This window comes from Carassius auratus, chromosome 10 (assembly GCF_003368295.1).
Source record: "Carassius auratus strain Wakin chromosome 10, ASM336829v1, whole genome shotgun sequence".
Taxonomy (NCBI): Eukaryota; Metazoa; Chordata; class Actinopteri; order Cypriniformes; family Cyprinidae; genus Carassius; species Carassius auratus.
In genome coordinates, this window is record NC_039252.1 from 8677147 (window position 1) to 8749235 (window position 72089).

The 72089-nt window shown below is 36.5% G+C and overlaps 1 protein-coding gene and 1 long non-coding RNA gene across 2 annotated transcripts; one reads left to right on the forward strand and one right to left on the reverse strand.

Annotated features, from left to right (window-relative positions):
- Positions 1-2357: 2357 nt before the first annotated feature.
- LOC113109724 (GDNF family receptor alpha-2-like) lies at positions 2358-52779 on the reverse strand. Its single transcript, XM_026273464.1, has 9 exons — positions 51821-52779; positions 49861-50175; positions 29571-29648; positions 20352-20736; positions 10821-10930; positions 9823-9963; positions 9426-9613; positions 4537-4581; positions 2358-3714 (listed from the first exon to the last, which is right to left on the reverse strand). Exons 1-9 carry the CDS (start codon positions 51870-51872, stop codon positions 3562-3564), a joined length of 1467 nt encoding a protein of 488 aa, XP_026129249.1. The 5' UTR covers positions 51873-52779; the 3' UTR covers positions 2358-3561.
- A 3181-nt stretch (positions 52780-55960) lies between these two features.
- On the forward strand, positions 55961-57135 carry LOC113110455 (uncharacterized). The gene is made up of 3 exons (XR_003293145.1): positions 55961-55998; positions 56582-56636; positions 56770-57135. It is a non-coding gene; the product is annotated as an uncharacterized LOC113110455 (long non-coding RNA).
- The last annotated feature ends 14954 nt before the right edge of the window (positions 57136-72089 follow it).

Consider the following 72089-nt stretch of genomic DNA (forward strand, 5'->3'; position numbering starts at 1 on the left):
ACATACCTGCATATGACTATGCTTAAGTGATTACATCAGATGGAAGTCAGATTTGAACAGAAAGTTGAGGATAATTATTACGGGTTTCCATTTTCCATAAGAATAAAGTTTTCATTAGAAATCTCATTGGAATCAAATTTGCATTTGTTTTTTTACAAAGTATTAGGATTCATCTTTCTACATTTATTCTATACAAATATGCAATGAAAACTGTCTCAAATGAGAAAATGAATGAATTGTTTTGCTGTTTTAAACTGCCCTTGTAGTTGAACAGCAGATGTGGGCCTATAGATTATTAATTAGCTGTCATGTTTTGAGACAAATTAGTGAACAGAGATAGACACATGATGGTTAGATGATGGGGAAAGTGGAGCAGATGGAGGCTCACTGATGAAGGACATCAAGATGGCAAACAGGGAATAGCTAAATGCAGTATCTCATGGATATATATTATACTTAAGTTTGCCATTATGCAGTCTAATGATTAAAGTATGTGCTGGCAACTTAAAACGTCACAATTGTGACATTTAACCTTAATATCAAATATTTTGTACTCTCAGTGAGTGGCTGTTGTCACTGTCAACAAGAGTGAGCTTGCAATGAGTTGGCTGAGCATCTGTGAGTATTTTTTCTGTTATTTTTGATAAAATTACTAGGTTAAAATGCATTTATCTTAGGGAGAAAAATAACCAATGAAGCTCCAGCAGATAAGCCGAAGCATCATAAAGTAGTAAAAGCAGCTGAATTGCCAAAACTGGCAGGGACTTTGACAGCAAACATCTCGCAGCAACAACGTCCATGTGTTTTTGTGTTGATTCCATTTGTAACTGCAAAGGATTATCATCAGACCTTGAGCTGATTACTGTGGGGCAGCGGTGTTTCTCACAGCTGTTTACTATGTGTTTATGAAATGACAGTCTCTTGGGGGAAAAGTCTGATTAGACTTCTTCCAAAACAAGCAACATTTAGTACATTTTATTTGTTGTTCACACATGATGAGGGCTACATTTAAAGTCAGAGTGAAATGTAACGTATTGGTTATGTACTGTATGGTAACCCTTGCTGCCTGAAGGAGGGAAAAGAGACGTAACGTCAGATGACCGATGAATTGGGATATCACTCAGATAGACCAATCTACTTCTAGTGTAACCTAAACGAGCCAATGCACATTGGCATGCAATTAGTAGCGTGAGTATAAGAAGGCAGCAGGTGCACCACTTATTCTGTTTTTTACTGAGGAGCCGAGCACCCCCGCAGACCAGGGCTCAGCACAAGAAGACCAGCTACCTCTAATATGGCACTACCTTCTCAGTAAGACTGGATAACACTGGGAAAACATACCACTCCACTTGGAACAGGAATGCTGCAGAAGCCCCAGCGTTGGAAGATTGGAGGTGATTGTAAGGTCTGCCTGGGAAACACGGGCTCTGAGACTATACCGTGGACTTTATACATATGGGATCCACTTAGTTCTCTACATCTGGAACCCAGCCCTCTACCGGTTATCGCCGATTCATTGAGTGAGGGCCAGGCGCTGGACACTCTACCACGTCTGGCTGCCGAGGGGACAGAGGAGCTCAACTTTTTATTATTTTTTTCTCAAATCACAGTTTGTAATGTTGTGAAGCACCTCATAGTTGGTTGCACTGGTTGATGACTAATAACTTTTTAACAAATACTTAAAAAAAAAAAAAAAAAAAAAACTTTGCAGTAAATGAATGGAACAATACTGCCAGAAGCAATGCCACTGAAAACATCAGCAGAACATGGCAGGTGAAGATCAAGCTGACTGTTTATATGAACACATTGATATGAACAGACTATGAAAACATTATTATTATTTTATTTTTTCATTAGAATAATGTTAAACAGGGTCAACTGTGACCCTGGACCACAGAACCTTAAATCGCTGGGGTATATTTTAAGCAATAGCCAATATATATATATATATATTGTAAGGGGAAAAATTATTGGTATATAGTATATAATAAGTGTTATATTAAGTAAAGATCATATTCCATTATATATGGAATCATATATAATCATTTAGACAACTTCAAAGGTGATTTTCTCAGTATTTAGATTTTTTTTTACACCATCAGATTAAAGATATAAATAGTTGTATCTCGGCCAAATATTGTCCTATCCTAACAATCTACATCAATGGAAAGCTTATTTATATTGCTTTCAGGTGATGTATAAAATTAAATTTCGAGAAATTCACCCTTATGACTGATTTGTGGTCCAGGGTCACAACTGTGATTTTGTGTTGATTTTAAGAATTACATTTTAGGTTACACGAAGTGGAATTAAAATTTGTTCCAAAATAATCAGTCAGACTTATTTTAATTCTGCAATTAGATTCTGGTAAAGTAACGACTCTACGAGACATTACTATGTTTTTATTTAGATTTAAACAAATATTTCTGACACATTCTTGGGCCTCATTTTAAAGCATCACAAATGAACCAAGACCTTTTTGAGTCATAGAAGCTGCTATTTTTGAACATCTGAAATCATATCAGTCGGTCTTGGCGGTACTCTGCAAGTGGTATGGTCTGAAACCATTAAATAAGAGAGTGGAACAGAGCAAAGACAAAAAAGTAAGGCCACACAATAGATTGCACACTATAAAATACACCAACAATTGACCCTCTCCGCAAATGGACCTTTTGTTCCGCTCTCCCCAGAGTATTTTTCTTTGAATATAATCCAAGTCTTTTGGCAAGAAAGAAATGATTACACATAATAACAGCCTAAACATCATTGGCACTGACGGCTCTCCATGGTGATACGTTTCACACGGCTCTCTGCTTTTCTTCTAGTTCCTGCGTCACTCGGCTTTCCGGCACATGCTAAAGGTTCTTTAGAGATAAAACAGGAAAAAAAAAAAATCTCATATAATTACAAACATCATTATACACATTGTACACAGGGCAGTATGATCCAAATCTCGCTAGATTGGAGGATCCAAACGTGTCATGGATGAACCCTTGTATATAGTTCGCCAGAATTTGAGGGCACCAACTGAGATTTCATCCATTTTTTTTTTTTCTTCAAACTAAAACATTTACATGAAATTATTGGTAATGATCAAGGCAGTGAACACTATTGTACTGATGTGCGCTTAGGAGATAGCAAAAAGTATAATGGGTGCTCTCTATTTCTAGGTAAATATACAGAGAGTTTATCAGTGGGTACATGACTGCATTTTATAGCCTGTTCTTGATCAAACATCCATCGTGATTTTGGGAAACCCAGTGGCCTGCTTTCCTTCTAGCATAAGATATTCGTGGAAGTTTTTTTTTATGTTCATTGTCAGCCACCAGGGGTTCCTCAATTTCTCTTCAACGGGGCAGTGGTGTTTCTAGTCATTTAGAAGCTCCTGCAAAGGATCTGTTGTTTTTTGTTCCGACTTGTTCTTAAAGATGGCGTGTGATACACACATACACACACACTAAGAGAGAGAGAGAAAGATCAATGTCACTTTAGAGAAGTTCTTTGATTGAGGTCAGAAGAATCCATCAGATGCTTCCTGGTGTTGGTAGAGTCAGGCTGTGTTTACAGAGCCTGATTGACCAGTGCAAAGGCCAGTGTCAGTGTGGCGGCAGAAACACTGATTGAAGTCACAGATGAATGTCTGGCTCTGTTGTTGTCAGCCTGGTGAGAGTCCACCGAGTCAATGGATCCCTCCATATTGGGGTTCAGCACATTCTAAGGAAATATTACAAGCATTTTCAGTTCAAGTATTAAGATTGTGTCATTCAAAATTACTCGATACTCACTAACGTTTAAAAATGCATCTGTATGTGGCATGTCTTTAAAAGTGTAAAGGCGACTTTTATAAATGTGCTCTTGTAAAGCTCAGGCACTTAAACTTTATTAATATTAACTTGATTTGTTATCATGCTTAGTCACTGACAGTGACTGTTGTTGACTTAATGTTTCTGCTGCTGTTTTTCCTGAATGAAGTCACGTCCTGGAGCATGATATCATTAAAGTTAGACTAAAAGATAGAAAGTGATATTGAGGACACTGGAAATACCTATTAAATGTGTGTGTGTGTGTGTGTTTGTGTGTGTAATATTTATAAAATAATTATCTGATCCTCATTTTAGAAATTAGTGCAGCATCATGACAAAATGAAATACAATGATGAAAATGTACTCATGGTCACCTAATTATTATATTGTGATAAAACTAATAATTTCCATTTTATAAAACTGTGCATTGAATAATTTGACAAAAATACATACCCAGCTAAAAAAAAAAAAAAAACTTAAATTTGCTTATGTTCCCTTCAAATTAAGTTTTTTTTTTTTAAACATCGGTAAAGACTAGATAACTGTCAATGAACATTCCATTGATGTTATTGAAAGAAGATTTGTTCATAACTTTAATAGAACATTTCCAGAACTTTAAGTCAAAGTTCTGAGAAAAGTCATTGTTAGATGGGTAGAGAAATATTAAGTTTTAAGGTAGTAACGACTTTCATAATTATGTAATGATGCATTGTACAGGTGAAATGTGTCTTACCTCCTCAGCACATTCAAAGCTGTTAGAACACTTCTGCTCACTGTCCTGTGAATATAGAAATAATTCATATTGTTAGCATTTTGAGACCATAACCTGCATACTGTACTGTTCAGTGTTACTTGTGTATGGCTGCCCTCCATTCATCATTCCATCATAATCTACTGTACATCATTTCAGCCCTGGGTTTAAAAAATACTTACACTAAGCAGTAGTAGAACTGTGTAATTTTGATGTTAAAGTTGCATGTTACTTAGCTTATATATAATCTTATAAGTTTAACATAAAGAGATTGTAATTCATCTGTAGTTTGTTTCCCTTGAGAAGTGTAAACTGTGGCATTCTTAAATAGTTAGACACAACAACATTGTCTCAACCAATGGCATGCAACTCTGTTTGGTTAACATAACAGGTGGGGGTGCAGACATTATCAAGCTAACCCTTAAATACTCAGTAAATTAGAGAAATCAGTCGATTGTACTAAAAATGGAAATCATGTATAGTCGTGTCACATCTGTGCAAAATGTCACTCATATCAACTTCAAGGTGCTTTGAGCCTGTGTTTTTTTTTTTTTTTTTTGTGTGCTATAAAGCAGAAAAAATGCATTAGATACTATAACAGTTGAAAGCTATGACACATATGCAAACACTTAACATGTTCAAGAAGTTTTCAGCTGGTTATGGTTTGTTAGCTACGAAACAATTATAAACATAACACCTCGTCTTTGTGAGAAAAACAACAACAACAAATGCGGCCTCTGTGATGTAAAACCGTAATTAAGAAGCTTTACGAAAAAACGCACAGTGGTTTGCTTGATTGATTCTTTGAATTGCCTTTCCCACAAGGAACATGCAAAGTTTTTGAGCTGTTTATGTTTCAGAAGGCAGTGCTGTAAAATGTAATAGTAAGAAAGAAAGCATGGAATCATTTTTTTTTTCTTTTTTTAATAATAAAACACTTACTTCAGAGGACTAACAAGCTGCTTGAAACAAAGGCAAACAAACAGAAACCCAAGCAGAACTTCACATTGACATTAATAAGCCTTATTAATAACTGATCGTTTCAGTGGCCTATTTAACAGTGCAGTCAAATCCCAGGCTGCATCAGGAAATGGATTTATCTCACAAAACATGAATTTCCTTTTGTACCCATTTATAAACGATCTATGGAAAATTCGCTATGCAGATGTGGACATTTTACGCCCACATTATTTTAACACAAAAACCTGTATACTGTATAAACACCCACCACCTGTAATCGAGTTTAACTAAGTCCTTTCTGCTCCTTTGTAGCAACTTAAACAACAAAATGCCCTTCTTCTTTTGTGATGTCATGTGCTTTCAGTGTTGTAAATATATTGTTCCTGACGAAGGCTGGGTATTTTGTCATGTTTAATAGAGTCTTGAGCAGTTCCAGTAATCTTTCTGCTAATTCATCCAACTTTTTTTTGGATTAGAAAGCAGCTCTTTTGTTTCAGCATCTGTCCAATTTCATGACATTTCTTTCCACAATGTAGATAATTATGTTTTTCAAACATTTTTCTTCATGTCGACAATTGGTTCTGTTCACACATGACCTTTAAACACACAAAAGAAAAATGCAAATACATTTATGGAAAACCTGCATTTGTGAAAGCACCTATTGTCATTCTATTCAGAAACAAGCCTTCTTTTTATGCAACTATAGCAGTTTTCTTCTTCATGATAAAATGTTGCCATGGGTGGAATAGCGTTTGAACAGAGATTCAGCCAGCACAATTATCAAGTAAAGCAATCTTGAAACAAACAAAATCTGATGTGTTATGCCTGACAATGTCCACCCTAAAATTCCCAAAGTGGACTTTTTTGTGGCTAAAATTGCACTCTCAGGAAAAATAAATAAATAAAATAAAATAGGTGTACAGCAGCTTGTCACTGGGGCTTCAAAGGAACACCTTTGTACCATTTTTACTGCTAAAGGATTCATAAAGGTACCATAAGAGTACATTCTAAGGTATTGATAATGCACCCTTTAGTTGTAAAGAATGTACAAAAGTCCCAGCAGGCACAGGATGTCAATTTAACGTTAAGATGAGTTTGGATGTGGCGTAAGATACGTCAAATGAAACTTAGGTTTAATTTAGTATTTGACGTTGACTTAGCATTGGATTTTGGTTACACAACCTAAAAACAAGCTATTGTACCCTTAAAAGTATATTTTTTGCAAATATTTTTCTGACAGAGTAGCAAATCATTAAAAGCATGATATATACTTTATATGTATCATTTGAAAACTGACTATGAAAACTGGTGTTTTATGGACAGCTGGAATATTTACAATGAGATACACACATAATCAGAGAGTTGACATTTTTGAGTATGGCTGCTTATTCAATCAACACATTCCATACTCTGAAATTATTTACTGCGAGTACAAGTTTAATACATTCAACTTGTAAATGCACCAAGTAATCAAGTAGACACAAGCAGCCATGTCAGATAACCACCTTTCACAGATTTGACTGTTGCCTCGTATGACAGTTGCCGGAGACATGAATTAAAATAGTTATTTCCCACGCGACTACATGATATTTCTGTCTGTGGAGTTTTTATAATTTGTTTCAGCATGGATGAGAGAGTACAGTCATTTTCTACAGTACCCAGGGGCTTATAACTGAATCCTCAAGACTTAAGACAGAACTGCGAGGCACGATAGGATGGAAGTGGTCACACCAAGTCATATCTCTATAATTCAGGTCCTTTCAAACTCTAATTAACTGACAAATTAGTGTTTGTGATGACATCACTCATTTGCATGGGATTACATAGCTTCCTGTATGCATGACAAATCATACCAACATCCTTGAAATCAATGTGACAATCAACATACACTATCTAGTATAGAGATGGATGTAAAACTTAATCTTCATTCTGAGAACCAGGGCTCAATATTTCATGATTTTCAGGTACTACAGGCCTCGTTGATGTGGACAGCCATGCTGTAGGTCTGCTCTAAATGGCCTCTGCATGAGCTGACAAATGCTCTCACTTTATGAATTATTCACCTACAATACTGAATTATAGAAAAGTGTTTTACCTTCCACTAGACACTCTGCATATCTTCAGGTAAAACATGACCCCCCCACAAAGAGGAATTCTGCTTCCCTCAGTTATTTTAATGACTGTAATAGTTGGTGTCCCTAAGGTCTGTCCTAGTTTTAAGGGGAGTTTAATGGAACTTGTGTGTTTTGCCTTTGTACATGCACAAAGCAGCGGTACAGGTTTTAGCACTGATCTTGACATTCAGGGCAATTCAGGACTATCCAAATTGAATGTAGGCTTACAGAAATACTAGCACTATTGCCCATTACACTAACAAAAAATGGGTTTCCAGGAGAATCTTGGGTAATGAATGTGTTTTATGACTTTAGGGGCCCTATCATACACTCGGCGCAATGCGCAATGCTCATTTGTGCACTCATGGGCATGCTGGTCTAAAAAAGAGGTGTGTTCAGGCTCATCGTTGGCACATTGCTATTTTAAGGAACTGGAAGTAGACCATAGACCAACTCAAACCTAGTCTAAAGTCAATGGAACAATATTTATTTATTATTAAAAGAGTGCATTAGTAGAAAATGCACCTCTGGGCGGGTCCACAATGTGAGTTCACTTTGGTTATTACAAGGAGGGACGCGCAGCAGCACACAAACATTTTTAAATATGAAACAATAAAATATTAAAATGTAATAGATTATTATTGTGTAGGCTACATGAATATTAAAGTTCCTACATGTCATAATGGCTAGCCATTACATGTATCAGAATTAGGCTGCCTATTTGCTCACGCACAAACAGCTCCATTTCATCTCTGGACACACGTTCTGTCTTTGCACTTGCAAATTCCGCCATGTAAATAGCAAATCCACCATGGCACAAGCGCAACTGGCTTTTAAAGGGAATGGAAGATGACACTCTGATTGGTTTATTGCACGTAACACCTAAAAAACACCCATTACTCACGAAGAAAATGGAGACAACCCATTTAGATCAAGTGCCTGGGCGCGCTGACCATTTTCCCGTCATTAAACTAGCAAAAGTGGATTTGGACACACCCTGAGTGCACCTGCACCGTGCGCTTTAGACCATGCGCCTAGATCGCTAAAATAGGGCCCTCAATTGAACTGTGCAATTTCTGTGCCACTTGCACAAGGGTTGCCAGATCAACACATTGAATAATCAAAATCATAACTGTACAGGCTCTGGTGAGACCATCTGTCTCATCAACAAGCAGAATTTGAGCATTCGTAGAACATTAATTGTGTACAATTAAATAATCCAAAGCATTCCGGTGAAATATAATTAACACAAATGTAGAACCTTTAACCCGGGGGTCAAAATCAACCCACAGCAACCATTTAAAAGTAAAGGCCATCTGTCTGCTATTGGCTAGTCAATCATATAGCACCACCCCAAACTCATGCCATTGGTTGAGCTGTTGTTGTGTCAGGCTAGTTCAAATTCTCAAACAAATGTTTTGAAAACACCTCAGCATGTCAGTGTTTGCACTTTTCTAATGAAATAATCCTGCAGATGGCTTACTTATAATTGTCTCTGCATACTGCACTCTAAGAAAAAATGTGCAAAGATGTCACTGGGTGGTGTCCTAAAGTTCAAAAGCTAAAGTTATATATATGTACCATATTTAGCCCTTACAGTAAATGTTACATATTAGTACCTAAAGTGTACGCATAAGTAACAGTCTTGTAACTTTTTTCTGAGAATGCAGGTTAAACTGGAAAAGGCAAAACTGTTTCAAACATTTCATCTTTAAATTCCTTCATTTTTTTTAGCTTTGGATTCACTGGTTAATAATGTAACACAGTGCAGTGAATAACACAAATTTTCAGACCTACCTGAAGGTTGGCGCATGTGGAGAAAACACATGCACTGTCTATTTGCTTGACATCATTTGAGCTGATGACATGTTTGGTGATGATACCCGGCTGAAGATTGGTCCGTGCTGATGGGACTGCTGACTGAGACTCAGTGATGGGAACTAGATCTGCATCCGTGCCATAACCGAATGCCTGGATAGCATTTCCTGCACAAACGCAAACACACACACATATGCAAATAAAAACACATGGATGAAAAAAACATGAATTTTTAATGTGGCACAAAAAAAACCCTCAGCAAAAGAGATCACATGCCTGTAAGACATAGCATTTCTCATTAATGTGCTATTTAGGTTAAGCCCATTAGGATGGCTGTTCAGGCCGAGAGGTTACGTGAGGTTTCATCTCGACTCACTCAAGCAAGTGTTCTCTCTGAAGTCTCGAAGGAAGACCTCGCACTCAGCTTCATGATTTCCACTGCCTCGACAGCCACACCAAGGGGAAATGGTGATGTTGGTGTGGCTCGCATCCACATAGTTTGGAGTCACATCTGATCCTGTAAGGCCAAGGGTAGAGATTCTCATAAATATTCATTAGGTGGGAACATGTTGGTTTATAGATCTTGCTGTCTGGAGTATAATGTGCTGTTTGGCTGAGTATAATGGCCAGAGGTTGTTGGTCTGCTCTCTTTTAGAGGTCCGTTTGTTCACAGCATGACTGGATTCTTAACCCTCCAGGATCCATTTCAGGTAATAGGCTAAAAGTATGCAATTAAAAATTTTCTCTGATGATTTGCAGGCCTACTTTAAACACCAGAAGTAGTAATTATTTTAAATTATTTTATGAAAATTGCCAAAAAGACAGGAAAAAAAGTATATAATACTTGTGTGCCTTAGGGAAAATAATACATGAATGTATCCAAACAAACCTTTTTGCATTTAGTTAAAAATGTATCTGTTACTTAACAGTAAAACGGCTACTAATACAATGTATGGCTCTGTGTTGGTCCTTTGCACTCATGGACATGTATATAATAATAATAATAATTATTGTTATTATTATTATTATAATGATACATACTTACATATATATATATATATATATGTGTGTGTGTAATTGTAGTAAGTAGTCTGATAAAGGCAACATATAGATTTTTTCTAAAGAATTATATATATATAGTGGCTTTTACATTTTAGGAAAAGGGACTCCAATGGGGATTGTTATATTTGAATATACCTTGCCTTCATCTGTTCTCCTGTTCTTTATAATCTTTCTTGAAATAAAATTCCTGATGCATCACTAATTAAAACAGCTAAAGAAGGCAAAGTACATGTTCCAAAGAGTCAGTCCATTAAACTGCGATTCCAAATTCGTATTATTGCCGTGCAGCAGATTTTTCTCATAATCACTCACCAATGAGTCCAACGTAGGACACCAGACAACCGTGGTAGTTATCATTAGGACAGCTTGTTATAGAATGCGATGTCGTCTGGCAATTCATGTGGAAGTCTGCCAGCCTGGATCTAGTCCAAAAACAAAACAAATTATAGAATTTAAGAGGCCTGAAACATTTTTAGCACATTCCACTGAATAGGATTTGGATGCACACTTGAATAAGCTACTAGTCTTTCTACATTTATAAAGCACGATTACAGTACATGAAAGGATGGATTTTCAAATTCTCAAATACCAGCTGTCTGCACCTTCTTTTTAAGGTGCTCCAAGAGTCACACCCTTTTGGATCAAGCTATAAGGGAAGATTTATTCTAATAGTTATTTATCAGCACAGCTGCATCCGCTATCATCAATGCTCTAATATCCAAGACTGAAACAATACACAGCAGTAAATTTGCAATATGAGATGTATTCTGTCAGACCTAACTAGTGTCTGGTGGGGTTCCAATTCATGGCCATTTTCTGCTTGACTCCATGTGGTATTTCTCAAGCAATCTGCCTCAAACAGCCTCTTCCTAGGGGGTTACCTGCATTCAGAAACAGATTGCTCCAAGCACTAGACCTGAGGTGGGCAGGGGGTCACATTAGTACTTATTCTTGAGTATAAACTCTCTCCCCTAGCACTTTACACACACATAAACTCGGAATAATAGCCCCGCGCATCCTTCCTTCACATAATGCCGGCGAGATGGAGAACTCAGGCTCGCTGCCCTCCTGCGAGACCTTGATTAATAGTGAATCATCCTACACGGCAGTATGGACTCCTGACTCACTAACTCAGCTACAGTGTGAATATTAACTGAACCGTTCTTGCTGTTAGGTCCGCAGGTGTTGCCTACTGGGTGTTTACCTCTCAGAACAAAGAATGCTATCTGCATCGCTCTCATGGGTTCCTGCCGAAAAGGTCATCCTTTCTACTCTTCGTTATTGACATGGAAATGGATGTTCCTCTGATGCTTTTTGTGCTGTATTTTTACCCCAAGCTTTATCTCCAGATAAGCTCTGCCGTGACTCACTGCTAAAAAGGCAAAGGCATGAAGGTGTGTGAAATCAGCAATCAAGAAGCGATGCATGCTGATGAGACTGCAACCCAAAGTGCACCGCTCTGAAAGGGTGAACTGAAGTGCTCCCGAATTATGGCACTAGCAGTTCAAAGATATTACTCAATTATTTAAATTACCAACTACATTATAGATTCATTTTTAACAGAGCTGGAGTGTAAGACCTTGCTAACATAGTGCAACTAGAGGAGACTGTAGAAAAATGAAACATGGGGTCAGCTGTAACAGTCAGTTTAACCAATAAGAATTAAGCTACACTATTATACATACATAATAACCAGTGTCCAAAGATGACACAAAAAATAGGACATTGCATAAAAAATAAAAAGTTTCCACAAATATATGAAGCAGCACAATTGTTTTCGGCTTTAATATTAATAAGAAATATATAAATATATTTATTGAACAGCAAATACAGAAAATTCAGCTTTGCATCACAGGAATAAATTACATTTAAATATATATTAAAATAGAAAACAGTTAATTTCATTGTATTAACATTTCACAGTATTATTGTTTTACTGTATTTTCGATCAAATAAATGTAGAAGATTATAAAACAAATGAAAAGCCATATGGGAATCAAAAAGCACAAACAAACAGAAACAGTTTAAAAATATAGAAATTAAATACTACTTTCTTGTCATTCAGTTTTCCTCAGGATCCTGTCAAGAGATTATTTTTAATCCTGTCTTTTTGAAAAGTTATTTTAGGGCCACTGAAAGAAAGTTTATTGTGAATTCAACATGCCACATCACTTACTGTAGCTCTAGTTCTGTGCAAAGATCATGAATATTCTATCAGTCTACCATCATGATTCAACCCCATTAACGTACACAGCCATGTCCTGAAGCAGATACAAGAAGTTCATTGATGTGACACTAAATACTCTTGAAAAAAGTGAATGTGTAGTTTTTACCTCTCCCCTAAACACTCCCCTACCTGCCATTGCTCAATTAAACAGATAACCCCACCCCCAAACTCACACTATTGGTGTAGCTGTTGCTGAGTGAATCTCAAAGAGAGAAACTGAAATCACCACATAAATTAAATGTTTTCTTTTATTTATAAACAACAAACCTTCAAATGACTATTTTCCTGCAAATTAGGTAGAAATTAGAGAGTGTATTTTAATATCCAACATGACAGCATTTTAAGAGTTTGACACTTCCTCAAATTATCCACTTGACACTTGTTACGAGGTTGAACTCACAACATGAAAAAAAAAAAAAAAAAAAAAAAACATTATATATTATATAATTATTATTAGTTTTATTTAATTTTTTTCTCAGCAAATCTGGATGTATTATCATGTGTGTATCATGATGTACAAATCATTTTCTCAAAAATATGTGAATTAAATGAGAGAGTATGTTGGGTCTGAGGAATGTTCCAACAGATTCATAATATTGTTGTATGATGACGTTTGAGTTTTTGGCAAAGCAGAAAAGGTGCACATGGCGTGTTTTGTTTTTTTCTATTAGACCAGGAACATAATAACAATGCTTGCCTAAATTAACGAATCCCTCAGTGGAGCTGATGATTTACATTGTTAATTACCTTCTGGCTGGCTCAAGGAGGCAGAAGGGTGGGTGATGTGTAAATGAATGCCCCTGGTAAGCGGTTTGCAGGGCTGGAGTGTTAAACCGTCATCAGCAGCATTAAATAAAGCTCATTCTGATTATTGTTACCTGTTATTCAGGGACATCTCTAGATGGATGTCACCCTCTCGCTGCCAAGCATCATGTGCATAGAGTTAGTCAGACCTGTGGTGAATTGCAGATGATGAACAAGAGTTACCGTTCCAGGGTTTGGTTTTTCTTTTTACTTTGAAGCTAGCTGGTCTAAGCTGGTCAAACTGATTTAATCAGCAATCCCGAATAAATTAAATGAACACATTTCAAATTTGCTGTTTTGTATTTGGTCCAGTTTAATCATATTTGTGCTCAATCTAACAGTGGTCTAAATGCTTTATACTCATGAATTGGCAAAGATGTAGTTATATGCAGTGTAGCAACTAGATATATGCAGAAACATTACTAATTTACTTATATTTTTCAGTAGGCCTTCATGAGGCCTATCTTAATGATTGTTTATGTAGCCAATAAAACTGCTCTGATTGTAAAAATATATTATTTCTGCTAAATCCATTTTAAGCTGGAAGCTGTTATTTGGAACATGCTAATTAGTTTCATTAGCCTGTAAACGCGTTCCAAAACTAGCTTGACCACCTTCGGCTAATATGGCCATCTGGTTTTGTTGATGGTCTTAGAAAGTCTAGCAGCTTACAGCTAAGGAAAATATTAAAGCCTATTGCGTCTATTTTTTTTTGCATGCAATTTGTCTGTTCAAACCAATGTGTTAACCCTTTGAGCGGTATGGTCCCACATATGGGATTTAGAACGTTTGGTGACGTTGCATAACTGCCAAATTCAAACTGTGCTTTCGTGTTTTACCTGGCGCTGAGCCAGAGAGAGACGTGAAAATTAATGAATTCAAGAGCTGTAAATCCGACAGGACTGTATGAACCGCAGCATGAACAAACATGGTGGCGCCCATCTCACATTACAGATCAAAATCAAGATAATTTAAAAAGGCTTTTAAACGCAAAACACACTCATTTACACATATTTGTGAATCGGAATATCAGATTGCTCATGACATGGTATGCAAATTTGTGAATACTTTAAATAAAAAAGGAAAAACAAAATAAAAGCGATCCATCTGTCATACAGTGTTTTCATGGCAGCGGTGTGTCACGTGACAAGCCGCATCGCCATGGAAAAAGTAAGGGGAAACGTTCTAAAATAATGGTCGCCTTAAAGCTGCAGTAGGTAACTTTTGTAAAAATATATTTTTTACATATTTGTTAATTAGTGAACGAACTCCATCGCACACCTGTAAGTGATAGGTGCGTAGAAAATAAAGACCAGGTGGGTCGTATCAACATATAAGGAACTCCCACACACTATCTTAACTTGCAAATTAAAATTTTAATCACACCAAGGTTTTGGTCACACGACCTTCATCAGGAGACTGGTCGTGTGACCGAAACGTTGGTGTGATTAAAATTTTAATTTGCAAGTTAAGATAGTGTGCGGGAGTTCCTTATATGTTACATATTTGTTAAACCTGTCATTATGTCCTGACAGTAGAATATGAGACAGATAATCTGTGAAAAAAATCAAGCTCCTCTGGCTCCTCCCAGTGGTCCTATTGCCATTTGCAGAAATGCATCCGCTCCCGGTAAAAACAACCAATCAGAGCTGCGGTCCGTAACTTTGTTTGTGTTCAAAATGTAGAAAAATTTATATAATAAGCGAGTACACCATGAATCCATTTTTCAAATTGTGTTTTTAGCTTGTCCTGAATCACTAGGGTGCACCTATAATAAGTGTTTATATTGGGACTATTTTAGATTGCTTCGGGGGTACCACAGCGGAGTAACCCAGTACCTTTGTGATTCTTCATAGACGTAAACAGAGAGAAGTAGTTCCAGCTACGATGTTCTTCCGCAAGACACAAGCAGTTCTGTTTATTAACCGCTAGAGCGTCAAAAGTTACCTACCGCAGCTTTAAAAAAAACTAACTCTGGGCGGACCGCTAGAATATTTTAAACTCACCACTGAAAAGGAAAAAAAAGAGAGGATTAATTATTATACAGATTTATTCTCTGACAATAGGTGGTGTTTTTAGAAAAGCAGAAATACCGGGTTACATAATACTCTACACTACATAATATAGTGAGCTTTTAATACAGTAATACAATAAGCTTTTAATCAAGCAGCTCAATGTTCCTTTGTTATTAGATCTAAAGTGAAGTTTTTGAATTAGTAACGGAGGCTTGGACTAAACCATTAAACTGTGATATTGTGATTAGAATCCATGGTGTAAGTAAGTAGTACTGCACAAAAGAGGGTTTTTAAAAACACTTTATGTATGTACACACTTGTACCATCGAACTGTTACATAAATGCAAAATATCACACTCGTAACCATGCGCTATGGCTGTTTATCAGCATATCACACTGCTACTCATGTAAAATTGCTCATTTATTTTGAAAAAGACTTTCGTGTTTTAATAGTTTCAACATTGTTAGTTACTCATTGTTAGCTATTTCAAAAAAGAGTTACTTTACAATAAATGAATAGCTTTGCCCAGTGTTTTTGGTGTTATATAGCGACACCTAGTGGCTTGGATGATTCAGTTTGTTTAGCTGCAAAACTGTTTGATTTCTTATTTATTCCGTTTCAGCTGGTGAATCACATACATGCTGATCAATACTCTGGTATATATTATATTGAATCTTTAGTATTTGTAGTATATTGCATTTGTTGTTTTTGTTTAGTCTTAGTAACTACTTTGTTTACTGTAAAGAGCACAAGCTAAAAGCTCTATATAAAACAAAGTATTATTATTAGTATGATTTATGATATGATTTAAACATTGTGCAGCCCATTGGGGGAGATCCTCTTCATGAAGAGTAAGCAACTAATATATCTGAAAGTCTAAGAATAAATCTCTATCCTTTCATTGACATTTCTGTTTAATGATAATTTCTTTTAAGCAAAACATTTTTTAAACTTTAACAACATTACTTGTGTACCATTAAGATGACAAATGTGTTTCATTCTTCAGCAGCGAGTCATGGCAGCCCACTCATTTCCTAATTGAAGTGTTTATCACTGATGATTTAGGAACAGATGGTTGGGATGCTTGTCCTCTTTATACTCTGGCCTCAGCCCAGCATGGATATCCGCAAACAATAGACAGCACGTACTCGGACAAGCAGAGTATCAAGGCCAAATATTTCAGACAGGCTATGACTCTTTCTGTTTCTACAGCTGATTTGAAAATTGTCCTTCAGCTGTTAGGTTGTTCACAGAGTTTCTGAACATATCCTGACTATATACTGTAATAATAAGTACATGTACATATTTTCGTTTGGGAATTTTGTCTTGGAGTCTTTAGCTATGAAATAAATGGGAAGCACTGTTTATAAACTCTAAACTTGTACCTATTTTTAATGTGATTTATTTCCTGTGACTGCATGTGTGTGAATATTTTTACACTTGTGTGGTTAAATTAGCCTCTTCTAAGAAGTCCGGGAGTCCAGCGGGATTTAAGACCATGACCATGAAGTCTAAGCAACAAGACCATGAATCATTTACATAACTCCTGAAGGCACACTGAATTTAATAGCCATGTCACCTGACTCAAATAAGAGTCTACGACTGGCTTTTTCAGCATTCAAGCTTAAGCCAAAGCTTCATCTGTATGGTAGCTTATTCAAAATGCTTTTGGACAATTTCAAAAGCTCAGATTAATATTATTTGTGTTCAGGTATGATATGTAAAAGTGTATGGAATGTATTAAAATGCACCACTAAACACTGGCTAACAAATAAATAATGCATTTATGTTAAAGTAAAAGATGAAAGCAACCAGGAGCTTTAATGATTAGAGGGATGTGGCCGCCAAAATGTTTTTAGGCCTTTTAAAGTAAGTAAATCCTACATAAAATCTTGAGATTAGCAATTGGCATGAGAACTGCCATTTATTGAGTGTACTTGTCCCATTACAACATTGCAGTTGGCCCATAGATAATATGCCATAGGGATGGATGAGGCATTAATGAATTAAATAAACTATCACTAACTAGTAAATAAGCACCAGTTTTTGTAAAATTACATATCCAGCAAAATATATTTTTCACTTGTGAACAATTGCATTATTTTATTTTAAACGTCCTTATTTGAAAGCACTTTTATAAAACTATGGGCCATTTGGTGTCTCTGGAAAGTCCAGGATATCCTCCATAAGATACACTAAGATTACAAACAAAATGCCCTTTACAGATGACACAATGAATGACATATTCTCAGAAAGTTATTCAAGTATAACAATACATATGAGTTTGTCTGTTTACTGTATCCTCAGCCTGGTCCCTGCACTGAGTCAGTTCTGTTGTTGGATGTCCTCCAGTCTCCTGCTATGGGAAAGGCAAGGTGATTTCTGGAGGCTATGACAGATAGAAAGGGCAGCCAAAGTCCTCAGGTTGGCCTGGTGGGGCCCTCGCTTTTCTCTCAGTTCACACATCACACAGTGTTTGAGGTCTAAGGGTTTGGAGCCCAATGGCCACACATCTAACAAGTGCAGGAGTTAAGGATGCATCATTTTATTTAGACGCTTTCCAAAAAAAATCGCCAGAAAGATTTTTTTTTTTTTTAACACTTTTAAATAAAATGACAACGGCACTGTGGCATTTCATTTAATGCAATCTCTAGGTCTTGCAATTGAATTAAATAGTGTTTGTGACCCCCAGCTTGTTTTTAAGCATGAGTAAGAAGTTGGCTTTTAGAACTGCTATTTCTTTCAGTGTATTTCAATGTTCGGGCAGTCTCTTGCAGTCCCAGGTGACTGTTGATGAATGACACATGAACTGAGAGAGTTGAGCACAGGCTCAAAAGAGAATGTTTCATTTGACACAGCCCATCGATTTTCTCCTAGTTCACCATTCTAGGTTAATTACCATTCCCCACTCGATAAAACACCTATTCTACATGTTGCTAATAGACTGTTAGTGTTCACTGGTTGCATGATTGATCACTGATTTTTTTGTTCCTCTGACATTAAGTGATAAAACATTAAGGGTCAAGACATTGCAAGCTTGAATATACCGTATACTGATCAAACCTTATGGTCGATGCAGTGCTGCAAATGGCTGTCTGTCAGCGTTTGGGTCAATAATGAGCTTTTAATGGGTTGTGTGTCCTTGGCTATATACTGAAGATTACATATCGGTTACTTGTGTAGTGAAGTGTTTTTTGACCTCCTAAGGATTCAATCTCTAGCATGTTTTTGAGCGTATGGATCTCCTGCTGATTCAATGTTTGTAATACATGTTGAAAATATGGATCACCTACTGATACAATGTTATTTATGTTGTTTCTATTTAGAGTTGACCTACAACAGCTACTCAGTAATAGTCAATAATACAAGTAAAAGACAATTAATTGTATTATTTCTTATTCGTGTTTGCACTGTTGACTTCAGGGATTCTGCACGTTGGTTTAACCACATGACTCTGATTTGACAGAAATATTATTAAATATTAATAAGCAGTGAAATGGTTTCATTTATTTTTTCAAAGATTTTTTTTTTATTACTATTATTTTTTAATTTAGCAATTTAACTTCTAAATGAGGAATTTATTTTCTTAATTATGATATCAGGGCAGTTATATTATTATGACATGGTGTACACAAAAGAGGCATATCCAAGTCTTTTATTTATTTGTTTTTATGATAATATTTTATGTAATTATGGCATCAGGACAGTTGTGTCATCGTGACATTTGACTTTGTTTCCTACGAAACAAAATGTATGTGTATACTTTTAATTAAGAGACTAAACAACTAAGGAAATAAATAAAACAGGTATATTCAAGTCATTTAACTTTTTTAATTAAACTTTTTCTCCTAATTATATCTTGACAGTTTTATCATCCTAAAATTTTCGACTTTGTGGCCTAAAATTATCAATGTTAATTTGAACTAAAAAAAAAAAAAAAAAAAAAAAAAAAAACATTAAATTAAAGTAATTTTATTTTATTGTCAAAATATTTTTTTTCTTAGTTATGATATCAGGACAGACCTGTCATTCTGATATATTACTTTGTGGGATAAATAATAATAATTAATAAATTTGAAATTAGAAAATAAAATAATAAATAAATGAATAAATGAACTATGGCTCTGTAAATACTGCTCCATCTGAAAGCATGTGAAAATACCACATGTAATAACATGTTTATACTCCAAAACCACCTCATAATGCCAGTCAAGTGTGTGAAATAAATACTTCTGTGAGATGATGTGGTTTCTTAAACAGAATAAGGCATACAACATATTTCATAGTATTACAATTATAAAATAATTATATATAAAAACAAAAAAATAACATATTGTCATAGTCCTGTTTATTAGTCACGTTGCATCAATAAAAGCAGTTAAATCTTCTGTTTATTCAGCTACTGCTTTATGGTGTATTTAGAGTTTGGCCTCTGGCCTTCAGATGAAGATTTACTACTGATCACAGAACTGTGCTTCACTGAACGATACACATGATAATCACAGCTTCGCCTTGTCACGAATGGAATTTCATTCCGATTTATCGTGCAACCCTAATTTAGATTTAGAAATGAAAAAGTAATTTTGACAAAAGTCATTGTAGGTGTAAATAGATTTTTTTTTAATTGTATTTTTTTATAAATTAATAGATTCAGGTCAAGGGAGGGGTTAAATATCTTTGTCATTGTTAGACCTTCAAATATTTCATAGAGCATGCATATATAAATCCTTTATCAAAAGTGTTAGCAAGCAATTTGTTACATTTCTGGTGCCGTGACCCAGATGAAATAACCTTACCTGCAGAGCGGATCTGAACGGCAGGTCCTCCTTAGCTCTAGACAGTTTGGTTTTGTCTTCTCCTCAAAAGAACACGCAGGCATGATGGTTTGCCGGCGACGTTCGGCACACGCTTTATCCCGACAGGAGCAGAAGAGCAGCGGGTAGCTAAATTCTGTTTGCACGCGGTCGAAGAACTGCCGCAGACCCCTGTGACAGCGCTTTCGGTTGCAGGGCTCCTGTGCTTGCTGAATGGGAGTTGCGGGGCTGCAGGTGGCCATGAGTGCAGTACGCTGTTTCTTGCAGGTGTCGTTGAGGTTGCAAGCTTTTGCCGCGTCCAGGCATGGATTGCAGTGCTTGCCCGTGTCAGAACACAGATTCCCTTTTGCAGTAGCGGAGTCCATAGCTGTTGGCACAGATAGAGGAGAGCAGTGAGGGTCGGCATGCTTGGTTAAACAAAGACAAGACAGATTCGAGTGAAAATACGTATTTAGATGTGTCTACTCAGGCACACAGGCGAAGCACTGTCAGGTAGCTTCAGCTTTTGAGCCTGCAAATGTCAGTGCACATGTATTCCTCTAATAGAGGTATTTTGCAATACTCGTACATGAAAATAATCAAGACAAGCACATTTATCAAATATTACCCTGGCTGTGCACGCATCCTCCAAATTAGCCTCTATTTACATCTCTGCTTGAAAACTATGACATTTTATGACCTTTTCTGACTTTTTGATAAGAGCTAACATGATCTCTAATAGCGTTTTTCATTCCAACATGCACAGGCGGCTTCATGCTAGTCAAGCTTTTGTCTTTTGAAGCATGTTTAATTAGATTTTATACCAAATGAGAACTGCTGGATAAGCCATTGTTAGACGTCTTGGGTGGTTCTTAGTGAAATAGTTCTTGATTGTCATTTAGAAGATAGTCTCAGTCTTTTCTGAGTTGAAATTCTTACTGAGATGGCTTTGCCATTGTCATGTTCCAGACTGAGACTGGTCACACTAGCATGATTTTGTGAATCTTATTTAACTATCTACTTTTGGAAACACTCTTAGTCTAAAGGTTGTTAAGGCAATATTTACCCAGTGATATTTAACATGTTATGTTAGTCCTTTTGGTTTCAAGAAGTAGATAATTGTGAATGCTCTTTTACATTCAATTCTGTCCATTAGTGGAGCTGGATGCATATTTCACTGAATGATGTGGATGAATTTCACTGAGCATTCCTGGAACTTGCATTTTTGTGTCTATTCTTTTTAGCGAATCAATGCAGTATAACCAATGTTTTATAAAATACAACATGGCAGTGCAAATGAACTAATCACCCTTATGAGTTCATTCTTTTTGGTGAATCTATAACATAAATTGTGACCATGTTTTAGCCAGATTCCCAAAAGTATGAAAACTATATTTTGGTGATTCACAAACATGCAGTCATTGTGGTCTTATTCCTTACAGATGGTGCTTAAAATCAAGTATTATCAGTGGAGTCTGATTTCTTAGTGTATCAAAAACATGCTGCACATCCTATGTATAAGCCAAAAGAAAGAAACCTATTTTGGTAAAAAACAAAAACAAAAAAAAAACATTGTTGTATACTGCAATGAAGCAATCGCATACAGAAAAACACATGGGAAATATTGTTGGGACAAATACAACTTTTTTGCCTGTGTGGGGTCTGGCAGCAGAGACACAGCCCCTGGAGACTTCCTTTATCTGTAATGAGTGTGTGTGTTCTGATTTATTCTAACCAGTGTGTTTTTTAAGGAGTCTTAACATCCCACCCCAAAAGAACACCGGCCAACACTTCCTCATGTTTCCAAAACTCATTATCTCATTTTGCATCTTAAAATACGCTGATAAAACTCACAGTTTGCAAAGGGCAAAACTGTTCAAGTGAAAAAAAAAAGGAAAAGCTCTCAAGTCCTGCCAGAAGTGATAAATATTCTTTGCATATATGAACGCAATGGCCAATTAGCACTACGCCAGAGCTACCTTGTTATCTCTCTGACAGACAAGGTTTTTACAGTATCCTCGGCTCAAAGTTTCCTCGCTGCGCGCTCGCACATGTTTTATTAAAGCTGAGGGAATCAGGCAGGGGCTTCAAAACAGATCTCACTGAGGCCTCGCTTCTCACAAGGTCATGTAAGTGGAAAGTGTACCTGTCCGCTGATTGCCTCACTAGCAAAAACATCCCTGCTCTCTTGCCAGACAACCGCTCCTCACCCTTCTTTCCAAATGACTTATGACGCATACACAATCTCTTCTTCAGAAACCCCTGGAAGTCCTCAGACAAGGACTGTGTTCATCATACAGCCTGTTCTTAATGGAACTGATAAAAACAAATAAACTTAATATGCATGTTTTGGAATCATAGCTCAAATATTTATGCTATAAAAAAAAATCTGGCTTCAATATTTGTATTATTAATATTTTATGTGCTAAATCAAAATAATCAAGTACAAAATTAAGACTGGGGGGAATATCCATAAGCCCTTGTGCTTTAGTAATTTAATTATATATTTTTGGTCAAAGTATGGTAGCTTAAGGGTACATGAAGTAATGCAAGTTTGAGTTCTCTTCAGTACTGCTACTGTTGTTGGTATTCGTTTTTCTTGCTGTTTCGAAGAGCAGTTTTATGTGAATTACTGGGGAGAAAATACCCAATAATTTCAAACACTGCAGTATATATTGATTCCATACTGGTTAGCGGGCAATATTGGAATTTTTTTTATTGTATTATTATTGTTTTTGTTTTTTTTAATGAATGCAGTTTTTACTATACTGTATTGTATACAAATGTATGGGTTAATATCTTATGTCTGGTAATTAAAGCTGCAGTCTGTAACTTTTGACGCTCTAGCGGTTAGTAAACAGAACTGCTTGCGTCTTGCGGAAGAAAACTGTAGCCGGATCTACTTCTCTCTGTTTATGTCTATGAAGAATCACAAAGGTACTGGGTTACTCCACCGTGGTACCCCTGAAGCAATCTAAAATAGTCCCAATATAAACATTTATTATAGGTGTACCCTAGTGATTCAGGACAGGCTAAAAACATGATTTGGAAAATGGATTCATGGTGTACTCGCTTATTATGTACATTTTGTAAATTTTGAACACAAATAAAGTTACGGACCGCAGCTCTGATTGGTTGTTTCTTAACAGGAGCGATGTATTTCTGCAGATGGCAATAGCACCACTGGGAGGAGCCAGAGGAGACTGATTTATTCTACTGTCAGGACATAATGACAGGTTTAACAAATATGTAAAAAAAAATATATATTTTACAAAAGTTACCTACTGCAGCTTTAATTTGATCAAAAATACAGTATCATTGATCATTTTAATATGTCATTTAAGAATAGAAGTCTTCATTTCTTTTTAAAAGAATACAATTCTTGTATTGATAGCCATTGAGAAATGTCTCTTTGTTCTGAATTGGGTCATAGATTCAAATCAGATTTTCTTTGATCTTTTGGCATGTAAGAGGTCACTGTACTATAAAATCATGCTGTGAGTTTCAGAGCCCAACACTACCTTGTTTCAGGTTCATTGCACCAGATGACAGACTGTTGAGAGTATGAATACAGTGATCTCATCATTGCAACTGCAGAGATCATAACTAACACTTATGTACATGAATAAGATATTCATTGTGCAGTGTAGAATGTATCATTGATAATAAAGTTGCGCTGTGTGATTCCAGCGATTATAGAGCATTCATTGATAGTTTCCTGTGTATAATTTAATCACATTTTAAAAAACTGATTAGTTTCACTAAATTAAGGAAAACAACATGTTAGTCTCTAGCTTGATCTACTGATGCAAAAACAGCAATAAATGATTTTGAGACAAAGAACATCTGACTGTACACAAACTCATTATGTATTAAAAATCACTGCAGATGAGCTTTAGAATTACCGTGGTTACTATGTTGTGGTATTACTGTCAGTAATTGTTTGCACCGAAAGTGCGACTTATTTACCAAAGACTTATTTACCTTTGATTATACTGAGACATTCACATAGTTGAAAATAAATAAGCACTTTCCTAGGATTCGAATTAGGGTTGCATGATTAATTGAATTCGATTGCATTGCATATCTTTTACTGAAGCACAGTTCTGTGATCAGTAGTTAATCTCCATCCGAAGGCCAGAGGGCGCTTTATGCCCTGCAGGAGAAAGGAAATGAACGTCATTCCAAGGTTGTGGCTAGAAGGGATACCCGCTGCGGCCAGAAACAAACAATGAAGCCGTAGTTCACTCACAAGTTATGCAAAACACACTATTATGAAATCAATTAAATTGTTAAGCGATTATGACAGCAGGTTGCATTGCTTGTCAATGAACTACGGCTCTGTGTAGTAAATGCTGCTCCATCTGAACCCACTTCTGTATACCATCAAGCCTTTACCCGGCGAGTTTGAGTCGTTTAAAACATGCATTTGAAAAAAGCAACATGTGTCAAACAATCCAATATATACTGAAATATAACAAAAATTATAATAAGAACTTCGATAAACCATATATTTTCATAGCCCTGTGTTTATTATTCATGTTGAATCACTGAAAGCAGTTTATTCTCCAGTGGGCGGTGCCAAAGATGCAATGCTGTAGAAATAGGCGTTTATCTGATTCTGCTCGTTTGCATTTTTACATCCTAAAGTGACTTTAATCTGAAATAAAATAAAAGCTGTTTTGGACTAACAAAGAACTTCTGAGCTCTGAAATGCAATTTTGAAATGAATTTTATAGTACAATGATGACCTCTCACATGTCAAAAGATCATCTCAATGCCTGACCCCTTTAAAGTGCTATCATTCACCTGAAACTTTCTTTTTGATTATTCATCACGCTCACCATAAACCAACTCCGCAAAATGTGATTATCATGCATCCGGCACCAGGTTAAAATAAAAATTAATCCATGCTCCTCAGAATCTTTTCTTGCTTTTAAATCCGCTGCCAATTGCAGAGCATAAACACTCTTTCAACATCACTCCCATCTTAGCTGGCTGTTCCACAGTAATCAATTGGAAACACTCATCGAAAGCATCCTTTAATGTTCCACTGTTCTCTCTATATAGTGTGGCCATTATTTTTTTATATATATAAAGTCCCTTTCTATTATCCTCTTATCTCCCATTCCTGTCTTGAGAATCTATCACACCCATGTCCCATGACAATTCTTTAAAGAACCAAGCAGATGTGAGCGGTCATCTGTTCATTGACAAATGAACAGGAGATCCATGTAACAAGATGTCTGATTATTTTTATGTTATGAGTGCTTTTCCAGTCCTGCTTTAGAAGCGAAACGTGCGCTCAGAGGTGTGTTGTTTTGGTCCTGATATTCATCTTATCTCGTGTCAGAGGGAAAGGGTCTCTAACAAATCTTCAAGGAGAGCCAGCTTACGGAGGCTTTCGCCAGCGAGGGAAAAGAATTATGAAAGGAAAATATTTGATTATGTTTTGGCCTCAGCCCTGATGGGAGGAAATCTGCTGATTTTAGACTGCATCTCGCACATTTTGCGTTTGATTGAAGCGAATAGTCATATTTAAGGGAGACTAGGTAGTGTGAAAACGTAAAATTTGTTTTATAATTCAATTTGTGATCAGAGATCTGGTGTAATCTGAATCAGCATGTATTTTTATATATAACATATGCAACTGTAAAAAAATAAATAAAAATCCTTCCTTCAAATTGCTCACATACTGTAAATTTGAGTGCATTTTCATTTCAAGATGCAATGAATGTGAGGATTTGAACATTTCTGTATAGACTTTGCTTAAGGCAGTTGTTGAAGTGTACGGTAATAATTTGAGCATTTATTCATGTGTTACATGTGCTTTTTATCGTCACATACAGGCACTTTAGAAGTAACTCACAATCTATGTGCATTATGCAAATATTCAAGGATCAGTGCCGCCCTGTGTATTCAGGTCACTTAGTAGATTATTAATACAAACACCATCTCGAGTGTGCTTGTTAGTCCATGTATTTAGTCTTTTTTTCTTATGCTTGCAGAAAAGCTATTTAGAGGGTTCAGATTTGATTTCACAAACCTGTAAATGAGTGTTTCTTCAATTACAGGCACATGTGTATCCCCGGGGTAGCCTTTTATTAAAACTAACACCTTTTTTTATTTTTTTATTTTTGTTGTTATATGAAGTCGCTGTAGAATTCTTGGAAAAATCTCACTAGGCTTTCCTAATTTATTTTTGCTGCTTATAAAGGTCCTTGACTTTTATGCTTGAAATATGAAAATCCATCACAAAATACTAATTAGTAGTAAACAAGAAGGAATAAACAGAGAAAAAAAAATAATCATTGTGAATTGTTATTTAGATACTGTTGTAGTAGCCTATTTATTCATATTTTGACTTGGCTTCTTCATTTACATTTAATTTCGTTTTAATATTTTTTTACTAGTATTTTTGTTAGTTTTTATTTTAAAAACATCTATTTTAGGTAAATAAATAAATCAGTTTTAGATTTAATCATTTTAATACTTTAACTTATACTTATGTTAGTCTCTTTATATATATATATAGGAGTTAGCATTTTAATTTTCATATTTTTAACATTATTTATTTGTTTGTATTCAGAATAAGTAAAATTACACATAAGAAAGGTAGCACAGGTTTCTGGCATTTTATCACAAAAACAACGTAAAATTTTATTTTCAGCACTGAATACTTATAAATAAATAAATATTCACTGAAGAAGCACCCAGAATTAGTATAGGTATACAAGGAATTGGCTCTGAAATAAGCTGCATAAAATAAAACTTAACATGAAGCAAATTCACATTTCATGATGTGTTTTTCTTACGTGGGAATATAAAAGGGCAGAACAGCAAAACGGGTGTAAGACAAATACTGCAGAAATAATTGAAACTGTCATGCTTCTCACGCAACACCTCCTTGCCTATAACGTATGAAAGCATTTTCTAATAGTGCATTTACTACCTATATGTACCTGACATGCCAAATAATTCTCAATATGACTGCATATATGCCTGTACATAGTCTAAAGCATCTGCAACCTGTAGAGATGGTTTTTCAGATGGCCTCCTAGTCGGTTTTATATAAGGCTACAGATTACCTCTGCTGTGATTGAAGAAATGAGAAACGGGAAACAGTCGCATAAGGAATAGGAAAAAATTTTTTTTTTTTTTTTTGTGGCTGTGTGGTGGATAGCTTTTGTTAAAAGCCGTCAGCGAGACCGCAGCATGAGTTTGATTTTCTATTTATTTGTTTTCTGTTTACCTTTTCACCAAAAGCCCTGCCAACTGGTTTCTGCCTCCCATAAACCGTATTCCAGCAGCCAACTTTTGGATACTTAAAGGTCCTATGACATGAAAATTTCACTTTCTGAGGTTTTTCAAGATTAATATGAGTTCCCCTAGCCTGTATATGGTCCCCAAGTTTCTAGAAATTTGAATCGGTGTAAATTGAGATTTTTCTATCTTTCTCTGCCTTTGAGAAAATGGAAGCTCAATCAGGCTGATCTTGAATCTCCTCGTTGTGACGTTGCAACGAGAATTGTTACCACCCCTTTCTCTGCTTTGCCCGCCCAAATATTTACATATAATTCAGCACAGGCGTTACAAACAGACTTTTATGATATGGATTCGACAGCACCGGCACAAACAGTGAGTAACAGTGTTCATTAATGCCTGATCTGTGATCAGTGATTTCTGATGTGTAGCTAATCATTCAAGTTCACACAGACTTTCTTTCTAAATCGTTTAATACTGATGCATCAGTTAATCAAGCCAGTGACTAAACGATCAACTTCGCGTTGTTTCTCTTAGTAGCATGAAACAAATCTGTTATTTAAATTGTGATTTAACTACAGAGAGCGATCAAAGAAAGCTCACTTTTTTTCCGGAGCTGTTACACATCGCGAGTATATCTGCACACTTGCCCAATCTGCCGTTACAATGAATGACGCTGTTATGCTGCACAACAAAGCTCTTACTGTATTCATGTGTTTGCTGTTAGCTGTGGTGAAAGCATTTTGTGAGATAACGCGTTGCAATAATGACGAGATCACTGCATCCATGCGATAAACAGACTATGTCTACTCAATGCTCATCACTGCAGCCTTTCATGTGATGGGAAAAGATCGAACTTTTTTTTATATAATCCACACTTCCACGATTCGTTAATCTTGACAGCTGTAATAGTAAAAAAAAAAAATAAACAAAAAAAAAAAATATATATATATATATATATATATATATATATATATATATATATATATATATATATATATATAACGTTATATTTGAGAGGGGTTCCACATGAACGCATTTCAAATGCAAAGATGTCAGCCAATCACAACAGTTGTGGTTTGCTCGGAGTCTCACAGCAGACACGCCCCTTCAAACAGAGCATTCAAGCCAGAGGGCTAATATCAGGATCTAAAAATGCTTTTTATTTCTAAATTTTAAATGTAAAAATCATATTAACAATATAAGTACACCTAAGAGAACATTAAAAAGCATTTAAAGATAAGGAAATGAGTCATGTCATGGGACCTTTAAAGCACTCCCAGATAATGAAAGTGCTGTTTATCCCATGTAATTGTATTTTCCCCATTTATTACATTATAGTTGCTCGTTTTATAAGCTATATTTACTTTTAATTCTTAACAATAATTAATATATTCTATAGTAATTCATTAATATATTATTTATTAATTAAGTAATTTACATAATTATTTTGTAAAGTAGCCTGCTTATATAATTTTATTTAAAAAAAGCACAAAATAAATGTAATATAATCGCAATGCATCATGATATTGAATTTAATTGAATCGTTGACATGATAATCATAATTGAAATTAATTGTAAAACCAGTGCTGATTCACACCCCTAGGACACACACTATTTTTAAAATACACAGTCTGGATCCACAAAAAAAAAAAAAAAAAAAAGACTTCTGGGTGTGTTGACACTGAAGCATTAGGCACATGCAAGCAATAGTTCTTTTCACTGTTGATTGGATACTATTGGACATTTTTATCATGCTGAATGTGCCAATAAAACATTAATGCAACACAGCAAACTGTAGTTCTGTAGAAATAAATAAATCAATAAATAAAAACTGTCTGAGAGTATGAGAAGATGAATGGATATAAAGGATAGTGCTGACCTTGAACAGGAAAAAAAAACCTGGGCTTTCTTTAACCGCTGAAAAAACAGAAAAGCTCTTAAGATGTCTTCACTTACCAGATATAATGGAGGCAAGTCTAAACTCATCAGAGAGATGCATTGGTTCATATGGGGAGGTCTCATACAGTTCTTCTCCTTCAAAATAACACAAAAACAGAGAAATATTAGATATTAGCATTGTTTGGGTTTTGCAGGAATATAATGTTCTGGTTAGGACAGGGCATACGGGTTAATTTATAAGTATTTTTCAAATACATCTACGGTACATCTTGCAAAGGTTATAAAGACAAATACAAATTCTTTAATACAAGATTCCTTAAAATAATGTTTTCAAAAGGCCAGACTCCTCTAAAATCTCACACTGTTTTAAGTACACACTCTCAAGAATTACAGCTGAGCAGTCTTTTGTCCAGATTTGTACTGGCCAACAATCACAAATTAGGTCCCCGGTGTTGCATCCCATTGGATGTTTCCAGAAAGTCTGCTGTTTTCTAATCCAAGGCCTTGAGCTGGAGCCCACAAAGAAGTGCAACCAATCTGCTAACTGGTCCCAGCAGAGGACACGCTATAACAATGAAAGCTGTGACACTAGACCTTCAACAGACTTATGTGAGGCTCTCAGATAAAGACTTCCAGCTGTCTAGCTCTTTAATGTTTTCCTTTGAGATCAACAGAAAAAGTTTCTGTTGGGTGATTGGCACAGATTCTCCAGACAGATTAACACATTGGTGCTTATTTGGGAAATGTAGGATTGAATGTGCGCTGTGTCATGCACCCATTCTAGCAGTCTGCTTCTAATCTGGTGGGATTCAGGCTGATTAATATAATTAAAGTGATAGTTCATAAAAATTTATTAAATTCTGCCATTATTTACTGATCCTCATGTTCCTCGTTCCAGACTTATGACAGCCTGCTGCACTATATATATATATATAAAACTCTACCTCTCATTCCATCCTGATGATCTGATATAGCTATTCGCATCTCAGCTTGTCTAACAGACATTTCTTCCTGGATGATGGACAATCACCTTCAACTCATCCTTGCCAAGACAGAACTGCTTGTGATTCCAGCAAACCCATCGTTTCATCACAATTTCACCATCAAGTTAGGCACATCAACCATAACTCCTACAAAAACAACTAGAAGCCTTGGTGTTATGATTGATCATCAGCTGACTTTCTCAGACCACATTGCTAAAACTGTCCGATCCTGCAGATTTGCTTTATTCAACATTAAGAAGATCAAGCCCTTTCTTTCGGACCATGCTGCACAACTCCTTGTTCAAGCTCTTGTTCTGTCCAGGACTATTGCAATGCCCTCTTGGCAGGTCTTCCAGCCAATTCTATCAAACCTTTACAATTAATTCAGAACGTGGCAGCAAGATTCATTTTTAATGAGCCAAAAAGAATACATGTCACACCTCTGTTTATCAATTTGCACTGGTTTCCAAAAGCTGCTCGTATAAAATTCAATGCATTGATGTTTGCCTACAAAACTACCACTGGCTCTGCACCCATCTTCCTAAATTTGTTACTTCAGACTTATGTGCCCTCTAGAAGCTTTTTTTTTTTTTTTAAACAATCCATAATCAGATTTTCAGTTACAGTAAATACATAAGGATCATTCAATTCACCCTGATTGAATTATACTATTTATTTATTAAATGGTTTAAATCTTTTAAAGGCTTAATTTTTGAGTGTGTACAGACATAAAAAAAAATGTTTTGAATAATGTTGGTACCCATTGACTTCAGTAGTATGAGTTGTTTTAAAAAATTGCAAGTTTATCTGTGTCACAACTCTGATTTACTTGCAATTCTGAGTACAAAAGTCATAATTGTGAGTTTTATTGCTCAGAATTGCAACAATTGCGAGAAAAATGTTGATGCATACTCTGAAAAATGAACTGCATATTTTTCTCCCAATTGCAAGTTTATATCAATGTATATAGAATTGTGTGATAAAAAGAAATTGCCTTTAATTTATTTATTTATTTTTTGTGGTGGAAACAGGCTTCCATAGAAAGTCAGTGGGATTTCATGTGGATTGTATGGATCAGATGAGACATTCTTTGCATGTAAAACCTTTAAATGTATTAGAATCAAATTTTTTTAAGAAAGTAAATGTATATGGGTTTGGAATGACATGAGCTCATCCTTAAGTTTACCAAATTTATTGGTGAACTATCCTTTTAAATGGGAATTTTAAAAGGGCTTAATGGGTTTGAATCAGTTTTCCAGTAAAAATGGGTTTACATTTATATTTTTTGAAGGAACGATGAAGATCACATCAGTTACAGATTGAATTAGTCAAGCTGTAAATAATGACTTGTGTGCATTGGCTGGCCTTAAGTGCCATACTGTATGCCGGTCATAGCTCCACATTATGATGCCAGGTGGCCCCGTCATCCTAGAATGCTTCTCAACATCATCATCATCCCCAGCTTGTGTGTCCCTATTCCAAGCCCATTGGGCTCAGAGGGCCCTTTGGTCTCAGCAGTGTCTTTGTGTGCAACCCAAATGTACCTCTGGCTGGCAATTATTTTATGGGATCATCCTGGATCAAGAATTTATCTGCTGTGTCACTGTAGCTCTCCGCTGTCCGCCTCCCAGCTCTGCTGCTGCTGTGTGGCCACCTTTATGTTCTGTTCCTCAATGAGTTAATCCTGCACACACAGCCTTAATCTCTGCAGAACCAGCCCGCAGTGCCTTGTGCAGGGAAAATACTGGCAAGTTCCAGAGGGGGAACCGCTAGTGGCATAAAATAAGTTGCCACATAAATCTCGGGATAGAGGCGTTTTCCCCCGTTATATTTGTGGAGTGTACTAGGCATGTATTTAGCATAAATTAGGTGAGTGTAATCTTCAAAACTTGATCCTGCCGAGAGTTTTCAGCAGGACATTACAGAGCACAGATGCTGGCATGATAAATGCAAAAGACTGTTATTGGCCGCGAGTTAAACAAGTAAGCAGATTTAACAATTCAGAGAACACAAACGGATACTGACATCGTCCTTGGCACTGACTTTGTCTGTTGCACTGTGAAAAAAAAATGCTGTGACTTGAAGGGTTCAACAGATGGAGAGCATTCCCAAGATACTGAAATTACACTCGGCATTGGGATGCTGGAAAGACTTTAAATGTGTGAACTGCCATATTTTAGAGTCATACAATTGACCTATCAGGATTTTTACACTATTGAGGGGATTTTTTTAGACGTTATTTCTAAAAATGTAAGATAACATCACAGACGACTTGCAGCCACTGTAAATGACATCATGACTGGCTGATGCCAAAACCAGAGTGCTCACGATCCAAAACCCTTTGTTTGTCTCTATCCCTCTATCCCAGATCTAAACATATAAATCCAAAGTTCTGTCATGAAAACTTTAGATGGCGCAGGACGAAAACTCAATCTGACATAATGACATCATTATTCACATGGCACAGCTGATTGGTCTTTTTCGTATCCACAGCAAATGTTGCAACTCGCTTCAGAAACCCTCCGCCTTCCCCAGCTCCACCTGTATAGATCTGCTACGGGGTAATTTCATGTATATAATATGTGCAGCAGCAATATTTCTTACATGCTCACAGCGGTATGTCTGTGCAGTTGCAAGTCTCTGTACTTGCTCTGCCACAGCAGCAGCAGCAGTGTAGCAGATCTGTTCTGCCAAGACCAAACACATTAACATTGTCATGTACATTACCATGCTTAACTGTCAGAGAGTTGTCACAACAGAACTGAATTTCATTATACCGCCCTCCCAAAAGAATCAAGAACTGCTCAGAACATTTACAGTGTTTTAGATTATTTAATAAAAAAACAGAACCATTTTATTTTTTTTTTAAAAAGCTGAGAAAATAGGAGAAGATTCAGAATGAATCAAAGCATAGATGACGTATATTGAGTCGCTTGCACAGTCCTATACCACTTCCTGGATCAACATTTCATTTAATAACATTATGTTATTTATTAGTTATTTTACATATGCATCTGCTTACAAATATGATCACTTGTTTCTGCTTCTTCATTGTATTTTGATCCAGAAATGTAGTACTTTTTCAGAAGATGTGTACTAGTGCCTACTACCATATAACAGTGAATGCCAGAAAATGTCATCAAAAGTGAGGCAAGCGTTGTTTAATAAAACATGGAATGATGATGTTTCAATGATTAAATCTAATTAATCACAAAATAAATTTGATTGTGAAATACCCACAAAAGTTTATTTGAAAGTAGCAAGTAGACATTAAGAATTGTAGCTTTAGAAATAATTATTCAGTTTGATTCAACATAAAATTTATTACACAAACATTTAGGGCTCTATCATACACCTGGTGCAATGCAACGCCAGGCCCGTTGCAAGTGTTTTTTGCTAGTTTCAGGCCAACGCAGTTAACATTTTCATGTCCTGTGCCATGTTGTTTTAATTGCAAATGCATTTGCAGCCATTCGTGCGCTTATGGGCGTGATGGTCTGAAAACGAGGTGTGTTCAGGCACATTGCTATGTTGAGGTGTAACGGAGGCCAGCAAGTAGATGCTGTGCAGGTAAACCTCACTCCCCTGATCTCAACAGACACACTAGCGACTGATGCTAGAGGCTGCTGTCTTTAGCCTCGTTGTTAGTGTGTCCGCCTCCCATGCTGGAGACCCACTCAGAACAAGAACAAGGTGTGGCAGTGAGGACCTCGGAGAGAGTTGTTACAGGGGCAACCGAAACAGACTGTGCATAAAAATAAAAATGCCTACATTGTCATACTGGATAATCATTGCATGTGTCAGAATTAGGTTACCTATTTACTCATGTAAGAGCAGCTCCCTTTCATCTCTGGATTGTTCTGTCTTTCTGCTTGCAATCTCCGCCATGTAAATAGCACATCTGCCATGGCACAAGTGCAACTGGTTCTTAAAGGGAAAGGGAGATGAGACTCTGATTGGTTTATTGCACGTTATGCCCAAAACACACCCATTACTCATTAAGACAATAGGAACAACCCTTTTAGACCCTTTTAGTTTTTCTTGTCATTAAAGTAGCAAAAGTGGATTTGGACATACCCTGAGTGCACCTGCATTGTGTGCTTTAGACCCTGCATAAACTATGGAACATAAAAGAAGATATTGTTACCAATCTTCTTTAAAATACCTTCTTTTATGTTTCACAAAGGAAAGGTTTGAAGAGACATGAGGGTGTGTAAATGATGACATTATTATTATTATATTATTATTATTTGGAGGGGGGTGAACTGTCCTTTTAATATTTTTATTTTTATCATTATAATTTTAATTAAATATTTTAATCTTTTTTTATATATAACTAATTAACATGTTAAATTGACAGCCCAATATAATATAATATAATATAATATAATATAATATAATATAATATAATATAATATAATATACAAAACTCTTTATTTTTATTCTTTTCAACAGCAAGAATAAACGTTTGTCCACATCGTGATATAGACGTGGGGGTATGATGTATGATTCTTAACTTTTATAAAGAATATCTCTTTGGATTTGAGTCTTGCAACTTTACAGATCTTCTTTATGCACCAAGAGCTTGTAACACTCCAAAGAGAAAGAAAAAAATATATATTGCATCATTCGACCCCTTTAAATAATGATTCATTAGATGAATTCATTAGCACATTATGCAATTAATTAGATTTTACTTTGAATTGTTTGACAGCCCTAATACATTGCTGCTTTTGAAAGGCTGTAAATGGAGAAAGATGGGCAAACTGACTACTTAGCCTGCCAAACAATGACCTTGGAAAAAACAACCTGATTTATACTCTTCTGTGGGCTGCAATAATTTCTATAGTTATATTATGTGCATTGCAGAAAACAGATTAAACAAGGACTGTGGGTTTATAGTATCAAAGCTGAATATTAAGTTGGCTCTGGTGGATACAAGTCAGCAGACACAAGTCAAAAAAGCTGCCAAACCAACTTGATTAAAGTGTGCCATTACATTTTCACTGTCTTTGTGTCACCAATTTTAATTACCTCTGACAATAAAGTTGGCATAATTTCTAATTAACCTCTCTGTCATAAAAATCCACTCTGTGCTTTCTTCTTGTAAGTCAGAGACTTTGTTGGAGAAACATCTTCATTTGCATATTTCAGACTCGTTCTGGGAGCATGACTTTCAGATAGAGACTGTCCCCATCTCAAAATTTCAGCAGCCTGTGTCTTCTCCTTATGGAGGTATAGATGTAACGGCATTGAAAACATCCTCTCTTAAGTCCATGTAGACTGCAATTAAACTTTAACTGTGAAGATGTGTAGAGCTGCGTTTCCCAACCACTGCCTTACCAGTGAGACTCAAAAACCCCTTCATTCACACCAGACCACAAATGTGTTCCTTTTTTTTTTATCTCATATACTGTAATACTGTATATGGTTTTGCATTACCAATTAATATAATTAATTATTTATTTGTTTGCTTTCAAGTCTTTTAATGATGATTTATTCATTTATTTTACTTACTATTAGGGCCGGGACTTTAACGCGTTAATTGAGATTAATTAATTACACAAAAAATAACGCGTTAACTAAGATTAATTAATTACAGAAAAAAAAATTCCCGCATTTTTAATAACTTATTTTTGCACCGCGGAACGTTTCTCACTGGATGAGTTTCGGCGGGACCGATTATACTGGAGCACCAACTAGCGTTCGCATATGACCGCCGCAGCACATCGAGCCTCAAGTATCACCTCAACGCAAAACATATAGCAGCTAGCGTGGACTTTACATTTTATGTTGAACTATGTATTATTTTGTTGGTGCAACAGTTTATGTTGAACTCTTTATTGTTTTGGCCAAGGTTATTGAGAGTTGGACTTAGTATGTTATGGCCTCTGAAGCAACAGTGAGATGTTTTCTAATAGTCAGTGTTTCTAATGTTCTGAATGTAATTGACAGTATTGTGTTTTACTTAAAAAACACTTTACAGAAGGTTCCAGCACCTATAAGCTTCCTGAATTTCTGAAATGTACTATTTCTAAATTGTTTCTAAATATGCTATTGCTACACTTCATGGCAAAAATTGCACTGGTCTGCAAGACTTGGTTGAACAAAAATAAACAATATGTTGTTGCTTAAGCTTATGTATTCAGTCATTATTCAATGGTATACTATAAATCCATATGAAAATAAATGACTTCTCACTGTTCTCAGGTCAAATATTTATATGCGATTAAAATGCGATTAATTAATTACAAAGCCTCTAATTAATTAGATTAATTTTTTTAATCGAGTCCCGGCCCTACTTACTATATATAATATAAAGAAACTTTTAAATATATTTATAATTATATGATACATCTTTGAATGTCATTAATAATTATAATTAATTAATTTTGTCATTGTGATATTATAATGATAATATATTTATATTTTATTAGTGATTGGCAATCATTTGCAATACATTTTAATGTAAAAAATGTATTTTATTACATTATTTGTTTTATTTTTAAGTATTTTAATCTTTTCATCATCACCAACATAATAATGATAATAATAATCACAAATTTATTTTAATATTTATAATCCTAGTATTTTTATAATGATATGATTATTTAATTAAAAATGCCATTAATTCAGTTCACAATTTTCTTTTATTTTTAATTATGATATGATAATGGCAATATCATTTTATTTATTCATACATTCATAAATCATATTATTTAAAAGTGTCTTTAATGTAAAATGCTAAATTGAATATTCTGTTTAAATCTGTCTTTTTAACATTTCAAATGCATTTATGACAGAAAAGGAGAAATAATTAAATGGATGAATTACCTTCAAAGCTGTTCAGATGATGTTTAGATAAAAAAGTCCAACTTTATAGCAGCATAACCATTCAATAAATGTGTTGATATTTTGGTTAAATGACATGACATCTATGGTGAAGAACAAAACTTAAAGTGGTGGTATATTTTTATTCTGTAACATTTAGTGCATCAGTTCTTGCCAGCTCATCTGATGTCTAATAAGTGCTCTTGAATAAACCTCAGTTTGTAATGTACAGGTGCATCTCAATAAATAAATAAAAGTTAATTTATTTCAGTATTTCAACTCAAATTGTGAAACTTGTGTATTAAATTCAATGCATACAGACTGAAGTAATTTAAGCCAGTCAAGAACACCAACACCATGGTAATTTAACCACTTTTGGTGCTTTTGGCAGTGTGGGCAGGTGCCAAATCCTGCTGGACAATGAAATCAGCATCTTCAAAAATCTGGTCAGCAGATGGAAGCATTGAGTGCTCCAAAATTTCTTGGTAAACGGGTGCAGTGACTTTGTTTTAAAAACAAAACAAAATGGACCAACACCAGCAGATGACATTGCACCCCAAATCATCACAGACTGTGGAAACGTAACACTGGACTTCAAGCAACTTGGGCTAAGAGCTTCTCCATTTCTTCAAATGAAATACAAAACTTCCTCTAATCTAAAAGGAGGAATTTGGACCACTGGGCAACAGTTCAGTTCTTCTTCTCCTTAGCCCAGGTAAAATGCCTCAGTCCATTCCTTGTGAAGTTCAATCAAATTCTTGAATTGATTATGCTTGAAAATTTGCTTGGTTGTGCATATTTTTCTTCCTCACTTTTTCCTTCCAATCAACTTTCTGTTAACATGCTTGGATACAGCACTCTGTGAACAGCCAGCTTCTTTGGCAATGAATGTTTGTGGCTTACCCTCCTTGTGAAGGGTGTCAATAATTGTCTTCTGGACAACTGTCAGATCAGCAGTCTTCCTCATGATTGTGTAGCCTAGTGAACCAAACTGAGAGACTATTTTAGAGGCTCCAGAAACTTTTGCAGGTGTTTTGAGTTTAGCCGATTGGCATGTTATCATATTCTAATTTTGTTGAGGGTGAATTGAAGGTTTTTTTTTTTTTTTTTTTATGTGAGCAAAAATCATCCCAATTAAAAGAACCAAAGACTTCAACTCCTTCAGTCTGTGCAATGAATTCATTTAATACACGAGTTTCACAATTTGAGTTGAATATGAACTGAAATAAATTAACTTTTCCACGACATTCCAATTTATTGAGATGCACCTGTACTTGCTTAACGAAAATACACATGTGATGCCACACAACTCCATTATACTAACTTATGGCTTTGCAAAAAAAAACAGTAACTGCCATTAGGAAAATGTGTCCCTGCCATGAATTTTAGGAAAAGAATCCATTAGTCACATCCACTATTGAGATGCACCAGGATCTGATTGAATAAAACATTTTGAGCTTTTGAAACCTTACAATAAACAATTACTGTCAGTACATGCACTATGATTAAATTTGACTAAATCGAAGCAGATTGTATATGAGCAGGTGAATTTATATGATGGGAGAAGGATGTCTGTCACAAACGTGCTGTACATGTAACTGTTACTGCTTATATGGGCCTGATCTATTATTATCACTATCAGAACTGGTTTAGTCTAGCTGAGCATGGCACTGTCACTGCGTTTCTTTTCTCTTGCCACCCCCAGATATGAACAAAACCAGTCAGCAGTATTCAGAACAACAACAACACTGTTCAGAAAGAGACTTTAGGGGGTGCTTTGAAATTGCTTTCTTCTTTTAAAATCAATTAGACCACATGAATTCCCTGCTTGAGCAAATTATGTAAGTTATATGTGTGTGTGTGTGTGTGTGTGTGTGTGTGTGTGTGCATGTGTGTGTGTGTGTGTACACAAAAATACAGTACAGAAAGATTTAATTATATTAAATATATTAAATTATTGTATTACATGGACAGTTCTGTGCAAAAGTCTTAGGCCACTAGTATTTTCACCAACAATAAATGGTTTTAAGTCAGTTATATCTCTCTTTTGCTGTAGTGTGTCAGTAGTAAATATCAGTTTACATTTCCAAACATTATTTTTGCCATTAACTGTAATACTATAGTGAGATTTTTGGTTTGCACAAAGAGACAGCAGCCAGTGCTCCACACAGAGTTCCCTTTCGAAAGCTTCAGTCAATGCTGCGCTGCTCAGCGCATCGGGAAACGTCTTATTCAGGACCAGCTGTGAATAATGTGTGTAACACATCGATAGAACTGACCCGGTGGTAATATAGCCTTGGTTGATGACGTCATCGGAGTGCGCCCGCAACACGAGGCTTCAGATAGATAAGCCACAGGTTCGTCAAAAGGTCGTTAGGATGAGACAACGAAAAGGTAAGTGTTGTGTTCATCCATGTTCACTTTCCATGTCTGAACTGGATACATACGATTACTTTGTTTGTTGGAGAAGAGCACACAGTTCTGGCTGTAGAGATAGGTGAGTGCAAGCATTGTGAACTGTTCAAAGTGAAGAAAATGCTTCGCTCTCATCTGAACTATTTCCAGACCACACCCACATTATCATCGTGGGGCTCTCGTAGGGATCTGCGTGACGAGCGAGCGACGGGTCCGTCCCTTTCGCTATCTGCATCACCTGATCAACGCATCCCTTCTCGTGATCTCAAAGCGCGCTCCGGTGCTTCTTCAGCTCATGATGGAGATGATAAACCTCTTGGGCTTACCAGGCTGCAGGTCAGGCTGGTGCTGCACTGCACACTATGGCAGTGTTAAAGGCATACTAGGCTGACCTGTTGAAGGACTTGAGTGGGGTGGCAGTAGTCAATCTCTGGGGAAGAGCGGTGTACACCGCATTACATGGTGCCCTGCCGGTATTCCAGAGTGCACCGATCTCCGGCGAGCACTTCTCTCAGTTACCACCCGGAAACGTAGTGGTGCTAAGAGGCTCGCTACCTCTACGGAGGTCTCTATCGAGACCATTCGGCAGACGTTGAGCGAGGTCAGGCTAGGCCAAGATCACACTGTACATCTGTGGCTTCAGCATCTACAGTGATTCCTCTGGGGCTGTTCCAAATGAGACCGTTTTAGATGTGGCTAAAAGCCAGAGGATTTCAGACCCTTGTTCCTTGCCTTGGGTCCCACTCTAAGGGCACCGTGTCATCGCAGACTGCTAACGACGGATGCCTCCCTGATGGGCTGGGGAGCGGTCTTTGTTGGCCATCCAGCTCAAGGGGAATTAGAGGGTCATCAGCTCGATTTGCACATCAATTGCCGTGAGCTGATGGCCTTATTTCTGGCTGAAATATTTTCTCCTTCAATTAAGGGTCTGTCATGTCCTAGTACGGGTGGACAATACAGTGACAGTCTCTTATATAAATCACCAGAGAGGTCTGCAGTCGCACAATCTGAACAGAATAGCGAGGCAGATTTTTATTTGGGTCCAGGACAAGTTCCTGTCAATCAGGGCTGTTTACATTCTATGTGGGAGCAAATTTACTGTCCAGACAGACACTACAGATGGGGGAATGGAAACTCCACACGTAAGTAGTTAAACAGATTGGGAAAAAAATTACAAAGCGGGGGTGGACCTCTTCGCCTCCCAACAGGCAGTGCAATGTCCCCTCTACTTCTCTCTGGGTCACCCAGCCTACTTAACCTGACTACTTAACCTGACCGAACAATGGAGCGCTCTCCAATTTGAGATTGTTGAGGAGGCATTCATGCACCAGTCAAAAGTTTGATTGACGTACAACTCAGCCTATCGGTTAACGCTTTTATTGCTCTCCTCTGCACTATTGGACATAAGTTAACAGTATGACTATGGACTTATCCATGTTTTTATTAGGCAGGGTCGAATGAAAAAGCGAGTAAGATGCTAAATTTGAGTGAGGCGGGACAAAGGGTAAAACTGCTGTTCAGTACAACTTAAAGCAGGACAGGTGGTCACTCTATAATCGTGCCAGTTATTCAGTGTAGGCCTATGTATTTCAAAATTGTATCTAGCACTATGTAAACTACAAAGGTTTAATTGGCATCTTTATTTCAAACGACCTGACCGACCGCGACCCAAATATCATAAACATTTTTTTTGGATGACTCGTAAACGCAGGTAACCGCTCATTTTGGATCAACCCGCGCATCACTCATGGATACCAACTGAAGAATGCTGGGCTTTAGCTGGATGTTATTAATACCATTCTTAGTGTTAGGGCTTCCTCCACCAGACAGAGTTATGCCAGTAAATGGGGTGTCTTTGAGAGGTGGTGTGTCCCCAGTCAACTGGAGTATTGATTCAGTTCTGGACTTCATGCAAGAGAAATTATCAACAGGCACATGCCCTGCTACTCTTAAGGTTTATGTAGCCGCTCTTTCAGCTTGCCATGCCTTGATTGACGGGAGACACCCTCTGCTCTCTCGCTTCCTTCATGGGGCCAGACGACTGAGGCCTACAGTGAAAACCAAGATGCCTTCTTGGGACTTAGCTATAGTTCTCAAGGGTCTCGTTGAAACCCCCTTTGAACCTTTAGATTCAGCATGACCGATGACGTCTCAACCGAGGCTATATTACCGCTGGGTCAATTCTATTGACGTGTTACACACATTATTCACAGCTGGTCACGAATAAGATGTTTCCCAATGCGCTGAGCAGTGCAGCATCTCGTTCTGCTTTCTCAGGGAACAATGTTACAGTTAAGTAACCGGGAACGATCTGATCTCACCATCATCCAGTCTGTCTGGAATAACATGAAGAAACAGAACAAACTGAGACAGACTAAATCCAGAAGAACTGTGGCAATGTCTCCAAGACTTTTGAAATGTTTTACTTTACATGTAATTAATCTAGAATATATGAAAGTTTAACTTTTTGAAAGAAGAATAAATAAAAATAATATTCACATTTTTCAAGATCCATCTGTATATGTGACCTTGGACCTTAAGTCTTAAGTCTCTGGGGTACAGTATCTTTGTAGCAATAGCCAAAAATACACTGTATGGGTCAAAATTATAGATTTTTCTTTTATGCCAAAAATCATTTGAATATTAAGTAAAGATGATGTTCCAAGAAGATATTTTGTACATTTCCTACTGTAAATATATGAAAACTTCCATTTTTTATTGGTAATATGTATTGCTAAGAACTTAATTTGGTCAACTTTAAAGGCAATGTAATAATTATTTAGATTTGTTGCACCTTCAGATTCCAGAATTTTAAATAGTTTATCTCGGCTATTATCAGATCCTAACAAAACATCAATGGAAAGCTTTCACCACACTGGGTGCTGCTCCTGTCAGCTAAGAACAGGAAATGGAGGCTACAATTCACACAGGCTCATCAAAAATGGACAATAAAAGATTGGAAAAATGTTGCCTGGTCTAATGAGTCTCGATTTCTGCTGTGACATTCAGATAGTAGGGTCAGAATTTGGCGTAAAGAACATGAAAGCCTGGATCAATCCTGCCTTGTCTCAAAGGTTCAGGCTGCTGGTGGTGGTGTAACGTGTGGGGTGTGTTTTCTTGGCACACTTTGGGCCCCTTAGTACCAGTTGAACATCGTTTAAACGCCATATATATTATGAACCTCAAAAGATATGTACCTAAAGACGTTGTTGTGTAGAGAGATAGACTGATACATACAATCTATGTTGGAAAAAATTGCAATAATAATTATAATACTAATTTGGTCAACAATTGTTTTTTAGTTCAGATGGATTATAAGTAATGAGTTGGTCACACAAACTGACCTAAATACCATTTAAAGTGATTTAATTTTGCACATTTAATTTTGCATGGGGTTGAGTAATTGAATATTCAAGGCAAAGTAAGATGCTGGAGGTTGGGCTCGATGAGAAATGGTTCGTAACGGTAAGATTTATTATGAAAATATCTCTGAAACGTCTGGAGACAGTTATTATCTTATTTTCAGGAGGAGGTAAGGCTTACATTTCCCTCATGTTGTGCCTGGTGGGAATCAAAGGATGCAATTAGCAAACAAAGAACAACTGCCTGATGCATTGCCTCGACGGAACAAAGTAAATCTGTTGTGGAGTCTAAGCAGATTCATTAATCCACAAATACCAAATGACTTGGCAGCGGAGGGCCCAGTTTTGCTTCACAATTTGTCAGGTGCACAATAGCTAATGAATTCTGCCCTTTTCCCATCCTCGTATCTACATGCTTGTTTAATTAAAGCTTTGAGAAAGGGTGGACTACACTGATATTTGATTAAGCATGCTGTTTAAAACCTGCACCTCCATTTCGGTGAAATCCTTGACTATCTGGTGTACTTTGCTAATTATCTTCAATCAATTTAGCTCATAAAACATGGCTTGGTTAATGCTAATCTTCAGATAAGCTGTAGGAATGTAATTAGTACCAAATCAGCAAAAAAAAGCTGGTAAATTCATAATGATGGGCTGTTGTTTTATATATTTCTTTTCTGACTCATTGACTGATGTGATGGGCTTGGCCATGTATCATTACCATTCACAGAGAATGTTGCTAAAATTAGACCATATGACAACATGTCAATATTTTGATTACTAATATAATTATGAACTGAAATGCTTATAAATGCAGAGCTCATGTGGGACTGCATATTTAGTTAATACATTTACTCCAGTGAGGGAATATGGAAAAAATATGTGATGAGATCAATTGGAATTTGATTGGATCATGGATGCAGTCCTTTAAATAACAGCTTGAAACAGTATTATTATTTTAGATGTCAGTGCATTGATAACAGGTACTGTTTTAGCTCATAAACTGCTGTATTTCTGAGCTTTAAAAGTGATAAAAGTGTCATAACAATGTCACATTGTATGGCACAAATATAACAAAGAACAGCTGTTGAGTTTGTCATCATTTAGAAAATAACTAACCTCACTATCACTGACTATAATATCTATTTATACTTTACAAAATTGTTGTTTGATTGTGTTTTCTTCTCAGTTTAACAGTCTGCCCGTGCTTGTATTGGCTTGTATTAAGTGTGATTTTTAGTTTTGCACTACAGAATAAGTCAACAGGACGAGTTATGTCAAAGGACATTCTTAGTTGCTTTATTTAATGTCTAAATCATCCTTATTTAAAATCCAGTATAATGTCCTAATTAACATGGATGGCTCTAATACACATTTGCATAGGCTCCAGCTAAGGTCAGAGGCTGCAGATTTGACTGTAATTACATAATTGCCCCCAGTGTACAATGACAGAGATACAGGCAAACTACATGCCAGGATAAATGTGCTATTAAAATTGTCAAAATGAAGCTGGAAAGGGAAATCACTAGGTTTAGTGTAGATTACACTTCGTGCTCTATATCTGTTTTACACAGTGTTCTTCTTATTCTGATGGAAAATATAATGTTCCATTAGTAAATTCTATGTTTATTGGGTTCAGTCAGTACACTAAAAAATTTAGGGTCAGAAAGATGGCCTTTCTTATGCTCACCCAGGATGCATATATTTGATGGGGGAAAAAATACAGTAAAAACAGTAATATTGTGACATTTTCTTACAATTTCAAATAACTTTTGCTTTGTTTGAATATATTTTAGGATGTAATTTATTCTTTTGATGCAAAAATGAATTTCATCATCATTACTCCAATCTTCAGTATCGTCCTTCAGAAATAATTCTAATATGCTGATTTGGTGTTCAAGAAACACTTTATTATAATGTTGGAAAGACACATTTTTTAAGAATTCTTTAATGAATAAAAAAGGTCCTAAAGGACAGTGTATTCTTTAGAAGAAAAACAAAATATATTAATATATATATATATATATATTAATATATATATATATATATATATATATATATATATATATATATATATATATATATATATATATATATATATATCTTGCATGATAATGTAGATTTACATACATGGTGTACATATACAAATACACTATGTACATATTCCATTTCATGTGGTAATATCAAGAAGTGCAGTGCTTTTCACATAAAATAACAAATATGCTTAATTATCAAATGATTTACAATAATTATAACAACCATTATCTTTCCATTAGCACAAACTAATCATTATGCTTTGAAATAATCACACACTATTAATGTATTCATTAGTGTTCCTCTATCGACAGTGCAAACAAGCCATCCAGCTAAAATGTACTATAGCAAATACGAATACCAAATATTTAGTTTGTAAACTGCAATAACAAATCAAAATGTTTGTTTTAAGGTCACCATGACACCATAGCTCATTTAACATAATGTTTTGAGCTTCTTGCTCAAAGAGCCACAAATCACCCTCCTGCCTAGCTTAGTTTGTTTCTTCATGGCAACAGTTTTCGGGAAAACCTAGCATTATATTACTTGCTTACCACTTTATCATCTGCAGTGAATAAAAACATCACAGTAATCTACAAGTAATCCACACTCCAGTCCATCAATTAACATCTCGAGAAATGAAAACCTGCATGTTCATAAGGAACAAATCCATGGTCCATAATCCATAATAATGTTTCCTCCAGTAAAAAATGTTCGTACCCAGTTATCCTCTCATGTCAAAATCCACCAACATATTTGTTTATAATCGTTTAAGCAGTGTTCAACCACTGGTTCAGAACATTGGTTTTGAAACTTGTGAATCGATTAGAATCGTTAAAAGACAGAATCGGATTCATATATGCACAGATTTTTAAGTGCACTTCTAGTTTTCTCTTCCTCTTCTCTAAAGCAGCACAACATGGCGTCGCCCCCCTTTGTTGCGTGTTCCCAGGGGCGGGGTTTATCTGGGTTTATGATGTAACGGACCTGGGAAGAAGCTTGTTGTAGTCCCTTACCAGCAGTTTTTGAAGGTATTAAAGTACCAATTTTTTTTAAACGATATCTCCATTTGCAATGAACTTTCAGCTCTGCAACATTGAAGATATTGTTTATGCTCAAACAGCAACATTACAAACTATCTAATGTAAAAAACTGAAATTGCAATCAACCACCCTTTTAAGAAATCGTATTTTAGCCGCAAGCAACTACTTGTGGATTTTGCGATGTTTTGATCTGAAGCTCATTCTGACGGCACCCATTTACTGCAGAGGACCTATTGTTACGAAAATAATGTAACATTTCTCTAATGCAACTAGATGGCCAAGGGTGAATGGGTGAGCTATTCCTTTATTCTGTACCCTTTATTCCTTTATTATATACCCTATTCTGGTTCTGCTTTCACCACCTGATGTTTGGCCTCACAATCCAGTAGGTTTGTAAATTCTGGTCAACAGGAGGTTTTACTGGAGATGGAGAGCTTCATGTAAATTTCAAAGCACAACTAGGGCTGAGTTTCTAAATCTGGAGCAGACGTCCCAGGCATCCTAGTTGGCAGTGTCTGTTGGAGATTTTCTGAATGCAACATGCCTGTCTGTGTTATGGATCAGAATGAATATTGCCCAGACTGTGAGGGCTTTGACTTGGCAAAAGGGAGCGATTGAGGGGAAGGGGTTATCCTCCAACAGAACATAGTTTTTGCACTGCGATGAGGGACAACTCTGGCTTCTTGCTTGCTTTGGCAAAACCTCAAACCTCTGAGCTTGAAAACAACTTCAGCACCTTCTCACTCCAATGCCATTACCATTTTTCTCTCTTTTTTTTCTATATCCAAACTTTGGTTTGACCAAGATTTGACCTGTTTTGTTTAGTTTTATGGAGGCTGGTTTCTTTAGAAATATAAAATCCACTCCATTCAAACTTAAAGGCAGAAAGATGAAACTGTGATGGGGCCGATCTCAGTTTGGCTGATTGTTGAGTGTTCGTTGGGCCAATTGTGTAGCATCAGTGGATTTGATAGAGTTCTGTCAAGGTGCAATCATTGCTGCATGGTCCCTCACTGCCACTTGAGAGCAACCTGTATTTTTCTGAAGCCAATGAAATGGCTGTCGTGGATTGAAGAGCAACGTTGCAAGAAAAACATCATAATGAGGACTGGAGCTGTCCAAAGTAGGACACAAAACTGGGTGCAACCATTTTCAATAGAGAAACACTTAAAGAACAAATTGTTTGTTTGGAAACTGAAGACAAAGTTCATATAAGTACAATTTGTTTCTTAACATCTGGAACACCTGAACAAGTTTTTGCTAATTGCTAATGCTTTCTATGAATTCCTTCATCTCTGCCAACATGTCTGTTATTCTCTGTTTCTTCTAACGTGAGGATTGGAATGTGGCAAATTTGCATGGCATTAACTTTATGCAGTACCTAATCTGTTTGCAAACAGCTTCTGATGAAAGGAAGCTGTGTGATTTTTATTTGTTCCCCTTACCTCAGCAGGCAGTAAGCAGGCCCAGCAGTCCACAATGCCTCATTGAAATGCCAGACTTGAGAGGGGCAGTTGCTTTAAAAGGCTCTCTGATTACTCGCATCAATAGGACCCTATTTGTTGTGGCTCCTGCAGCAACTGCCAAAGCAGATGGGTTATAATTCAGGCCGATTTGCACTGCTTAAATCTTATAATGATTCCCCTACACTCCCAAAGGCAAATGCTAACTGCCATTTCAGAAGTCTGAACGCTTCTGTAATGGACTGACTGTAAAGAGAGCAGGTTCGCGTTGACTTTCTCTGCAATCTGGTTAATTGTCTGCTCCGCACATCGACAACACCCTAAATCTATGCTACAGATCTCCCTTGCGTCAAGTAAAAAACAAATCACCTATAATGCAGCACCTTGAAAAGCAACTCAGCCATTTGTTTCCAAGATTCCACCAAGACCATTTTGATGCACAATATTTCAAATATCACTTAAAGGAACAGTTTGGAGAAAAATGAAATACCATGTTGTTTCTAAAGAGCCTCGGACATATATATATATATATATATATATATATATATATATATATATATATATATATATATATATATATATATATATATATATATATATATATTGAGGCCACAAATTAAGAACTTGTTCACTTGTTTTATTACTCTATACCCTTGTTTTAGTTTAAAGAATTCTAATAATAAAACAAGGGGATGAATTCTTAATTTATGGCCATAATTTAAATAAAATGAAAGAACAAATTAGAAAGTTGTGGGAATGGCTTGACATTACTCACTTTCTTCTGCTGAACACACAAGAGATTATTTTGTGTTTCACAGCAGTGTAACGTTATGTTTTATACTATCAAAGATAATTATATTTTGAATTAGATTTTTCTTTTTTCAGTTTTAATTATATTTGTAGTTAAATTATCAGTCTTTGTATTTGTTTTTATTAGTCCTTTTTAAGCATCACTGTTGTTAATTGAATTTAATTTCTGTTTATCTTTTTTGTATTTGTATTTTATGTTATTGCAGCTTTATTTCAATCAAAAATATGTATATAGATTTAGTTAAAGTTGTCGTATCATATTTTTTTTCTTTCCTTTACTAAAGCTAATAAAAATGTCATGATATGTTTGCATACTTGTTTCTCTATAAAAATAATGCTACAGCAAGTTATTCTACTTTGAAATGTGCATTCAATTTTAGAATGTATGCTTTGTTTTGGGCTGATGGATTCCGCCCACTACCAATTTACCCAATTTATAGTTTTCACGTGACGTCACACACTCATAGGAACACCCCCCTGGCAGGCAAAACGAAGCTGAGCTCCACTGACCGCCAGTTATTTTCATGCAGTTTGCATTATTTAATGTAGTAAAATACAGATATTAAAAGGTGACATTTCAATAAACACCTTATTGATTGTGTATATTTTGTACAGGCAAATATATGAACCCAGAATATAAATGTGTGTGTGTCTCTCACACACATTTAGAGAGAGGGAGAGAGAGAGATACAGGATCACACAGTGGAGTCGGCTGTCTAAATCGTCTGTGGCTTGTGTACTGCAGACACATAGGAGTTTCATCGCTGTTGTGACACCACTCTGTTCCCCTTTCAGGCTTGAACTGATGGTAAAACTAATGACATTTTTAACTGTTTTTCACATTAAATGGTTTCCCATAGAAAACCATTATTAGGAAAACAGTGAACCAATAAGTGGATTGCAATGTTTTTTGCACTAAAATATTGCTGCGGGTCTTTTATATGGATTGCAAATGGCCAAAGCTTGCATTTTGTTCACATAGCGTACCTTTGTTTTATTATTTTGAGAGGTGATATAAATATTTGTGGCTGTAAAACAGATGGAAAATTGATAGACTCGTGCTGCAGTTCTATGCATATTTTGCCCTCCAGATCTTCGAGCCGGTCACATGACTAAAAGCTATCAATAGTATTTTAAACACCTTGGGTTGCCAGTTGGTGAAAAACACATCATATTGCATCCATGGGATCCAGCATACGAACTGTTTCAGAGATTGCAGATTCTTTCCCTACCTTTTTGTCCCGCCCATACTCACACCATTGGTCAAGTAATTGTTTGGGGATGAGCAAGATTCCTAAACAAACCATCCCACAGCTTTTACACTTTTCACAGAAATCAACCTTCGAAAATGGCTTGCGTATAGGATGAGACAGAAAAAAACATTAAGACCAAAACCACAGCTTTACCTTCATTTAGACCCATATGAATACTCCAGTAGCTCTGCAGACATTGGAGCTCTCTCTTCATGCCCCTTTTGCAGCGGCAGTCATACAGGGGGCTGTCCTGCAGCACCTCAAGGGCAGCCTGACACTCCCTGTTGGCCAGCATGGTAGTCCTGTCACGACCTACCAAGCACTGGCGCATGATGCGGAAGCGGGAGCTGCACTGTGCGTTTTGGTTGCACACCTCACTGGCCCTCAGGCAGTCCATGGGGGCTCTCCAACCATGAGTTTCCAGCCCTGACAAGGTAGAATGGCTGGTCATGGAAAGTACCACCTCATCTGTGGGAAGGCATGGGCATCATCAGACTGGGTAATAAGTGGTGTGAATGAAGTTTTTATTCATTTGCTTTTAATATGGCAGGTTAATTTAGAAAATAACAAAACCAATAATATTTATTACGTTTTTTGTAGAAACCCAAGACAGTCCTAAGGTAACATTTTTTCTCTACAGTGATACAGCAGAAAGCATTAAACCCTAATGACAGCGACTCCTGTCGGCGGGGCAAGAAACTACACCAGATGGCAGTGAATTAATTTACTTAACAGTACAGTCATATCAAACACATTACGAAGAAAACATTTAAGTAAAATATTTAAAATGTGACTTTACAATAATAGTACAACCTAAAAACGTGGATGTCATATAAAAAATAAAAAATAAATCTGCAGGAGTTATTTTATAATGTGCCATTATGAGGTTTTTGCAAGTTTTCAGCACCATGGACAGTTCCTCTCAGTTGTTCCGGGTTCAGATAACCTGATTTTCCAAAACATTAAACAGAACGTTAATAAGAGCTTAAGTAGTACTAAATCTCTTTAGCATGTTTCCCAAAAGTGCCATTAAGTAATTAGCACGTACAAACGTCATTTAATTAACTAGAGCTTCACTTTCACAGGTTACAAAGGGACACTTAATAAATAATAGTAATGCATTTGGATCATTTACAAATGTCTGCACATCCAACATGCTAGGCCTAAATTGAGCTGCATGACCGACCATAAGTTTGTGCAGGCCTATATTACCCTTAAGTAACTAATTGCAACTAATGATTGGGCACAATCTGTTTAGGGTCTTCTTGTAGCCTTTTCATCAAAGCTGTCTTTTAAAGTTTTAATTGCTATCTTGGTGATATATTTTAGATGTGGTGCTTTAATAAAATTATAGTAATATTTACGTATTTATATTTCGCCGGTGTAGCGGTTGATAGGACACAGTACCAAACTGCAGGAGTTGAGAATTGTTGCTATGGTTACTTGAGACGAACGCAATTTCTGTTTCATCTGAATTTTGGGATCGCCTTTTTTTTTTTTTTTTTTTTTGGACACTTAAAAGTATGTATGTACTTGAATGTAGCTATCCAATTCCTTCTAGACAAAACAGCAAACTGGTGTTTCACAGCATGGTTTTTTGTATTACCCAAAAGCCAAAACTCAATTATGGTTTTAAACTCAGAAATGTTTAATTTCAGCGTCTAGAAAAGCTACGTTTTTTTTTCCGATTATTTTCTGGTCTCAGCACAGCATCTTCGGACCTGATAAGCTCACGCAACGGTGCCCAGAAGTTCTAAATAACGAGCAATCTTCTTCTAGTTGGGAAACGGGTTGCTGCATCGTAAAATAACAAGCATTGCATTGCAACGTAAACCCAATTTCTGTAATATTACACAGTTTGTTTAATCTTGATCTTTCCTCTAAATGAGAGATGAGACTATTGAAGTATAGAGGCTGTCGATATGAAAGAGTGGGTTTATTCAGTAAACTATCTCTTTGACAGTCAAATGTGCGCAGGCAGTTAAACCATATGTCTACAATCTCTCAATATGATAAATGATTGTCCGCGTGGCTTCTCATCACTCTTTCATCCTCATGGATTATTACTTTTTGTCTTTCGTACCATATATGAAACATTCGATTCATCACTTACCCAATAAAAACAGGACGCTCAGAATATTCAGTAAAATCATGATAAATCCCATTCGAACTCCCAGTGAGCGGTTACGATCCCAGAATCCGGTAAGGTTCGCCGACAAAATCCAACGGATATTTAACGGACGTCTTTTTTACACCTCAGGTTCATTTCCAAAGATCAGTCGCTGGATGAAATAGCGTCAGAAGTACTTCAAACCGTACAATTCCAGTACTTGGATATCTCCTTTTGGGACTTTTGAGAAGTAAGCTAGTAAAGAAAAGACTAACTGACGTCTATATAAAGAAACTGTCCAACATATCCTTTCCACAAGACCGTCGAAGCATTCCTCCAATTTCGTACAAAAAGGAGCCCGCGTTTAAGTCCGCGTTTCTAACTGTGGGTTGGTATTTAACATACGAACGTAAGATAATCTTTAAAACTTTAATTTCAGAGATGTTGTGTCACAAATGACTAAACTTAGAACGTAGTTTTCGTCTTTCATTTTCGTATAAACGCATATTTAAGCTCTTTCAAAGAGAAGTTGTCTCTTCGCGTGAACTAAAAATCTCCCCGGACTCCTGTGAGAAGTAATAAATCTTCCTCGCTGGATAACCTCGACTTTAAGCCGGACAACCTTGACTTTCATCAGAAAATCCTTATGTGTCCACCAGCGTGCCTGTGGCTTCAGAACTGCCGTAGTTTTTCCGAGTCGTTGATAGAGAAGAAAACAAACAGGGAAAGGGCACTTCCAGTTCCAGTTCCACTTATCGTCTGTTTTCTCTGGCGCAGGGAAATGCTTTCTCCCACGAAACTGAAGTTACATGTCCGACCCTCGGGGCTCTGTCGCTCTTCACGTCAGAGCGGACGCAATGAAAACATATCACCGCATGAATCTGACCGCTGCTCACTGGCTGAGTGCACAAGGGCATCGACGAACCACAGCACAGTCATGTCTGAGACGACCTTGCGCTCCACAAATAGGACTTTTTGACACTCTTGGTGGGATTTGTTCATCCTCCTCCAGCATTGGAGCAGCTCACATTTAGTATAATTAAAAATAATAAATTCGAATTTTCAAATTAGTTAATGGAATAAGTTAATGGAGGATAATTCGCCACTGTTAAGTGAAAATTATTAGTATACAGTAAAATTTACCATCAATCACAAATATTTTCATAAACATCAGATTATTATTAGTAGTAGTAGTAGTAGTAGTAGTAGTAGTAGTATTATTTACTTATTTTTGTTTTTTGACAAAAACCTGTATTATTATTATGTATTTTTATTTTATTTATTTATTTTCTAGGTCTAAAGTTTTATTATTATTATTATTTATTATTTATTATTAATTATTAATTATTATTATTAATTATTATTATTATTAATAATAATAATAATAATAATAATAATACTAATATCAAGTCTACTATTAGTTACTAGAGTAAAAAGTTGTATTCATTCATTCACTCAATAATTCATTCATTCATATATTTCATACTTACTAAATCACTGGTCAAAAGCTTATGTTTGAGCAAATCAATATGTATGTCTAAATGAGAACATGAGGGAAATTTCAGTTGTATAATGATGTCTCTAAATGAGTTTAGCTAATTAGCCATATAAACAGAGATACATTTGTAATCTGTAAATTTATAAACACGCATTGCCTGTCATAAACAAACTGTTTAAGATTAAGTAGAGGCATTAAATTCAAAAGCTTAATCATCTATATTATCACTCCAAGAAAGTGTATGCTAATTCTTCTCCAGTGTCCTCTGGAGAAATAGCATATTGCATTTATAAAAAAAAAAAAAAAAACCTCATTAAATAACACATTTAAAAATATTTATTGATAGTTTACAATAGTTTTACATAGAGATTTCAACGAACTCACAATGCAGTGAATTGTATAATTCACAATGCAGTGAATTGTAGAACCTGTAAAATAAATAAATAAAATAAATACAGAAAATTCTATGTTATTAATATAATACATTGTGCCCTATATATATATATATATAAAGAGAGAGAGAGAGTTTGTCACCTGTATAAACTGATATTGATTTTATTACATCATCAAATAGTTCGTAGTAAAATAAATAATACAAGTGAGTAATAAAATTTGCTCGTGCTGTTTCATAAGGAAAAATAGGTTAAACAGAATGGTTTTTCTGTCTGGTGAAAGCATATTCAAGTAGCTTGATATTTGCACCGTCATCATGCATGCCTCTCATTTCGGAGTGATATAGTTAACAAACGCATTGCTTTTTGAAATCGACCGTCAGGGAAGAGAAACGGGGCTACTTTGTCAACATGTCATCGTGCAGATTCTCCCCCTTAAGCCTTTTTATTAAGTAGACAGGGGAAACAGGCAGTCGACATAAAAGACGACATCCTGGGCTCCTCTTAGCGAGCTGAAAGCAGCCTTTGACAATCCCATTATGAGAAAGAAAATAATTGTCTCGCTTCTCGTTGTGCAGAAGCCTTCAAGGTCCCCCAGAATCCTGCACAAAGCCGAGATGTTTTGATGTAGTTATCTAATGCAGTCATCAGTAATGTACATTTCCTCCTATCTGCTCTGTTTACTCCAGCAGTGCTTAACAGGGCGGCTGCATACAGGGCGATGTATTCCTTTCACCTTGGTGCAACCGTCTGTGAAACACTTCGAATGATTTTACTCTAATGGAAAATGACTGTTTTGTGCTATAAGCGTTAGCATTGCCGACTTTCTAACAGTGAAATGCTTATTACGGATTTGTTGTCTCACACATAGATGTTGCCAGTCCTATCAATATTTATTATATACAGTAGCTCAATGTTCTATGTAAAACTGATGGAGGTATTCAAATAAGGCAGGCTTTTACTGCAGAGGAGGATGGAATATCATTATCTCGGCAGGCTGTTGTGTTGTTGTCATTTAAGTGCGTGTGATATTTTTTGGCTCGTCTTTCAATATTCCCCATCAACATTCGCTCCACAGGATCAAACTGGCACGCTCAGTGTTCTCATCATTCTGCTATCCTGAAAAAGAGTGACTGACTGTGTTTTGGTCACTGTTATCTGATGCAATAATCACATCCTGTTTTTATACTTCACACACAATGGCATAAGCCACCATCTTACATCGTACATTACGCAGACTGAGTCATTCTGTGACTCAACGTGCAAGATTCTCAAAGAGTTCAGTGGTTTGAAACCATGTTGTGTATTTTAATGATGTCTTCGCCGTGTTTGGCTAACTGTTTCGAGTTCTGGCTGAAATGGAGAGTGTCCGTAAAACGATGTGCTGTATGCAGTTAATGGTGTATATAGATATAAATACTTAGAAACTGCATTAACAGCTCTTACTAATTACCACACATCTGTGGGACGGCCATATTGGAAAGGTCAAGAGCTGGCTGTGAACACATGAGAGTGAACTGATAGATGTCGTCTGCAAAAGGCAGTTCCATTCCATCGCAGTTCTGCATATGTAAATATCCATGATTAATGAGTGTTGATAATAAAGAAAAATGTATTAAAGCATTTGTCAGGGTCTTAGGGATGTATGTTTTGAATTTTGTTTTTATTTTTTATTTGTTATTTTCTTTACATTTTTAAACAGCCTTTACAAATGATTCAATGTGTTAAAATGTCAAGTGGTGTATCAATTTCATAAAAACAATTAACATGACTTCCTTATCAATTTAATATTGTTAATTGTGGGGACATGACCAGAACAAAGGCGGGCAGATGCCTGCAGTCAAAAAAAGTTTATTGACTCACATCTGACACTGGAGACATTAAAGTTGACCCTCCTCATGGAGGCCCCAACCAACATTAAACCCTGAGAGAACAAGTATGCCCTTTTTAAGCTCAAGGGTCAAACCATCCCAAATTATAGGAAAACCCACAAAAAGAAAAATCATGTACACACACATAAACAGCCACATAAACTCAATTTAAGATAAAGTTCAAAACAACATAGGATAGACATTACAAAAATACATAAAAAAACTGAACAATACATTTACATATACACACATTCAAAATAAACAATAAACGATGACCCCCCTGCTCTGACTAGCCTGTAGACTATGCCTAAATTACCCAGAATTCAATTTGATTGTATAAAATAGGAAACAGGAAAGCCGCACTTCCTCTTTACCCCTTATCCCCAAACCATGCTGCAGTCATGAGCCTAGAGGAAAAAGGTAAGGAAATAAAACTGAAACTTTGAATAAATAACTACAAAAATAACCCTTTTTGGTGTCTCTTTTCCTTGATTTAATGTGCACCTTAGACCAGAAAAATAAAGCCAAAAACAAACATTCATATCAATAATATAAACCAAACTAATATAAACCAAACAAAAACACAGGGCATAACCCAAAGATTAAAGTTGACTTATGACATCATCACATTAATATTAATAATCATCATTAATTATTAATTCAAAATATCATATAATTCATATATACTGTATATATAATATCTGTTTTGTCAATCAAGGACTTTTGGAAATGTCCTTTTACTGTTTTTCACCATAAATTATTTGTTAATTCATTATTTTTTACCTGAAAACACTAAATTGTATTTTTCACAAAATTAAATGTCAGGTTAGAACACGGTTTTTCCACTGTATTGTATATAGTTAGTAACATTAACCAATTAATTTTACTGTACCATTTTTACAGTAATTACAGTGAAAATATTAAAATCTATGATTTGTTTGTAAAAATAATAATAATAATAATCAACTCTTCCCCAGCACTCACTGCTCTTTTTGACCTGCAGGCTCAAGAATCTGCGTGGGTTTGTTCACTCAAACCACATGCCCACAGACTACATGGTAAGGTTATTCTCTGAGACATACAATAGCAGCGAAAGCAATGGCATATTTAAACAACACGCATCACCCACCAGTCACACATCAACAGTCCTTGCCCAGGCTCCAAATCTGAAATCACTGACCTTGTCATCAGCAGAGACAAAGGTGACTTTAAAAGTGAGACGAAAAAACCCACTCCACCTCCTTATCTGTCATCAGCGATGCAGTGATGTTTGTGATGATGGGAAAGGAAAGGATGTGACAGTCTTTCCTAGTGGAAAACATTCTGTCCACAGAGACTGTCCACATTGTTCACATGTCAGTGAGGCGGTACAGGCTGTTTGTACACTAATGAGAAACATCTCCCTCTTTTTCTGCTACCTCAACTTGACAGCGTTATGAATTCTTACATAAATTGCATTATATTTTGTATATTTTAAGATTAAGTCTGCAGACTGTGTCCCAAATGCAGTTTTAACCCCATGAAGCTTGACATATAAAATAATAGTCAGAAAAAAAACAGAACAGTTTGTTGAACTTTTAGATACAATATATGCATATATAGACAAAGTTTATGTATGTGTTTTTGTTCAGAATCATATTTGATACATCAGGTTTGTATGATTCATATGAAATATGAGGATATAGAGCTCATACTCCAGGAGGAAAAACATTTGAATGCCCAACGTGAACAACAAATATGCAATTTGGTGCAGTTGGGGCTGATGTTTTTATGGCCAAGATGTAAGATTAAATTCTGATGGCTTGTAATGTGAATCAATGAAATCAATGAAATTTATATTCATTAAATGCATATACATATCAGTTTGTCAATGAGTCAATCTTTCGTTCGTTATCTGGCTCGGCTCGGTGTTCATCTTCAGTGCAGTTCAGTCAGTGTACTGTTTGAGTAAATAATTACTCTGGGACAAGTTAACAGCTTAAGTCAAGTTCAAGTTCAAGTTCGTTTATTTATAAAGCACCACTTAACACAGTCACCCGACTGACCAAAGTGCTGTACAAAATACAATGCATGACATATAGAGATAAAATAAAGCAGATAGAATTGACAACACTAGAACATGTTACATGCCAGTGAAAGTTTAAAAGAGTGTATAGCTTCCCTTGAGCATTTGATGGTACATAATAATTAAAAACACCAAGTGTGAAAATTTACAATCCAGTAGACAGTGTGTCTAGCACTTTATCACAAATATTATGTTTTTACACACGACTACCTGAAACTAATGAACTTACTAAAAACTATCCCTGTCAATCCAAAAAGGCAAGGGAGAACAGGTGGGTTTTTAAGAGAGATTTAAAGATATCTAGTGAAGGAGCTGTTCTGATGTGGCTTGGAAGGTTGTTCCACAATCTCGGGCCTGCGATAGAGAATGCTCTGTCACCTCTGCGTTTGAGTCTGGATGAGGGGATCTTGAGCAGCTTTTGATTTCCAGAGCGGAGCTCTCGAGTGGGGTTGTAAGGGGAGATGAGGTCAGATAGATAGCTTGGGGCCAGATCGTGCACACATTTGTAGACGAATAAAATTATTTTAAAATTTACGCGATACTGAATCGGTAACCAGTGAAGGGCTCGGAGTAGCGGGGTGGAGTGGTCATATTTACGACCATTTTTTAGAAATTTCGCAGCAGCATTTTGGACTAATTGAAGCCTATCTAATTGTATTTTTGAAATGCCGCTATATAAAGAATTACAGTAGTCCAGCCGTGAAACAATAAAGGCGTGGACTACTGTCTCAAGCGAGCTAACAGGCAATGCGTGTTTGATTTTTGATAACTGACGGAGCTGGAAAAAGCTAGACGCAACTACTGAGGAGATGTGTTTGTCTAGAGTGAGTTGACAGTCCAACAAGACACCAAGATTTTTTGCACACTTTGTTTGGTGAACTGCCAGGTCATCTAGAATAGATGTATCAATTTTGGAGACATTTGAGGAGTTAAACACAATAACCTCTGTCTTTGAATTGTTGAGGGATAGAAAATTATTTGCCAGCCAGATTTTAATCTCGTCAAGGCAGGAAAATAGCGAGGTGACAGAAAGAGGATTGTCTCTTTTTATAGGTAGGTAGATTTGGGTATCGTCAGAATAGAGATGATACTGTACTCCATGCTTTCTCATAATCGATCCTAGCGGCAACATATAGAGGGAGAAAAGCAGAGGGGATAAGATCGAACCCTGAGGAAGGCCAAATTCGAGACGCGCAGCAGAGGAGGAGTAGTTTCCAATTTTTATTGAGTAGTAGCGGTCAGTTAAGTATGATTTAAACCACTCCAGGACATAACCATTTAACCCCACTAGGGATTTTAGTCTCCATAGAAGCACCTGGTGATCGATGGTGTCGAAGGCAGCTGTTAAGTCAAGGAGAACTAAAATTAAGGAGTCCCCTGAATCAGTGGTAACTAAAATATCATTAAAAACTCTCAGTAAAGCTGATTCAGTGCTATGGAGAGGTTTAAAGCCAGACTGAAAGCGTTCGGAAATGTGGTTAGTGCTGAGAAATAACTGAAGTTGAGTTAAGACCAGCTTTTCTAACACCTTAGAAATAAATGGGAGCACAGAAATTGGCCGAAAATTATTTAACACCGACGTGTCCAATGAAGGTTTTTTGAGGAGAGGGGTGACAACTGCCCGTTTCAGAGCGGTAGGAACCATACCAGTAGCTAAGGACTTGTTTATAAAAATGAGTAATGTAGGGCAAATTGACTCTGTGGTCAGTTTGAGGTAGCGAGGATGTATCTCGTCATAAGGACACAGTGAGGGTTTTAGGGCGTTAATGACTTCAGAAAGTACTTGTAATGAGACTGGTTCAAAAGTGTCCCAAACACATGAAGACTGCAAAATATCTTCCAACATAGACACAGAATTGTTTGTAGCTACTTGAGACCTTAGATTTACGATTTTATCAGAGAAAAACCTCAGAAAACATTCACATAAATCATCAGAAGGGTTTGGAATGCAGATTACAGATGGGTTTAACATAGAATTTAACACAGAGAATAAGATTTTTGGCTTATTTCTATTGCATGATATCAAATTTGAAAAATAGGCCGCTTTAGCAGATTTCGCTGCAGACTGGTAAGCCAGCAGAGCAGATTTAAACCGCTCGGAAGAAGACTGTGTTTTGTCCTTTTTCCATTTTCTTTCCCTTTTTCTGCATGCTTGTCTAAGCGCACGGGTTTCAGGTGTTAGCCACTTCACAGCCTTATGTTTGGGTTTAAAAACTTTTAAAGGCGCAGTTTCATTTAGGACAGAAATCCAGGAATTGTTCAACAGATCGAACTGTTGGTCGGCATTTAGGTCGGAGTGTAATTTTTCCAAAAGCCACTGAGAGGATAGTTCATTAAAAAGAGCATTAAAATCCAGATGGAAGTGGGAAGAATAGACACGTGAAACTTTTGCACTTTCACGTGGAAGAGTTAGATTTTGTAGTGAGAGAGAAAAAATTATAGGTTTGTGGTCGGAGATCAAATAGTCCGATACAGAGAGCTCTGAGACCAATAGCCCATAGGAGAGCACAAGGTCCAATATGTGCCCCTGTTGATGGGTGGGCTCATTAACCCATTGTTGGAGATTAAAAGAGTCTATCAACGTTAAAAACTCCTTTGAAAGGGGATTAAGAGGGCAACAGACATGGACGTTGAAATCGCCTAACAGAATGAAACGGTCACAGTTTGTTGTTAAAAACCCTAATAGCTCTGTAAGTTCAAGGATAAAGTTTTGGACCATATGTGGAGGGCGGTAAATCACAGCTATCATGATAGGGCCATTCCATTGGAGGCGAAATATCTGTGCTTCAAAGCTGAGGAAAACTTTTAACGTCATTTTCTGACAGCGAGGAAAAAGTGATGTTTTTAAAATAGTCACAAGACCGCCCCCCCTACCTTGTACTCGGGGAGAGTTAAAGAACGAACAGTCACTAGGCACCAGATCTGAAAAAGGAGTGAGGTCTCCTACCTGAGTCCATGATTCGGTGATAAATAGAAAATCCAGTTTATGAGTGAGGAAAAAGTCGTTTAGCAGGAATGTCTTATTTGCCAGGGAACGGGCGTTTATCACAGCCATCTTTGGCGGAGGGATCGAATTGCATCGAGAAACCGGGACTCGGCGTACGGCGCAGAGATTTCCAAAGTTAACCCCTGATTGTCGTCCGCCAACCCCAATAGAGGAAGGCACAGGGCGATGATCCAGAGGATAGTCCGGTAGGATAAGTCATTTGTGGATTAATGCGTATTGGAGACGCAAACCATTTCAAACGATTCCGTTCTATTTGGTGAAATGGTTCAAGAAGATCCGGTTACATCGAATGATTCTTTCACGAACCGGATATCACTGAACTGTTGTGTTTTGAATGCGCTCACAACAGACCCCGAAGAGAAGACAATGCTGAATAAAGTCGACGTTTTTGCTATTTTTGGACCAAAATGTATTTTCGATGCTTCAAAATATTCTAACTGACCCTCTGATGTCACATGGACTACTTTGATGTTTTTCTTACCTTTCTGGACATGGACAGTATATCGTACACACAGCTTCAATGGAGGGACAGGAAGTTCTCGGACTAAATCTAAAATATCTTAAACTGTGTTCCGAAGATGAATGGAGGTCTTACGGGTTTACAACAGCATGAGGGTGAGTTTGTGTGGACTCACATACAGTAGATTGTGTACAGCAGGTTTTTGCATATCAAATTTCTGATTTTTTTCCACTTATAATGCATCATGCATAAAGTAGATGGAAAAGCAGTAGAACATGTCTGGATGAAGTCGTGGCCTAGTGGTTAGAAAGTTTGACTCCTAACCCTAGGGTTGTGGATTCGAATCTCGGGCTGACAATACCACGACTGAGGTGCCCTTGAGCAAGGCATCGAACCCCCAACTGCTCCCCGGGTGCTGGAGCAAAAATGGCTGCCCACTGCTCCAAGTGTGTGTTCACAGAGTGTGTGTGTGTTCACTGCTTTGTGTTTGTGCACTTTGGATGGGTTAAATGCAGAGCACAAATTCTGAGTATGGGACACCATATTTGGTTGTATGTCACTTCACTAACACATTAAAATTAAATTTGAACCTGCATCTCCTACCTAAGCACCACAACATACTGGTTAGCATATGCACTAACTACTTGGCCAAGGTTTGCATTTGCTACATGCAAGGTTGTCTGAAATGTTTGGTTATACTAAAAATGTTACAATTATTTGCACTTTATTTCTTCTATAGGTAAAAGCAGTCCTTGTCTTGTGATTGCTGTAAATGGGAAAAACACAATCTTACCTGTCAAATTGTCAGAAAAACAGGCATCCTCATTTGTGCACTAAAAATGAAGGACATGCCATGCAGAGAGGAGCTCCTTAAGTAATTTTCAGCGGTACTGCTTCAGGTAAATTGATTGCTGAACAACTGCTGTGTGTGTGCATGAGAGAGATAGAAAGGACTCTGAGGCTCTATGGGGAGTTTTGCACTGTAGAAGCTGAGGTTTATAGGTCAAAGATGATTAAAGTTTGGGATGCCCCATACCGTTCTGAGAGTAAGTTCTGATGAAAGATCAGAGCAGTGAGATTGTAAGGTAAAGCATGGCTGGGATTGCAAGGTTGGTTTATTGAAAAAGCCAGAGCCGTTTGGCTGTGCTAGCTCTCTGAAAGTGTCCTCTGGAAATTAACCAATCAGCTTCTGGCTTATGAAAAGGCTTTGGGTGAAGGCAGGGTGAGTGTGATTTCACCAAGTACAACATGTTCCTGGATCAACATTCTTGTTGATCCTGGAACAACTTTCCAATCAACTAATCTGAATTGAGATATACCTTTTCAAGAAATAACTGTTTTAGGCTTACAATCAGGGTTAGGTGCCTCTGCACCCTTGTTAATAAGGATGCTCATTTTTGCCAGGAATATAGCCATTTCCCTTGTAACGGCAGTAAATAAAGCAGCACCTGATTTTTCAACTTGCAGTGCTCATATTTAATTAATTAAACCATAGCCTTTTGAAGTGTAAGCTATCCCAATTTGCATGTATATTAGTTTTTTTTTTTTTTTTTTCACAGGAGCACCTCCTGAGTTTTCTCATCTCGTCCCATTTCTATCAGTGATCTGTTCCTTCCCGCACTACTTATCACTGCTGTAAGTTGCCAAGATTAGTGGTAATGGGTTGAAATTGGTATGTGTCGATTGTGTGAGAAGGATGCTTTTTCTTGTAACAGGGCAACCTTGGAATTTGTTGACGTGATTATTCTGTTTGGCCCATACAAATTACGGTAGTTTTAGCGGAGACGAATGTAACTAACATATCAACAAATATGCCCAGTTGGATTTTTTTTATAGAAAGATAAAAATACGGGAGAAATACAGGAAAATATTTAAACGGGATGATAGCGGGATAGACTGATAAACTTTGGGAGAATCATGTGAAAAATAGGAGGGTTGACAGGTATACTTTGACACTGCAGGTAAAGTGAAAAAAAAAAGTATTTTATTTTTATTTTTTTACCTGCAGTGCCTCGCATTAAAAAGGGATATATGTAACTAAATTAATGTGAACATTTAACATTATTATTAATATTATGTAAGAAAAAAATTTATACAGTAAGAAACAAGCAAAAACTACCACAGCTACTGTAAAGGAGACTGTTTGCTGAGAAAACAACAAACTATGCATTTTAACATTGTGTAAAAATATCTGTCTTCAGAATGTCATCACTGACCAATCAGAATGAAGTATTCCAGTGAGCTGTGTAATGTGTGGTTTGAGCCAACTTCACATATTCGAATCTATAACAATAAAGACAATTAGCATGCAAATAGCAGAAAGGCCTTTGAACTTGATACGTTGCTTAATTAGAAATGGCCAACGATAGCACTGCTACATGTTTCATCAAGCATGCCAAAAACTCCAACTCACTGTCTGTGCTGTTTAATTAACGTTAAGCCAATTTAAATCGCCTTTCCCAAAGGACGACTCCTCTCACAAATATTCAGCACTCATCCTTTCCTCTGACGATGTCTATTGTCATAATCTCCTTAAACTGCAATAAACAAAAGTTCTGACGATATTATTGAAGATATTAGTGATTCCAGGGAAGCATATGGTGGGATATTGCTTATTATCCACACCTAATACACAGCTATCAAACGTATGAACAAAGTCTTGAGAGACACTTTGCTGCCTCATTAGTGGCAATCTCAGAGTCCGTATTTAGTTTGTGATGCCACAAGGGACTTCATCATGTGTCAAATAATATCCAAAAGAAACCGTGATGGCAGATGTGCTAATTGCTATAAGTAAATGTTTTGTTTCTGTTCATAGCACTCTGGCACAGAAAATGCAGGAATTCATGAACATAACATACAGTAGAAAGTTACCCATGGAGTATTTTAAAGGAATCGTTTCATCAAAAGTTAAAGTATAATTTTATGCAAATTTACCATCCAAAGATGTAGATGAGTTTGTTTCGTCACTGAAACAGATTTGGAGCAATTTACTGTAGCATCACATCACTAGCTGATAAAAACATCACAATAATCCACAATTAATCCAGACAACCCCAGTCCATCAGTTAATAAGTGAAACTCTGCTTGTTTGTGAGAAACAAGTCATTAATATTTCAATACTTTCCTTCATTATCCATAATAAAGTATTCAGTGAAAAATGTATCTTGTCTGAATCAGGAGAGAAATATGCACCGATCAAACACTGTTGGCAAATTATCCAAAAAAAGCTCTAAACAAGTATGTCAGTTGATTTTGATGTTAGGGGACAGTGGGGAATGGATTATGGACTCGTACAGTATTGTTCAAAATAATAGCAGTACAATGTGACTAACCAGAATAATCAAGGTTTTTCGTATATTTTATTATTGCTACGTGGCAAACAAGTTACCAGTAGGTTCAGTAGATTCTCAGAAAACAAATGAGACCCAGCATTCATGATATGCACGCTCTTAAGGCTGTGCAATTGGGCAATTAGTTGAATTAGTTGAAAGGGGTGTGTTCAAAAAAATAGCAGTGTGGCATTCAATCACTGAGGTCATCAATTTTGTGAAGAAACAGGGGTGAATCAGGTGGCCCCTATTTAAGGATGAAGCCAACACTTGTTGAACATGCATTTGAAAGCTGAGGAAAATGGGTCGTTCAAGACATTGTTCAGAAGAACAGCGTACTTTGATTAAAAAGTTGATTAGAGAGGGGAAAACCTATAAAGAGGTGCAACAAATGATAGGCTGTTCAGCTAAAATGATCTCCAATGCCTTAAAATGGAGAGCAAAACCAGAGAGACGTGGAAGAAAACGGAAGACAACCATCAAAATGGATAGAAGAATAACCAGAATGGCAAAGGCTCAGCCAATGATCACCTCCAGGATGATCAAAGACAGTCTGGAGTTACCTGTAAGTACTGTGACAGTTAGAAGACGTCTGTGTGAAGCTAATCTATTTTCAAGAATCCCCCGCAAAGTCCCTCTGTTAAAAAAAAGGCATGTGCAGAAGAGGTTACAATTTGCCAAAGACCACATCAACTGGCCTAAAGAGAAATGGAGGAACATTTTGTGGACTGATGAGAGTAAAATTGTTCTTTTTGGGTCCAAGGGCCACAGGCAGTTTGTGAGACGACCCCCAAACTCTGAATTCAAGCCACAGTACACAGTGAAGACAGTGAAGCATGGAGGTGCAAGCATCATGATATGGGCATGTTTCTCCTACTATGGTGTTGGGCCTATTTATCGCATACCAGGGATCATGGATCAGTTTGCATATGTTAAAATACTTGAAGAGGTCATGTTGCCCTATGCTGAAGAGGACATGCCCTTGAAATGGTTGTTTCAACAAGACAATGACCCAAAACACACTAGTAAACGGGCAAAGTCTTGGTTCCAAACCAACAAAATTAATGTTATGGAGTGGCCAGCCCAATCTCCAGACCTTAATCCAATTGAGAACTTGTGGGGTGATATCAAAAATGCCAAAACCAAGAAATGTGAATGAATTGTGGAATGTTGTTAAAGAATCATGGAGTGGAATAACAGCTGAGAGGTGCCACAAGTTGGTTGACTCCATGCCACACAGATGTCAAGCAGTTTTAAAAAACTGTGGTCATACAACTAAATATTAGTTTAGTGATTCACAGGATTGCTAAATCCCAGAAAAAAAAAAAGTTTGTACAAAATAGTTTTGAGTTTGTACAGTCAAAGGTAGACACTGCTATTTTTTTGAACACACCCCTTTCAACTAATTGCCCAATTGCACAGCCTTAAGAGCATGCATATCATGAATGCTGGGTCTTGTTTGTTTTCTGACAATCTACTGAACCTACTGGTAACTTGTTTGCCACGTAGCAATAAAAAATATACTAAAAACCTTGATTATTCTGGTTAGTCACATTGTACTGCTATTATTTTGAACAATACTGTATCTTCGTCAGAAGTGACAGTCTTAATTTAAAACACCTTAATGGTGGACTTTTTTTCTTACAAACACACAGATTTTCCCCTCACAAGATGTTAACTGATGAATTGGAGTCCTGAAGTTTATTAGTGGATTACAGTGACATTATCAACTCACTTTATGCCTCATTTTCTTTTTTCTTCTTTTTTTTTTTTTTTTTTGTGAACTATTTAAAACCTTTGTATTTTTATGCTTAATATTATGCAATGACCTTAGGCAAACACTGTTGAAGTTAATTGTGAGCCAAGTGTGTTCTCTGATGTTCATTTCCAATAAGATGCAGTCTTAAAAGTCAGCTACCTAAGGTTTTGGAACAAACGCATTAGTCCCATCTCTCTGTAGTTCTTCACGAAAGTGTTTACTTCTTCCCTTCCTGTGATTTTGTCGCCAGCTTTATCACAACAAAAGCGACAATCATGTCTAAAGTTCCAGTTGCTTCCATTTCCCTTCAAGTCTAGATGTTTCAGAAAGCGGATGTATTTTTATACCTGACCTTGTCGCCTCAACACTTTTAAACTGGGTCTCTTTACCCAAACACTCACTCGAAACAAAAACTCCCATTCTCTCAGTCTTGAAAGACACAAAGCAGTACCATCTCTTCTCTCTAAGCCTCCAGTCACAACTTATTCTTACAAATCTCCCCTTCAAGCTTATTCACATACCCTTGAATCCCAGAGTCCTCCAACTACACTCTGCTCTTTGCTGCCTATCAGTCAGCGCGCTGCATCTTTAAGTTAGGGACATAAATTACGTGGACTATAATAACAGCACAAAAATGTTCTTTTCTATGACTTCTGCAAGCACTATTTCACTCGTCAGCTGGTCTGATATCTTCGACCAATTCTTTCAGAATCCTGTTGCCAAAGCTTTTTTAGCCATCAATATAATTAGACAGTGCAAGAGCACAAAAAGGAGCCGAGGGACTGTGGGAAATATGAGCTGGGTACAATGATGAGGTTGGTCCGTGGCTCAGAAGATTTAGAACTCGATAGAAAAGTTCTAATTAAAATGCATTTCAGCACATTTGCCTTAGTGACTTAGCTTTAATTTAATTTTACTCATTCCCCAGTGGGAAACTGAGATAAAATTAATTAGTTTCTTCCTTTTATTTTAAATGTAACATACATAAATCTATATTCATTACTTTGTTCGTCCCACGCAGAATCTTTTCCACCTGAAAATTATACTAAATATTGGTTCATTTTATGCCACTAACTACAAATCAATGACACAGGCATGGAAATGGACTAATTAAAATGTATCTGCTAGGATATTCACATGTAAAAAGGCCTTTAATTGTTTTTGTTGTTGTTGTTGTTATTTTTTTATGAACCCAACTGAAGTGTCAAAAATAAATAAATATATAAATAAATGTTAAAAATTTAGTCATTCATTCGTTTGTTCTATGCAGGATCTTCTGCATGTGAAAATAATATTTAATAGTTATAATTTATATGCCTTCAATAGCAAGTCGACACAAATCATGAAATGGATAACATTATAAGTTATCGTATTTACATGTTAAAGTACAGTTTAAATAGTTTTATTTTTTTTAGTTAAGTAGTTAATAAAGGTGACAAATTTCAAATAAATAAGCTTTTATTCATTCATTTACTCATATCTATCAGTGTGTGTTTGTGTGTGTGTGTGTATCATAGATTTAAGAACATAATTTTATATTTAATTTTAATTTAAGCCTAAGGTTAGATCAGAGATATACTCATAACTAGAACATATTTAACAAGAAAATGGAAAATAATGTAATGAATGTACAAAACATCAATGTGACAAGCTGTGTCCTGTACCTAGGACCTAGGACATTTCTCTTAGTGAGAAATGAATTCAAACTCGCCTTGACAAATATCTTTAGAATGGCCCTGAGGGTTTGTGTGTCCTCTGCTGTCTCACAGACTGTCCTCTGCTCACCTTTTTCCCTTGAACAAACATTGTATTTTAATGGGCTGATATATGGACATTTATGTAAAAGGAACATCAGGAACACATCCCCCCACTCCTCTTTTCTCTCTATTTCTTTAAGAGAATCAACAGGACAAAACGGGTTCAGGTCACAATGTATTCAGACCTGCATCTCCTGCATACGTACCATGGCCTAATATTTTGGAGTGTTTTTAGGTTAGCTTTTATTTGGGTCTATTTTACAGACAGTAAGGAGTTCTTGTTGCACAGAGTGACTATTAATATCTTTTTCCTCAGACACAGCAGGATCATCTGACAGTATTGGGAATTCACACAAACATAAGCGCTTGATTGTGAGCAAGAAAGGGACTTTCTAAAGGTATGAGCCATAGCAGAGGCACTCTGCAGGTTGGTTGTGTAGATAAAATACAGTGAAAGACTTTGGAAGGATGTGTCATTGTGGCAGTGTCACGAAAGGTACCATGAGATCACTTTCTTTAGTGTGTTGATGTATATCCTTTTGAAACAGTAGATAATGCTTTAAAATCGAGTAGCCTGTATTTCACATTCGTGAACATGATTTGCTATTTTATATTCAAATAGAGGAGGAGGAGGAGCCTTTTCATTCTATAAAGAGAATATGAATCAAGACATTTGTACTGTTAAACATGAAAATATGATAAATGTGTGCAAAACATTTAAGTATTTGTAAAATATATAAAAAATTTGCATATTTAGCCAATTAAATTTGTTCCATTGCGCTTTTCGTCATATGCATGTGTTGTGAGGATTTGCAGCGGTACATATATATATATATATATATATATAAAGAAATACATATACATATTTTTTTTAGTGGCAGTGGGAGCTTATCTTAAACCAGGGACAGTAGACAGACTTGTTTTCTTAGCTAAAAACTTGTAAGAAAGAAAGTTTAATTATTTCCCCCAGATTTTTTATTACTTAAATGCAAATGCAAACAGAGAGAGATATATCGAATATCGTAAAAAAATTTACAATAATTGATAACGTTTTAAACGTATAAACATTTATATATTTATATATAGCGCCCAGCACTACTCAGCATTACCATCTGGGCAGAACTATTGCTCCAGCCACCAAAGACTAATTTGCAAATAACCTGCCTGATTTATCTCAACTACACATGAACTAAACGAAATGACTGGCAAAACGAGCACTATTTTCTCTAATACATTAGAAGATGATTTGGTTATTCTACAATCACAATCATCAAAATATTTACAGAGAGATCAATTAAACCTGTCACTTGTATCTTTTAAGTTGTTGCGCTTTTTATAAGGTCGTAGATCACATCAGGGCCATCATTATGGGAGTGCAGCTGGCCCCGCCCTCCGGAGACAGAAAGTAAAGCATAATTTGGATTCAGATGTGCCTTGTTGCCTTCCTGCCATGGAATGCTGCCTCCAAAAAAAGCATTTTAGGATGCAGCAGAGATTTGGCTGTAGAGTACATAATCGTTTAACGCTCGTTAAGTACTTACTGAAATTAAGTACCTAATCATTGAGTATGTGATTTTGAATGCAGCCAAGGAGTGTACAAGGAGTGCAAGGATATAGTGCTCTTGATGAGTGGAGAGAGGTTGTGCTGATTAATAATCAGGGGATTGGGATATGGTGAGCATAGTTGGTGTTGACCGTGACTCCTTGGCACATGGACTTTAAGGCCATGTCCACACCACACGGGTATTTTTTAAAACTGCGTTTTTCATTCTTCCATTAAAAAAAAAAAAAAAAAAACTCTGTCCACATGAAAAAACACAAACACATGCCATGAAGCATTGTGAAGAGCATGCCAGTCCAACAGGTGGCAATGTAATCTCAACCGTAAAGCCATGTTGGCCAATCAGAAGCTTGAAAAAGTTTCCAGTAGGCGGAGATAACAGCCCGTGCTGCGATGAGCTGTGCTCCGACATCACAAGCCAAAATCTCAGTTTTCGCTATCTACACGATAATACTACAACCTGAGTTTTTTTTTTTTTTTAATCCTCACCCTGGCAGGAGTTTTCAAAAATGTTCAGTTTCAGTGACCTGGTACTGCGTTTGCATGTGGACGAACTGCCAAACCGCATGAAAAAGTTACGGTTTTAGAAATAACTGTATTTGTGTGGGCAGGGCCTAAGTCCTATTTTATTTTCATAAGATCTTCAAAATCAAAATGCTCTTTCTCGTGTCCTCTTTTTGTCTTTCTCAGCCACATAGTCTGCAGTTAATTACAGCATTTAAGATGACAGACAAAGTGCAGATGGTATTAAAGTCTTGGGTCACCCTGGTCCTTCTATGACCTTGTACTTGGAGTGCACCTGCTATGTTCACCCAAACCATGTGAAGTAAAACTTTGATTGGCTCCTTCAGGCACATTTTCATCATTACAGTCTATTAGACTGAGTAGACTGGACTCTCTTGAAAATGCCAGCTCTGAGTTGTGTTCATCTCTCTAGTCAGTCTGCACCAAGCCAAGAGTCATTACACTAATTTATCCAGCGTCTTCTCCTGAACATAATGATCTCTTTGCACTGGACCTTGGTAAAGATGCTTCTAAAATATATACTTTTGAACTAAATTGGCTGCATCAGGATTTTAATAGTATAAATCAGGTCAGGTGTGTGTGGGGGGATATTTCATTTCATACTTTTTCTACAGTTCTGTGCTCTAGTGTTAAATGCTTAAATGCTACTGTTTTTGAAATAATTGAGAAAGTTTCTGACAGACGATATCATGATATTTTGCAATAATTAACGTGTCCAAAATTGCTTATAATGACTGGATCTGGAAACACATAGACTGTGCCCACATGCTCACTCACATCTCTCTCAAACCTCGTTCACTCACACAGCATCGTAACGACTCGTAACGATCATTTTCAAACATTCTTGCAAACTGTATAAACTGAATGTCATATAAATGTCATGCAGACATTCATATGAGGAGTTTTAAACAGCAAATTAGTCATTCAGAGAACAAATTTTATTTTGAAAATTACAATTTTCCAGAGGTAAGGACCTCTGTAACCTCATATCTGGCTATGGGACTGGTCATGGCTTTTATTCACAGAGACATTCCTATTTTACTATATATATATAATTTCTAAGTAATCTAAGTACAAGGAGAATCTAAGGCCAGAGAGGTTAACACCATTCAGACACTGTAGAGTATAAGAACTGTCCATCGTCCAGTTTATGCTTAATTGCTAGTAAAAAAAAAAAAAAGACCCTCAGGACTCAAATCACAGCATAATACAGTTCAGGGGGCTCATAAATGTCCATCAGTAATGAAACAAGATTAATTTCTTTCATTAGCTTATCTCCATGCTAATACAGTCTAGCACTCTTCTGTATCCAATAAGACTAAAATGATCCCCAAAAGAGTCGCTAGGCCAGTTTGATCTGAGATCATAGGAGTTTGTTTGCTTTAAAGATCCCATGAAGTAAAAATAAGTGCTTTGTGGCTTCTAGCCCATGTCTGCTTGCTAGCATAAAGTTAGCAAAGTCGACTTTTAGCAAATAAACATGTTTAATATTTCCCTTGGAGCAAAATATTTATGATTAGTGCACTTAACACAGATCAAATGCTATCTAGAATGAGAATGCATCCCTAATATGGTAGAGTTGGGAAAATGCCCAAAACAAAAGTTCAACGTGTTCAAAAAAAGTTACAATAGTTTTACTGACAATGACATAGATTATAAACAAAGTATGAAAAATGTCCTGAGCTTTCACGATATTAGATTTTTAACAAAAATTGTATTTGTAACAAGGGGCATTTATGGGGCAAAACGCCCCAGTTGGGTGAGTTAAAATGCACAGTTTTTGCTCAAAATTAAAAAGAATTTCACAAGTTCACACTTACTTATAACTGAATAAAGGTTATTTACATTTGACGTGCTGTCCAGGGAGAGAGCACCCCTGTCCGGGGAGAGGTGTCTGAGCTCGGTGTCTGGCCTGGCCCAAAGCGCTCCCTCGAGTCCTTCTTTCTGTGCTGGGGTAGAAACTTGGCTGAAGGCGAAGGGATGCTGAAAGTCGAGAGATAACGAAGGTAGAACGTACTAGATTACTTATAGACGTTTTCTCTTAA

Excerpts from the sequence above, each read along its gene's own strand:
- LOC113109724 (XM_026273464.1), bottom strand. The coding sequence starts at position 51,872 with ATGGGATTTATCATGATTTTACTGAATATTCTGAGCGTCCTGTTTTTA. Across the intron at positions 20,737-29,570 it reads ACTTGCCTCCATTATATCTG|CTATGGACTCCGCTACTGCA; the intron begins GTAAGTGAAGAC and ends CTGTGCCAACAG. Across the intron at positions 9,964-10,820 it reads GTCCTACGTTGGACTCATTG|GATCAGATGTGACTCCAAAC; the intron begins GTGAGTGATTAT and ends TTGGCCTTACAG.